We start from the raw sequence: 72089 nt of genomic DNA, 5'->3' as shown, positions 1-72089 counted from the left end.
GAAATACCGTCCTCGTCTGCTTTTTCGTCTAAATGCGCATCTGTCAGAAACTCGCTTATTCTACGATTTTTAAAGCTAATTCCGAATAAACGTTTGACGGTTTGAATACCTTTTCAAGCCTTCAGAAATGACCGAAAAAACCCAGGGGTCAAAAGTAAGTGACCTTCGCAACATGCAAATGGCTAATTTGTCAAATACGTCGGAGATAAGTGGACTCTTTAGTATTTGCCCTTCCCACGCTTCCAAAACTGGCCGAACTACCCTCCCTTTGTTATCAATTTAAAAGTCGCCAATTACCATATTGTCATCGTATAGTTGACGTTACTAAAGTGTATATACAGTCCTCCCAACTAAATAAAAACTCCAAAAAGACACCGCGCTAGGCCTTGCCGCTCACCCGCTCCTTATGATCTTATCCATCCGTGAAATAGGTGGCCGACGATCGCCGGCGTAGAGACTATTACGCGCTGTACAAAAGAGTTCCTAATTTTCCTTTTAAAAAGCCATTTCCGCTGTCTTCCCCTACCCCCCCCCCCTCTCTCGCCTTCCCGCATTATTCGGAATAAAGGCTGGCTTTCACTAGGGCAAAAACACCACGAGGGCCACAGCCGACGCAAAAATATTGCGTTAGGCCTAACGAAAATTTTTTGCGTCGTCGTTCAAAGTCGCGACGTTTTTGCCCTAATGAAAACCAGCCTTAAGCCCAACCCCCTTTTTTCTGACGCCTACACGTGTCAAGTGGGCCAAGTTTGTACCAATTTATAACATACAATTTTTATCGTTTGTTTGTAGAGCATTTTTCTTCCATTATTTCCATAGCTTTATTTCGGCGGGAAAATTGCACTCGCGTGTTTCACATTGATTTCATTCTAGCAATGTTTATAATGTCCGTTTTAAGGGAAAACGTTTAGTCCATTTAAAAAAACTCTTAATTATGGTTGAATATGTTTTAGTTGAAACAGTATTTCTCGATTTCCAGATATTTCTAAACTTTTTTACGATATTTCTCAAATATTAATTTCCGCTATTCCTCTGTTTCCGATATTATTCAAATATTCACGATATTTCTCAAATATTTCCGCTATTTCTCTGTTTCCGATTTTTCTCAAATATTCACGATATTCCTCAAATATTTCCGCTATTTCTCAAATATTCACGATATTTCTCAAATATTCACGATATTTCTCAAATATTTCCGCTATTTCTCTGTTTCCGATATTTCTCAAACATTCACGATATTCTCAAATATTTTCTCTATTTCTCTGTTTCCCATATTTCTCAAATATTAACGATATTCTCAAATATTTCCGCTATTTCTCTGTTTCCGATATTTCTCAAATATTCACGATATTCTCAAATATTTTCGCTATTTCTCTGTTTCCCATATTTCTCAAATATTAACGATATTCTCAAATATTTCCGCTATTTCTCTGTTTTCGATATTTCTCAAATATTCACGATATTTCTCAAATATTCACGATATTTCTCAAATATTCACGATATTTCTCAAATATTCACGATATTTCTAAAATTTCCACGATGTTTCTCAACAATTCACGATATTTCTAAAATTTCCACGATGTTTCTCAACAATTCACGATATTTCCCAAATTTCATATATTTATATTTGCCAGTATAAAGATTCGAAATGATTAAATAATGATTATATTTTGAATCTTGATTGTTATGACATCCTTGGATCTGCGTCTCGTATTTTTTTGACTTTCTGGATCTAGTTTATACAATAATATCCACCAAAATATGACTCGCGACTTACCGTTTTGGATGACTACTTTTTGATAAAAATTTAAGCCTTATATCGGAGAGCACGTTTTGGAGTCGCGAGGGGCTTTGACTTTGTTTAGAAGCTCGCGTGCGAATCACGCGTGATTAAAAAAAAATGAGCTCGTGGCGCCGTGAAAACCTTTTTAAAATTTTTATAATTTTAGCCTAATATTCCGCCTATCTATCGGAAACCAGATATTTCGGCTTAGCGGAAGTCTCGCGTATTTTAGACGCTAGAGGGCTCTGTGCTGAGAAAACATCTTGATTACGCAATAACTATGAAAATCAGTTTGGTTGTAAATCTCGTTAATTGTCATACTGATTGTATTATGTTACTTATGGTAAAACCAATATTTATTTGAACTAAACTAGAAGAGAGGTTTCACTTAAGGAATGGAGGGTTTTTATTTGCTTCATTAAACTTAAAGGGGGATTGTCACCAAAACCCAAAATTTACGAGGTTTTTTTACAGAATGATAGAAAATATATTAATGATTATGTCCCTGAAATTTTATATTTATTGTAAAAGTATTTAAAAAGTTACGCTACTTTTCCCCCAACCTACATCAAACGGCTTCAAAATATTCAGAAATCGCGGTTGAACCTACGTGCAGCGTCAAAAGAATGAAGCGGCAAAATTTTTATAAACTGCGGTGTAAGGCATTTTAAAAACACGATAAACTACAATCTACGAGTATAACTCGGTTGAAAAGCCAAGGTGTATGTCGTAGCAGACGACAGTTTCGACAGAAAAACGATAAAACCGGGGAAAATAATATTTCGTTAACGAGATGGCGCTGCAGGTAGGTTCAACCAAGCGGTTCTGAGATTCTCGAGTCGGGCGGGAAAAAACACGAAATTTGGTTGCTAATAACAAATCAAATACTGGAAATATTAACATGAAATGTTTTGTATAACCATTTTCGGACGTCCTCTATCCATTTAAATGGGTGTTAACCAATTTTAGGGTGGTGACAATTCCCCTTTAAACTAATCAATTTGAAGCTTGTAACCGAACAACGTTTTGGAGGGGTTTATTACAAATAAAGCTTTGGTCACCTTTCTACCCCGGTTCCTACACAGAAGCCTATACGGTACTTAATTACAGTGTTCTTTTTTAATGTCTTTGTAATTGACGGCATCCAACACTTTTGGTCAGAAACTGGGCCACCGATAGCGGGCCCCGGTAAAACCATAATTCTGGGCCCCAAAAGAGCTATTACTTTTATAGAGATACAATTGGGATAATCAGGCTGTACGGGCAACAAACCTTTACTATTAAATTATAATTATTACAATTATTAATTATAATAGCCCCGGTCAGTTTTGTGAAAAACACGTTTGGAGAATTACGACGTTAGTATGTTGGCGACAGTGGCGAACTCCTTCAAGGGACTCCTTCAAACTGTGTAAAATACCTGAGAGGGGTCGAGAAGCGGGTGAAATTTTAGTACAGCCAAAGTTACACCCAAGGGACGCCACTGGTTGGCGAATTAATTTATTGAGGTTAAAGGTAATAGTGAGTGAGGAAGCTGTTGGCTCTCGTGGCATGGAAATTCAGACTACCTTCTAGTTCTCCTTCCACACAATCGAAGACATCCCGAAGTGTAACCCACCGATTTTGTTCAAACTCGGGGGATTGTTAGACGTTCATGTAACTTGAAAAATCCTAAAGGGAATTTATTCAATGGGCAACCGTTTTGCCATCGCAACGAAAAATGTTTTTGACAATACAAAATATTACATTTTCCCATTGAAAATAACATAGGATTTTAAACTCAAATTGATCAAAAGTTGATCAATTGTGATGTTTTTATTGCCAATTTTTATTTCTTTTTTATTTTTTTGGTATTTTCGAAATTTTGAAATTTGTACAAATTTTTCACAGGGGGGGGGGGGGGGGGGCTAGGAATCGGTCAGAATCCCATGTTATTTTCATTGGGTAAATTTCTATTTGATGTTGTTAAAAACATTTTTCGTTGCCATGGCAAAACGGTTGCCCATTGAATAAATTCCCTTTAGGATTTTTCATGATACATGAAGGTCTACCACTCCCCCGAGTTTGAACAAAATCGGTGGGTTACACTTCAGGATGTCTCCTTGTAAGTGTGTCCGTTCCTTAGCGGGCCGTAACTTGTATAATTCGGTCACCTAATTGTGGTGTTTATCCCTTTCGCCTCAAAACCAGAGGAGCCGGGCAGTACCGGATTTACCGAAGGTGGGGCCCTAGGCACTAAGTTGCTGGGGGCCTGTGTAAGGAAAGCATATACACTAAAAACTCGCGTGCCCCGAAGCTGAGCTAGCTGATGTCCCGAGAATAATGGTTTTTCAAATAATAAAGCAACAAGCCTGATACGTTTTTCTCTTAAACCGAATCAGTGAAAAATCCATTGATTTCATCAGTGGTGGGGGCCTTCTGTTGGTGGGGGCCCATAGGCCTGTGCCTAGTAGGCCTAGTCCTTAATCCGGCACTGGAGCCGGGTTCGATCCCAGCTTGGAGCATTGTGTAAAAATCCGGAACCAGTTCTTCCGCGTTGAGTTTGCAAGTTATCTCCTCACTGCATGGTTGAAAGGTGTTTCCCTCGAGTTCTTCGGTTTCCCCTTCCATAAAACCTTGTGGAGGTTAACGGTAATCTCGAGTGTAGGGAGCTTGTTAACTCGCCACCACCACCCTCCTAACACAATTTAAGCCGGCAACCTGGATTAAAGGCAATAAAAGTCGCTAGATGTCATTATAGGCCTTAGGTGGTGCCAAGGGTAAATTATTATAATAATTTTGGAGAATGACAATGTTGAGACAACCCGTGGGCATCATGGCCGCCGAGAACGGGCCTGGGCCCCGGTAAAATATAAATTCCGGGCCCCAAGAGAGCCGTTACTACTGGAGATAGCTAATCCTTTTCAGAGAGAAAACCGGGAGTTGTACACCTCTACAACCCTGACCTCGTTTGTCCAATCCCGGGCCCCCTAGGCTGCACGGGCCCCGGTGGAGGGGGGGGGGACGTCACCGGCGTTTGCTTAAAAATCAATACGTATAAAAAATGTATAAATTTCCTTAACAATCAAATTTAATAAATGGTATTTAAATTTCAGAATAATGGCATTTAAATAAATTAAATTTCAGAATAATGGCATTTAAATAAATTAAATTTCAGAATAATGGCATTTAAATTTCAGAATAATGACATTTAAATTTAAGAATAATGACATTTAAATTTAAGAATAATGACATTTAAAATTCAGAATAATGACATTTAAATTTCAGAATAATGACATTTAAATTTCAGAATAATGACATTTAAATTTCAGAATAATGACATTTAAATTTCAGAATAATGACATTTAAATTTCAGAATAATGACATTTAAATTTCAGAATAATGACATTTAAATTTCAGAATAATGACATTTAAATTTCAGAATAATGACATTTAAATTTCAGAATAATGCAGTGGCGTCGCCAGGGGTTGAAGTTTGGCGGCGCTTAAGCCATAAACCCTGCAGGGACGTCCCATTGGGGGGATGGTAGTAACACACCATAAGTTTAGTTTTCGAGGAACCTTTTTTGGAACAACTCTTTTTAAGAAAACATTCGAAGATTTCGCCAAAATTAAGATCCTCTTCGGTATGGCCTATTTTATGTGGTTCTTAATATTTACTTTCACCGGGTATAACCCGGCATCGCAGAAGATAATAACTTCCTTTTGTTTAGAATAGGAGATTTACGAGTTGAAAAACACACTTTTGAATTTTGATGGTTTTACTAGAATTTTTCGCAAATTTTAGTAGAAACAATAGCTTCATTTTAGGAGGCGTTTATAAGATATTTTAGGTGGCGCTTCTGAAATATTACAGGTGGCTCAAGCGCCGTCTAAAACAGCCTAGCGACGCCACTGGAATAATGGCATTTAAATTCCAACATTTGAGATCCCTAGAGCAATTTAATTTGACTTTAAAAAAATAGTATCGTTGGAAAAAGCGAGTAATTAAAAAATTAACGAATCAAGATACGGAATGGTGGCCTTTGTAGATTCTCCTGATACCGACAAAGCGCTTCCCCTTTCCAAACGCGAAAACCGTTCGCGCGCAGTCCAAAGCGAAAACGAAAGGAAGACTCATCTTCAAAAAGATACGGTCGGATTAACTTTGTATCCCGCGCGTTTTAAGCGAAAGAGGGCGCCCTTAGAATACCCGGCAAAAGAGAGGGTTCAATTCGCTCCGAAACGTGACAAAACGGGGATTGAAGACAGCGCCACTTGACGGGAGCAAAAGGCAAAAGCCGAAATTTCAACGCCATCAATTGGTGAGACGTTTTGTACGTTTATTAAGGGAAAAGGTCTTTCGTGTCGGTCTCCGAGGCTTAAGAAGATCGCGTACGCTTACGTCCTTTCTAAGTTTAACGAAAATTGGACGCTTAACTGAGCATCTTGGAGGATCGTCCGAAAATACCGTTATCGCTCGAGTTCATCCCTAAAAGTGTACCCTTAAAGTATCAAAGAATTTCCACGTTTGCTAAAAAGGAAGTTTTACCCTGTGAAAAGCGTTTCTAATCGCTCGGTTAAATGTCACAAAATTGCGCACGATTTTTCTATTTGTTGGTTATTTTTAAACGATTAAAAGTAATCTCAATTAGTTTGATCCTAATTAAATTTCTAAACATTTTGTAAATCTGAAATTGTAGGAACTAAGAAGGATTTAAAATTTAATTATCTTGAAAAAAAAACCTAGTTACGAATTTACAAAAATTACTAAAACCATTTATCTTGAATTTGTTTAAAATTACCAAAGCAACATTTAAGTACGTCAAAACGTATATCAAAAATAGGTCAGACGCCTGTAGAAGTGTTCGACACGCCGCGCATCCGTGTTCACTGAGAAGTTAATTTACAGGAGCAAATACCCGGAACGAGTGTTAGTTCAAATAACACGCGTAAAACGTGCTTTTAAATTCAAATGAAAAATGCAAAACACGCAATACGTTTTTACTAATCCAAACACCTTAACACCAATTGAATAAACTGCGCCCAAAAGTGGAAAACATCTTTTGGAATTTGTACTAAAATAAAAATATCAAAATCTTTCCCTAAACTGGCCAACAACGAAAATTTACACCGTCCAAAATTAGCGACCGAGAAAAAAGCCACCAAAATAGAAAAAGACCATCAAAACGTATTAATCAATATTTTAAAGGCCTTTTCCGGAAAGGAGGGAAGGGAGGCACCGCAGCTCTGAAACGCTCCAGAAATGATACGCTCTTCACCTCCATCCAATCAGAGCATCTCTAAAATCACATCGGGAACTCAGCCGAAATCTAAAATAAACAAGCGGCGACAGCAGAGAGAGAGAGCGAGAGTATTTTGGAATATATATAACGCGCGGCGGTAAGGCTATTATTCCTACGCGAAATTCCCCGGAGGCGCTGGGACAACTAACTTTCCCTAGGCCTTGGTCGCTAGCGTGCCTATGCCTAATTCTCACGATACAGGGCTATCAAAGGCTTACCGTATCTCCCTCCCCGCCCGTGTCAATTTAGAACCCTCCCTGCCGTATCATCTATTCATAGCCGGGCCGATTTTACGCTCAGCCAATTTCCCAGGACGGCCGCCTTCCCGCCGAACGAAAGCAAACACCGCCTTCCTCCCCTCTCGCGGAAGAGGGCGCTGCGCCGTTAACGGAGAAATAGAGTGTAGACGACGCGTTTTCGCCAATCCGCGACGCTCTTCATTCCCTGACTGCACCCTCCCCCCCTCCAACCCACCCCAGCGTGCTGCCGAAGCGCGTCCATTTCTCCGTCGGGAAAATAGAGAGACGTTGAATAAAAAAAAACCGTCGAGAGTAGGGACCGCGTCGCCATCTATCGAAGAAAAGACAAAAGATTCGGCGAGGGAAAGAGGACCGCTGTTTTAACGAAAGGGGATTTTTAAATTAAAGGATAAGGGTTTTCCGTCTCGCTTGGGGTTGGAAAAAGGGAGAGTTTTAGAGGGATGGTGAAAGTAAATGAAAATCCTAATTATAAGGGGCTATTTTTTGGACTTGAATGGTGGATTTTAGTGTTATGGTTTTATTCCAATAGGCGCTTAAATACACCCCTCTCTGACTGTCTTGTCCCCCCCTGTTGAAAAGTGCTGTCAGATCTATGCGTAGAAAATTATCAGCTTTGGCAGTATAAATAGAATCCATAGACAAACCAGTTATACGTCCAGTCGCAGCAGCACAAACTCTATAATCGGCTAAGAATGATCTTTTATTTAAAGGACTATTATACAAGATTCAAGCGGAAATGTGTGGAGTTTAGCTCTATGAGTGGTTGCTTTAATAGTAAGTCGGGTTCATTTTGACCTGGCGACATCTGTATACGGCAAAGAAAACTAAGAACAAACAAGGACATAGTTATCTCTAAACACAGATGGCGCCAAAAGAAAATTATCCTGACTTGAAGGAAGGGGTTACATCTACCTAGCAACGACGGATGAAACTCCATAAAGTTATTAATTTATCAAATTATTATAATAAAAACTATCATCTGAAATTATTTCATTTAATTTCAACCTTAGAATACGATAATACAGCTATAATTTCGCCCTAAAATGGCGTTCATATATAAAGATATTCGCTAAGATTTACAGCTACATTTAACGATGATAGTAGGCTGAATTACTGACTTTAAAAGTCGCTTGATGACTTAGGCCTAAGGTGGTTGCCATGGTTATTAGCCTAGCTGATAATTATTAACGTCTAATGACCCCAAACCAGGAATACATTCAGGTACCTAAAGATGGGTAACTGCTCAAACTTCTGGTAACGCCTTCGAATACTTCTTGGAAGCGAAAGTTCGTCTGCTTTTTTATCACAAAACGGAAACCTGGGCGGCGTTCAGTAACTCTCAACGAAGTATCTGAAAAATTATTTTCCTTGAGACCGTTGCTAACGTGACGTAGGATCTTGTTGAACGCTTTTTACGCTTGTTGTAAATTTTGTAAAATATCGTCTGTCGTGGCGTTTGCAGCTAGCCTTACTCCGTGCTGCGACGTCCCGTGACCGTTGAGCAACGGAAAAACCTGCTCTTACAGCCGATGACTTCGTTGCTCAACGGACTAGCAACGTGACGTAAAAAACACCGGAAGTCAAAAATCCCGTTCAGTAAAAAACCGCTGACCGTTGATCTCAGCGCTAAGCTTTTTTAGAGTTGCTGAACGCAGCCATAGATGGCAATCGTCTGTGTGAAATAGTATCACGAAAAATCAAAGCAGACGAACTTTAGGGTGGGGTTCGGACACTCTGTAGTCCCATATTCTTAAGTAACTGAATTAATTCGCGTCTAAACTAACTCGAAATAAGAAAATATGGGTTAAATTTCCCTCAGCAATAGAGCATTATCCCCAGGGCAAAGGCGTAACTATATAGCGATAGTTCATTGAAATTTTCGCGGGGTGGTGGCGAGGGCGGCTACAGCGGTTGAAGGAATACGAATCCCTCGTCGGGACTGTTAGACCAACACGGGGCCCCGCCGGTTATATAGGAATTGTCCATGAATAGCCCGTATATCCGTCATGAATTGGTTACGTCAATCTCGGCAAAGCAAGCGGCTAGACAGGACTAGACTCGGGGAGACTCTGAAGGGAATTACGCGTAACGGATCAGGCAGACGGAAAAAAGACCCTGGGCGTAATTTACATTTGGAGTTTGGACTTGTGTAAGGTAGAAAAATATTTAAACTCCTGCTGTATCCATTCCAGTCATCATCCGCCATTTCCGAAACTGCCACACTTTTATTCAACGCCAAGTTGTAACTACTTCATTTCAGACCGTTCTGCATTGGTATATCCGAACCAAATTTCAGTGTTGCCGTATGCCGTTAGATAATTTACCTTAGGAGAATGTACTTTTTATTACAGTACTTTAGATGTAAGAAAACATTGCGCCACCTATTTCTTTATATTTGTTTTACAAATTTCAATAGATGGCGCTTTAGCTTATTTTAATTGTTTCATTTTATTTCGTGTTACCTAGCATAGATATATGAAATAGCATAGGTAGGAATTGCAAACAAAGTGATATGACTTTACCCATTAGTATGGAAATTTTACTAATATTATTTAACTATACACAATATTATTCCAATTTACGGGATTGACTAATTTGCTGAATTTCTGGACGTCTGGACCGCTGAATTTTGAAGGATTCCTCCTACATAGAAGCTATATATACTATCTTATAAACCGTCTGGACAAAATTGACTAATTTGCTGAAGCGCTGAATTTCTGGACCGGAAAATTTTACTTTATTTTCAAACCGTCTGGACCAAATTGACTAATTTGAAAATTAAAGAAACTATTCGAAAACCAAGTAAAATTTTCCGGTCCAGAAATTCAGCACTTCAGCAAATTAGTCAATTTTGTCCAGACGGATAGTAGCTTCTATGTAGGAGGAATCCTTCAAAATTCAGCGGTCCAGACGTTCAGAAATTCAGAAAAATAGTCAATTCCCCAATTTACCCAATATTATTCATATATACACAATATTATTTCAATTTACCCAATATTATTTCAATTTACCCAATATCATTTCAATTTACCCAATATTATTTCAATTTACCCAATATTATTTCAATTTACCCAATATTATTTCAATTTACCGAATATTATTTCAATTTACACAATATTATTTCAATTTACCCAATATTATTTCAATTTACCCAATATTATTTCAATTTACCCAATATTATTTCAATTTACACAATATTATTTCAATTTACCCAATATTATTTCAATTTACCCCATATTATTTCAATTTACCCAATATTATTTCAATTTACCCAATATTATTTCAATTTGCCAAATTTTATATAAATATGAACAGTATTATTTGAATTTGCCCGATAATATATCAATCACGATCAATCAACCCAATATTATTGGAATTTACTCAAAATTGTACGAATGTAAACAAAATTATTTTAATTTGCCTAATATTATTTAAATCTACCTAATATTATTCAAATACACAAAATATCAATTGAATTTCTTCAATTTTATATGAATATAGACAATGCAATTTGAACTAAAATAATATTATTTCAATTTACCCAAATTATATGAATTTACCTAAATGTATTTGAAATTTCCCAATTTAATATGAATTCAACCATAATTATTTCAGTTAACCCAATAATATAAGAACTATACCCAATATTATTTGAATTTTACGAAATGTATTCAAATTTACCCATTTCATATGAATTTGCCCATACCTTTTCTAATAACAATAATAATGCGGAATTTATTTAATAGGACTGATTTACTCGGTCAGATAATGAAACGTAGGAAACTACAGAATAGTTGGCGAATAATTACGGAACATGAGATATTTTGATATACGCCATTTTGCAAAATGACTTCCGATTTAATCATAAATATTTAATTTTATAACCATGGTGGAAGTTCTATACTAAATTTACAAAATTATTGCACGACGGATACTTCATGGTTCAATATTTTATTAAAATTAAAGGTTTACGCTAGCTTTCGGGTCGAAACCCCTCTTCAGGCGTTCTGTTTACAATGATTCTAAAATCTAAATTCAATTTACATTTCTCTTATAAGTGTATATTTTTTTAATTTTAAATTTTAATTTTTAATTTTTAAACATTTAGTTTTTTAAAATTTAGTATCTTTTAAAAAAATTTTTAAAAAATTTTTTATTTTAAAACACCCCAATTGTTTATACTAATTTTTCCTTTATCTAAATTTAACCTAGGACAATTAAATTTAGATAAAGGAAAAATTAGTATAAACAATTGGGGTGTTTTAAAATAAAAAAATTTTTAAAAAATTTAAAAAATTTTTTTTTAAAAGATACTAAATTTTAAAAAACTAAATGTTTAAAAATTAAAAATTAAAATTAAAAATTAAAAAATATACACTGATAAGATAAATGTAAATTGAATTTAGATTTTAGAATCATTGTAAACAGAACGCCTGAAGAGGGGTTTCGACCCGAAAGCTAGCGTAAACCTTTAATTTTAATAAAATATTGAACCATGAAGTATCCGTCGTGCAATAATTTTGTAAATTTAGTATAGGACTTCCGATTTCTTTCAAAATTAATTTTATTCTTCCATTTAATGAAACAGAAAAATTCAGATTAATCTAAGAATAATTACGGAATATGACCGTGAGAGATTTTGATATCCGCCATTTTGCAAAATGGCCTCGAATTTTTATTGAAATTAATAGGATTTATTATCTTTAATAGATAATGTAAAGTAGAAAAATTCAAATTAATCGGCGAATAATTTCGGAAGTTATCGCATTATGAGGTATTGATATCCGTCATTTTTAAAAATGGCGTAAAATTTCTATCAAAATATAAGGGTCTTATTTATTCGGTCAGATATTGTAACGTAGAAAATTCCAAAATAATTTGGATTTTTAAAGTTTTGCACAGGTAGGGGACCGTTAGAATTTGTCATTTTCTCATGTCATTTTACGTTGATTTTTCCCATTTTAAGTTGTCAGAAACATTTTTGGTTGCCATGGCAAAACGGAAGCTCAGCGTAACTTTTCCCTATAGCTTTTTTTCACGTTACATCTGGGTCTAACAATCCCCCAACTTCGAAACCAAATCGGGGAGAAAGACCATTGGTCGTCGCCTTGCGAGTTGAATGTATAATACTAATATTTAACCGTTATAATCCAATTCGAAATTCATAGACTATATATTAATTAATTATATATTTCGCCGAGTTTGTACCCGCACCTAAATTAAACGAAGATATACTTATTTAAATAAATTTTAATTAAGCCGCCATTTAATTATTAATCTCAAACCTGTCGCTATTGCACTAGAATCTAAGAAAATGACTTTATGACTGACAAAATGAAATAAAAAAGCCTATTCAAACAAATCTCTCCGGCTAGTTGGGAAGCTGCAGAGAACGGTTCAATGTTTGCCCAAATCTCGCGAAAAAAGAGAGAGAGCCATCGAGCGAATGACCAGCTCGAGAGAACCATCTTTTCATCTCTCTCTCGACTCTGAGAGGGTAAAATATCGTCCCTATCCCGGGGGAACGCTACCATCCCAAAGAGTTATTTAGGCGAGGTAAAGAATGAGCAACTCCTATACACATTAAACAATAATCAAAACATTGTTCCAATTTCGTTTTCGTAATAAAATTATTTTTATGTAACAGAGATTTTCATTAGTTTAGACATGTTTTTATCAATAATGTATTTATATTATGTAGTGTTGTTAATTTTCCGGAAAAATAAAATGCGGAAAATTTTCCGCAAATCGGAAAAATAAAAAATTGCGGAAAAGTTTCCGCAAATCGGAATAATAAAAAATTGAAACAAATTAATTTTTAAGGTTTTTTAATGTGTTTAACTTTTTATCGATATAATATGTCTAATAACAGTAAACATACTACAAAACATTAATAGTTTTACATTGTTAATCATTTTAAACTAGTCTAGAGGTTTAGTTTTACTTTTAGATTCAAAAAAATTAGGCGAAAATGCCGCTTTATTTAAATTTGCACACAATATTAGACTAATAATGGAATGAAACCTTTTTTTATTTTTTTTCGTAAAAATACGGAAATTATTTTGGAAAAAAGGCCTCGGTTATTTTCAGGAAAATGTTCCGACTTACAACACTAATATTATGTAACATAATTAGACGGGATGTGACGTAAATTACGTCAGTTCCAGCTCAGTTACGAGAAACGTGTCATTAGGTTTACTGAAGGGAAACGGATTTTGAAATCGCGAAGAATTCCTAACTTTAACAATCTATAGTTTAGTTCGTTTCACCTATAGGAGCAACAAACACAGCACCGCATTTTCTTGTGTACAGTTTTCATTGGTTAGACGCTTTAGCGCCTGCTGCCGTCGGGAAAATTCGGAAATGGTCTCCCCCCCCCCCCGCCCGTAAAACGTTCAGCGTAAAGGTTCGTCCAATGAAATTTGTCTCGTAAGAGCTTTACTAGTTTCTTCTGTTTCTAATCAAATGAATTAATTCATGGCAACACCTTAGTTGGACTAAAAGTGAAAATCGATGAGACGATGTGAAGCTATGCTACCAATACCTAAGATTGAAGTTCACGTCGGTGACAAATCCCCCCCCCCCACCCTTTCGTGACGGAATAAAAGTACACCATGATGTTAATCATTCTCCCTAACTATTCGGGACCGAAACGAATCAAGGTGCCGTAACGGAGCTAGCTTCTTCGAGGTAGCGCCTACGATCTAGTAAAATATTCCCCAAAGTGACAAACTTATGGAACAATATTATAGACTTATGGTAAAACCATTATATGAAACTCAGTTGAAATCCAAATAAAATTATTATTATTATTATTATTATTAATAGCGTCTGCTTTAGCCGCTACCTGTTTAGCTTTCAATGGCGAACCAAAGGGGGCGTAGCGATAGTTTTCGGTCGCGAATAAATAAATAAATATATTCTTGATAAAACAACAACGCTAATGCCCGACATAGGAGTATCCCATTCTCGACAAGTGACGATCCAACATATTACTCCTTGGGATGCTCCGCTCGCTATTTGGAGGAATGAAAGAAAAAAATAAAAAAAAAGTCGGGAAAAACTTTTCCGGGTTGTCCCTTTTGGCTTCAAAATGGTTTCTCAAAAGGTTCTTCAGTCGAGCGCGCCATCTAGGGGCGTAAAAAGGTTTTTTCCCCTTCTCCCCCGCGTCCAACTTCGCGAAAGCGGCGCCATCTATGATAGAGTGTAAAAAACTCTCCTTATTTGCGCTATAGCCGGATGTATATATAAGGACTTTTTTGTGATCTCATCCTTCGTGCTTTCATGGAACTTTGGCCTTTTTCGGCAGGACGGAAGGAAGAGGCAACTCTCTGGGGATTCCGGTGATACCCTCGACGAAAGCGCCCTCTACTCGCAGCGACGGAGTTAAAAAAAAAGGCATTTACCGCCCTCTTTTCTATTAACATTTCTGAATTGAAACAGGGGATTCGATATAAATGGGCCCCGAATAATATCAAGCCTGAAAAAGTTACTGTTACCTAGCAACGGAGTTTTTTATTCTTCGTATAAAATAAAAGGCCTATTTTCCACAAAAATACGTTAACTGCGACCTAAAATTTAAACCAAGGCTTAATTCAGCTTAGGTATCTTTTAAACAACACGACGATCGGAATAAAATAACAGAGAGTTGTAAACCTGAACGTCTATGTCTACTATGCTTTACGGATATGGGATATTTTCTCAAAATAATAATAATTAGCTAGGCCCAGGTCATCGAAATATGCCTTTCATTCAGGTGGCCGGGTTACGATGAATAGGAGGGTGGTGGCGAAACCTTCATGCTACGCGAGCCAACAGCTCCCTACACTCACTATTACCGTTAACCTAAAAAAAAAATTTACGGAAGGGGGAACCGAAGAACTCGGGGAAAAACCACTTAAACCAGCGGGGAGAGAACTTGCAAATTCAACGTGGAAGGAGTATAGTTCCGAGTTTTCACCCAGTGCCACGAGCTGGGATCGAAACCGGCTCCTCTTACTGCGAGGTGAAAGCGCTAACCGCTAAGCCACCCCACCCAGGAGCAGATTAACCATTAGGTAAAGTAGGCACGTGCCTAGGGCGCCATTTTTCTAGGGGCACCAAAACTCTGATAAAGCCCCACGGTCCATGTACTTGGCTTTCCCCTACTCAAAATAACGCCGAAAAGGTTTGGGGAAACTTAAATATATTTATTTATTTATTAAAAACCGATACGCCCCTCCTTAGCTGACCAATGCCAAGGGGCGCCAAAATTTTTCTGTGCCTAAATTCGCCGAAAGGGTTAATCCGCCCCTGACCCCACCTGACCATGCTGTTGAGGCATTCTTCAAGTGAAGAATACGCGAGTTTCAATAATATCAATAATATTCAAAGCCGATAGATGGCGGTGCGTTTATTGAAACTCGCTGACGAACTATATTGGAGTCTGAATTTCAATTTTTCCTCGTTTTTTATGATTGCGTTATAAAACGGAAATTCAACTGTAATGCGCGAATACGTTTGGATTACCACCGAGCCACTACAATTTTAGTGTAGTTCCGGACAGCTTACGACAGGCCTACCAAAAGTGCAATCCTCCTAAATAACTATATTCTATGTGGCTGAACCTTTACAGAATCCGAGGGGTCGGACATTCAAAGAAATCCCGTACACTTTCCAAGAAATCCGAGATCCCAGCCTGTATTTCTTCAAAATACGGAGATTTTTTAAAAATCTTGAAATCCAGAGATAAATCTTTAAATCCAGCGAGAAATCCCGAAATCTTACGAGAAATATCGAAATCCTACGATAAATCCCGAAATCCTACGAGAAATATCGAAATCTAACGAGAAATACCGAAATCCGACGAGAAATATCGAAATACGGTGAGAAATCCCGAAATCCTACGAGAAATATCTAAATCCTACGAGAAATACCGAAATCCGTTGAGAAATCCCGAAATCCTACGAGAAATATCGAAATCCGATGAGAAATCCCGGACAAAATTTAATAACTTCGAAATCCGATGAGAAATCCCGAAATCCGACGAGAAATATAGAAATCCGATGAGAAATCCCGGACAAAAGTTAATAACTTCGAAATCCAACAAAAAATCTTGAAATCCAGCGTGAAATCACACATTTTTGGTGAATGTCCGACCCCCTCCTCAGAATCTTTTTATGGAAAGGTTAGCGCACTCCCGGTTTTTGTTAGAAACAGTTTGTCAGTTTCAAGACTGAGACCGTCGAAATAACTCACGGTGCGGTTTTCGGAGATCTATACTGCTGCCACAAACGATCCAGTGATAATTATTCAAATCTATTTTCGGTACGGATTTGAAATTTTCAATGACCTTGGATCATGTCTTCAAGGTCCTACAAAAATTATCTCGAGAACCGTCGAGTTTAGAAACTCGGTTCCAATTAGAAAAGTGTGCGCCATGACATTCTAAGGTCAAATGGATTTGACCTCATTCCAATTGGCCCATCAGAAGCCGATAAATTAACGGCAAAAAACAAGAAGGCCATGGATAAAATAATGCCTAAAAGACCAAATGTAAGTGTCAATAGGTAAAAACCACTCGCTTGTAAACGATATTTACTTGATTTCAATAAAATTATCATGATTAGGAACGTTTGACAATGAAATGTCAAGTGGCTTTGGACCGTGTCTCCAAGGTCATTTAAAAATTATCTCCATAACCGTTGAGTTTATAAACTTTCAAATCCGTACTAAAAATAGTTTTTATGGTATAAATATAATTATATTTAATAATATCCTAATAACGATTTCCACGATACTGACAAGGAGAGTGCCCGAGGTGTTTATTGCCGAGTTTGTTCAAAGTCTGGCGTAATATAGACCTATACGAGATATGAAATTTCCCAAAATGAGACGTTGCACTGCCCATTCGATTTGCCATGGCAACCGAAAATGTTTAAAACAAAAATAAGATTTTTTACTTATTTTACCCAAAAATGGTTTCACTTTTACCCTAAAAATGTTCCAATTTAACCAAACTTGATGAAATTTATCTAAATGTGGTTCAAATTACCCATTTCGTGATTTTAAAATTAAAAAAAATCGTAGCTAGGACCCTGTGAAGCCGAGAAAATCTCATGTTTTTTTTAAATGGAGATTTTTGGTTTTAAAATGGAACGGCCAAGCTTTTCCAAATATGGCCTTATTTCCGTATCAAAAGATTAACAAGACGTTCAATATACTAACACGTACCTTTTTTTGTCTTGAAAAAATAGCTTTTGGCCCAAAAAGTTGAAACGAAAAATAACGCCAAGTGTTTGGGTTTGAATTTTTGCCGCCATCTTAGGGGCTGTCGCCAACGCCGCTAACCCCGTATGAGCGATTTGCGAACTATCCTAACTTTTAAAATCGCGCAATTTAGGCTTAGGTTTCTTATAACTGGAACGCGCCGCGCGTGCGAAACAAATTTTTCGCGTCTTCAGCAGCGCACGCTTTTACGTTGTTTTCTGTCTCACTGACTTCTCACCAGGTGTCGCGGCGGACGGGCGCTTTTCGATTTCCCGAAATTTCTTTATTTTATTAAAAATTAACCACTCAATATTTTTTTATGCGGTTTTCGCCATAAATTTTAGTTATTAATGGGCTATAGGGCTATCTAACTGGTTAAAGCCAGACCGTTCCCCTTTAAGTGGTCTAAAACATTTTCGGTTGCCATGGCAAATCGAATGGGTAGTGCAACGTCTCCTTTTGCGAAATTTCATATATCATATAGGTCTACATTAACATTTATTCCCATTCGACCGAAATCCCATTCGACCGAAAGAATTTTAAAATGTAGCCCAAATGGCGGGGTGATTTGGTATTTTATTTATAAGGTATGTACTATCGAAGATCCATGTTTAGGTTAGGTTAGGTTAGGTTAGGTTAGAGTTGATTAAGTTTACTATTTCAGTTTTGGTTCAGTTACTTTTCTTGACTAGGTGAAGATAAAAATATAATTCATGCTCATTCCAAAAGCCAATTTATATAGCAGCGTTCGGTCGAATGGGACACATAAAAGCGTTCGGTCGAATGGGACACATAAAAATCGCACGTTTCGACGGAATTCGGTCGAATGGGACACCTCAAAAACCGCCTTCGGTCGAATGGGATTTCGGTCGAATGGGACTAAAGCTACATTAAGTCCGACTTTGAACAAAATCGGCAATAAACACCTCGGGTACTCCCCTTATTAGTGAGTTTCCCAACGAAAAACGAGAACATTTGGAGAGCATCCGAAAGCGATAATTTCCGAGGCTCGATCGCTACGGAGCCTGCCGTTAAGATCAGCTCCAAGTCTGTTGAATTTGATCCGACAAATTTTTAGGATGACACCATGATGACATGATAGATGTCGTTATCGGCAGCTCCTCTAGCCTAGTATTAGGTCCGATTGGTTGAGATTTCCAAAGCTTACGTACGGGGAAAAAATTACTGCAGAGTATTTTCAACGGGATATTCTTGAATTTAACTCGTTCACCGTTGAATTACCGAGGATATGAAAAGGTACATACCTACATTTAGTTTGTCTAGATAGAAAAAATTATCTGAAAAATTACAATATTTCACTCTGAAATGAAAATAGTTTAACTGAGAAATTATCTGAAAAATTATAATATTTCGCTCTGAAAGGAAAATAGTTTAACTGAGAAATTATCTGAAAAATTAAAATATTTCGCTCTGAAAGGAAAATAGCTTAACTGAGAAATTATCTGAAAAATTATAATGTTTCGCTCTGAAATGAAAATAGTTTAACTGAGAAATTATCTGAAAAATTATAATATTTCGCTCTGAAAGGAAAATAGTTTAACTGAGAAATTATCTGAAAAATTAAAATATTTCGCTCTGAAAGGAAAATAGCTTAACTGAGAAATTATCTGAAAAATTATAATATTTCGCTCTGAAAGGAAAATAGTTTAACTGAGAAATTATCTGAAAAGTATAATATTTCGCTCTGAAATGAAAATAGTTTAATGGAGAAATTATCTGAAAAATTATAATATTTCGCTCTGAAAGAAAAATAGCTTAACTGAGAAATTATCTAAAAATTATAATATATCGCTCTGAAAGGAAAATAGTTTAACTGAGAAATTATCTAAAAAATTAAAATATTTCGCTCTGAAAGGAAAATAGCTTAACTGAGAAATTATCTGAAAAATTATAATATTTCGCTCTGAAAGAAAAATAGCTTAACTGAGAAATTATCTAAAAATTATAATATATCGCTCTGAAAGGAAAATAGTTTAACTGAGAAATTATCTAAAAAATTAAAATATTTCGCTCTGAAAGGAAAATAGCTTAACTGAGAAATTATCTGAAAAATTATAATGTTTCGCTCTGAAAGGAAAATAGTTTAACTGAGAAATTATCTGAAAAATTATAATATTTCGCTCTGAAAGAAAAATAGTTTAACTGAGAAATTATCTGAAAAATTAAAATATTTCGCTCTGAAAGGAAAATAGCTTAACTGAGAAATTATCTGAAAAATTATAATATTTCGCTCTGAAATGAAAATAGTTTAACTGAGAAATTATCTGAAAAATTATAATATTTCGCTCTGAAAGGAAAATAGTTTAACTGAGAAATTATCTGAAAAATTACAATATTTCACTCTGAAATGAAAATAGTTTAACTGGGAAATTATCTGAAAAATTATAATATTTCGCTCTGAAAGGAAAATAGTTTAACTGAGAAATTATCTGAAAAATTATAATGTTTCGCTCTGAAAGGAAAATAGCTTAACTGAGAAATTATCTGAAAAATTATAATATTTCGCTCTGAAATGAAAATAGTTTAACTGAGAAATTATCTGAAAAATTATAATATTTCGCTCTGAAAGGAAAATAGTTTAACTGAGAAATTATCCGAAAAATTATAATATTTCGCTTTGAAAGGAAAATAGTTTAACTGAGAAATTATCTGAAAAATTAAAATATTTCGCTCTGAAAGGAAAATAGCTTAACTGAGAAATTATCTGAAAAATTATAATGTTTCGCTCTGAAATGAAAATAGTTTAACTGAGAAATTATCCGAAAAATTATAATATTTCGCTCTGAAATGAAAATTGATTAACTTAATTTTCCATAAAATCGCTCAGTTGTCAAATTAATAAATTCCAACTACCATTTTTCTGATCTTCCTGACCGCCTGTATTTTATCCACTCCTGGTATTTTTAATCGAGGGGAGACAATTTCGGAATTTTCCACTTCCGACGGCAGCAGGCGCTAAAGCGTCTAGCCAATGAAAAACGTACGCAAGAGAATCCACGACTTTTGACGGGTTGCGTTCTCCTTGTGTTCGGTGCCGTGTTTGTTACTCGTAGATGCCACGCGAGACAACGCGTTGGTCTCATTCGACCAAAAGTAGCCCAAATGTCCGATTTTTAGTTAAATATATTTTTGGTCTCATTCGACCGAAATTGAATTCCATTTTACTACGGAGGTTCTAAACCTAACCCGACATAACCTAACCCAACCTAACCCAACCCAACCCAACCCAACCTAACCTAAATTGAATGGCACTTTTAAATTTTCTAACCCTTTGAGCTTGAAAATATTCGGTCGAATGGGAAAGCTATTTTTCTATTGAATTTCCAGTCCATTGGGCTGGAAAAATGAAATTATTCGGTCGAATGGGAAGATACCTCTACAACAGCTCCCTACACTTACTATTACCGTTAACCTCAACACATTTTTACGGAAAGGGGAAACCAAACCGCTTTAGCCAGTGGGGAGAGAACTGGCAAACTCAACGCAGGAGTTGTTCCCAGTTTTCACCCAGTGCCACAAGATGGGATCGATCCCGGCTCCTCTTGCTGCGAGGCGAAAGTGCTAACCACTCCGCCACCCCACAAGAAGTAAAATACTCGGACCCAATGTAAACCGCTATTGTCCAGTGGCGGCGCCAGAAACTTTCGCGAGGGTAGGGAAATCAAATAAATGGGCCCCAGACCCCCCTTTTCTCAACGAAATGCTTCAATAAAATAAACTAGTGATGTACGTGACGAACAAAAAAGTTCTAACAACAGTAAAACGAGTCCAAATATAACAGAACTGGTTTTATTTACTAGGAGATACCTCAAAAATTTCTAAATACATTATCGACAATTGTTTCATCGTTATTTATAAATAATTTGATCTCTTGGGACAATTTTGAGACCCTTTCTAGATCAATTTGGGGCCCCTTATAGGGTGATTTTGGGCCCCTCAAAATTTTAAGGTAGGCAGTGGCCTACCTGGCCTACGCCCTAGCGCCGCCACTGCTATTGTCTCCGAGATCCAATTCCCAATAGTATTTGACGAACGTGTTACAATTCGTTATACGGCAGTGCGCAAACCCTTCCATAAGAAGATCCTGAGAAGATCCTGAGAAGATCCTGAGAAGATCCTGAGAAGATCCTGAGAAGATCAATCACAACCAAATCAAAACCTTTCCTGCAATATTTACCAAAAGTTTCTAACGACCGCACTCCTTTTTTAATAAACTTGTGCATCGTTCCTTTAAATTGAATGTTTTTAAAAGTAAACATACAGCAGAAAATGAACGGAGTAAAAAAAATTCGGGTTTTTGAAATTCGAAAAAGGAATTTATTTACCTTCGAATATGAAAACGGAAAACAACAACAAAAAACGAAAAACTATATAAAAGGAAAGCTTTTTATTTATTCAACTCTTGGGGCCATTCTACCGCGCATGCGTAATGGCTTCGAGCTTACAGAATAAAATTGCGCCATCTATGTTCATACCCGTCAACTAAATGTACGAGCAAGAAATGATTTACACAAGGAAGAACCTAGGACTGTAGTATCTAGAAGCAACAAACACAAGGAGAACGCAGCTAGCCTTTAAACACGCTAATGCCGTGTTGTGTACAAATTTCATTGGACGAACGTTTTACGGAAAGGGGGATTACCTTTTTCCCCTTCCGACGGCAGCAGGCGCTAAAGCGTCTAACCAATAAAAACTGTACACAAGACAATGCACGAGTGTTGATGGGTTGCGTTCTCCTTGTACGCGGTGCTGTGTTTGTTGCTCCTAGGTGATATGCTGTTATAACGACGCCCGGTCCTATTTCAGGGTCCATTTTGAATTAAGGTCTAGAGCACCCCTAGGAGGGGTTATACAACCAGTGTGTCCGTCTGTGTGTGTGTGTGTGTGTGTGTGTGTGGCCTGCGAACGCGTTCGCATATTCGGGGCATAGGGTAATCACTGCGTACGCAGTTTCTTGGCTCACTGCGTTCGCAGTTTCTCGAAAGGTTGGCAAAACCACCGTGTGACGGTGATTGATTTGCGGTTGGGTTTGGTTTGTTTGGTCTTGTTTCGTCAACGCTCACCGTCGCGACAGTTTTAACTCAGTTTGATTGGATATTCCGTTATTGTAATGTGAATGTTGAGTTCGTATTGTGTTAAGTTTGTTGTCAATGCTGAGTTCGTGTTGCGAATGTTGTTGTGTTTGTGCTATGATGGTTGTGGATGTTGGGTCTGTTGTGTTTGTATGGGCGTTTACTCTCCCACTTCTTCTTAATGACTTTGGGACGGACCATGTGCTGAAAGTTATGCAACCTCTCAACGTCCACCTATTGTACACGGTATTCGCCTTGGTATCAATTTGCGATTCTTTGGCGCCGGCCGGGAATCGAACCCGGGTCTGCCTCGTGCAAGAGATGTACTCTAACCACTCAGCCACCAACGCTTGTTAATTTACGATGGTTTTCTAAAAATCGCTTTGGCGAATGTCCTTTACAAAGTTATAACGTTAGGTACTATAATTTATTCTATATCATTTTAAATATTTTTAAATTATATTAATCTTATATTTAATTAAATATTTATAAATTATATTAATCTTATATTTAATTAAATATTTATAAATTATATTAATCTTATATTTAATTAAATATTTATAAATTATATTAATCTTATATTTAATTAAATATTTATAAATTATATTAATCTTATATTTAATTAAATATTTATAAATTATATTAATCTTATATTTAATTAAATATTTATAAAATATATTAATCTTATATTTAATTAAATATTTATAAATTATATTAATCTTATATTTAATTAAATATTGTTAAATTATATTAATCTTATATTTAATTAAATATTGTTAAATTATATTAATCTTATATTTAATTAAATATTGTTAAATTATATTAATCTTATATTTAATTAAATATTGTTAAATTATATTAATCTTATATTTAATTAAATATTTATAAATTATATTAATCTTATATTTAATTAAATATTTATAAATTATATAATTCTTATATTTAATTAAATATTTATAAATTATATAATTCTTATATTTAATTAAATATTTATAAATTATATTAATCTTATATTTAATTAAATATTTATAAATTATATTAATATTATATTTAATTAAATATTTATAAATTATATTAATCTTATATTTAATTAAATATTTATAAATTATATTAATCTTATATTAAATTAAATATTTATAAAATATATTAATCTTATATTTAATTAAATATTTATAAATTATATTAATCCTATATTTAATTAAATATTGTTAAATTATATTAATCTTATATTTAATTAAATATTTATAAATTATATTAATCTTATATTTAATTAAATATTTATAAATTATATTAATCTTATATTTAATTAAATATTTATAAATTATATTAATCTTATATTTAATTAAATATTTATAAATTATATTAATCTTATATTTAATTAAATATTTATAAATTATATTAATCTTATATTTAATTAAATATTTATAAATTATATTAATCTTATATTTAATTAAATATTTATAAATTATATTAATCTTATATTTAATTAAATATTTATAAATTATATTAATCTTATATTTAATTAAATATTTATAAATTATATTAATCTTATATTTAATTAAATATTTATAAATTATATTAATCTTATATTTAATTAAATATTTATAAATTATATTAATCCTATATTTAATTAAATATTGTTAAATTATATTAATCTTATATTTAATTAAATATTTATAAATTATATTAATCTTATATTTAATTAAATATTTATAAATTATATTAATCTTATATTTAATTAAATATTTATAAATTATATTAATCTTATATTTAATTAAATATTTATAAATTATATTAATCTTATATTTAATTAAATATTTATAAATTATATTAATCTTATATTTAATTAAATATTTATAAATTATATTAATCTTATATTTAATTAAATATTTATAAATTATATTAATCTTATATTTAATTAAATATTTATAAATTATATTAATCTTATATTTAATTAAATATTTATAAATTATATTAATCTTATATTTAATTAAATATTTATAAATTATATTAATCTTATATTTAATTAAATATTTATAAATTATATTAATCTTATATTTAATTAAATATTTATAAATTATATTAATCTTATATTTAATTAAATATTTATAAATTATATTAATCTTATATTTAATTAAATATTTATAAAATATATTAATCTTATATTTAATTAAATATTTATAAATTATATTAATCTTATATTTAATTAAATATTGTTAAATTATATTAATCTTATATTTAATTAAATATTGTTAAATTATATTAATCTTATATTTAATTAAATATTGTTAAATTATATTAATCTTATATTTAATTAAATATTGTTAAATTATATTAATCTTATATTTAATTAAATATTTATAAATTATATTAATCTTATATTTAATTAAATATTTATAAATTATATAATTCTTATATTTAATTAAATATTTATAAATTATATAATTCTTATATTTAATTAAATATTTATAAATTATATTAATCTTATATTTAATTAAATATTTATAAATTATATTAATATTATATTTAATTAAATATTTATAAATTATATTAATCTTATATTTAATTAAATATTTATAAATTATATTAATCTTATATTAAATTAAATATTTATAAAATATATTAATCTTATATTTAATTAAATATTTATAAATTATATTAATCCTATATTTAATTAAATATTGTTAAATTATATTAATCTTATATTTAATTAAATATTTATAAATTATATTAATCTTATATTTAATTAAATATTTATAAATTATATTAATCTTATATTTAATTAAATATTTATAAATTATATTAATCTTATATTTAATTAAATATTTATAAATTATATTAATCTTATATTTAATTAAATATTTATAAATTATATTAATCTTATATTTAATTAAATATTTATAAATTATATTAATCTTATATTTAATTAAATATTTATAAATTATATTAATCTTATATTTAATTAAATATTTATAAATTATATTAATCTTATATTTAATTAAATATTTATAAATTATATTAATCTTATATTTAATTAAATATTTATAAATTATATTAATCTTATATTTAATTAAATATTTATAAATTATATTAATCCTATATTTAATTAAATATTGTTAAATTATATTAATCTTATATTTAATTAAATATTTATAAATTATATTAATCTTATATTTAATTAAATATTTATAAATTATATTAATCTTATATTTAATTAAATATTTATAAATTATATTAATCTTATATTTAATTAAATATTTATAAATTATATTAATCTTATATTTAATTAAATATTTATAAATTATATTAATCTTATATTTAATTAAATATTTATAAATTATATTAATCTTATATTTAATTAAATATTTATAAATTATATTAATCTTATATTTAATTAAATATTTATAAATTATATTAATCTTATATTTAATTAAATATTTATAAATTATATTAATCTTATATTTAATTAAATATTTATAAATTATATTAATCTTATATTTAATTAAATATTTATAAATTATATTAATCTTATATTTAATTAAATATTTATAAATTATATTAATCTTATATTTAATTAAATATTTATAAATTATATTAATCTTATATTTAATTAAATATTTTAGTATTTTAATGTAAAATTTGATCGTGATCAGGAATTGAACTCGGGTCGCATTGTAACAATGTGGATAGTTCACCGCCGAGCCATTGACTTCCTTAGGGTAAATATTAAAGTAAAGGAACAATTATGATAAGGCGGGTTTTTTACTAAACGGATTAATACAATATCTGTATATATTGTTTATTGAACTTTGTTTGTGTATGCTTTGGTACGGTTTTTGGTTTTGTTTTAAATTTTTGTTAAATTCTTAACAAAATTTCGTTAAAACACAAAACGTAGTTCATTGTTACCTTTTAATAACGCTTAGAAAAAGGATAATTATTCAAAACTCCCGCGGAAACTATATCAAAGTAATAATATAGCGCCACCGTATGGGGAACTATCAATTAAACCGGGTAAAAAATATAATCTCTTCAATTTTTCGAACTTTAGTCAAATCTCGACGGGTCAAAATAAAACACACAATAAAAGTATATAAACCCGTTGCCGTCAATATAGAAGAAATCGTCTTTCTTAGTTCTTGGCTATCAGACGAACTATTACAGGACAGGGTCCTGTATTCGGTCAAAAGTTATGAGGTAACTTTGCGGTTTTAATTAGTATGTTCGGTCTTCGGTCAAGAAAAGAGTTAAATTGTGTTTCGCGTTTGGAACGTGAGTGAATGGACTTAAGTGTATGAACAGTGCGTGTTTAAGACTGAAAGTGTTAAAAGTAATTGTGAACTAACTCAAGTCAGCTGTAAGATAAAATTGATTGTTATTATTTTTTGAATTGGAATAACCTAATTATACCCTTGGAATTATCAACTCAACCTGTGAGGGTAATTAAGTAGATTGGAAGTAATTAGTAGCGAACAGCTCTCAGCTGTTAATTAAGACAGAGTTTATAGTTAGGTAGTTTGAATTTAGTTAAAATTACTCAGTATAATTTATGATATTTACTTAAGTGTAAGTGTGTTTTGGTTTATGTTTCAATCACGATGAACTAAGACAAATCGAGTCTTAGACACTTGAGTACCAGTTCTGTACAATTACGTAGAAGTGATATATATATTGTTGGGTCATTGATGAAAGTTAAATCTAGAACGTTACATAGACTGTTCTGAATAAAAATAAACATTCATAATTTTGCATAATTCTGGTTGCCATTTTATTTTCTAATCACTCGCCCACAACATTACAGTTCTGGCAATCCCGAATCAAATAAATTTTCGATATAACGGCGACGGGAAATTATTCTCGTAAATTTATCGCGCGGCCTTAGGGAATATTCTTTTAACAAAATTTCGATAAACTATCGTTTAATTAAAATCGGCCCGATTTCGTTAAAATTATAAACCAAAAAGCGAACAGTCGTTATAATACCCTATGTAGATATTTCTTTCATTAAAATTGCTTCGTATTATAACTGATAAACTTGTACTGTAAAAAGGGTTTAATTCAATTGGGCATTGTTATAGTACGTCTAACTCACTGTTGTAACTACTTAACTTATGATATTCTGAATAAATTAAAATTGGTCGTTTCGTCTCAATTATTTTAATTATAATTATAGTTTTATACCGGGCGGGATAAAACTGGGATAACATTTATAGCAAATAACTCGAAATTGCGGAGATATATCTTTAAGGGTTATCTCGAAATTAATACCACTAGGGACAATTCTTCCGAGGAGAGGTATATTTTGTCTTGCCAACTTGTTTAATAATTATATCGTCGTTTTTAATTCATAACGTAATTTTATTTATAAAATAAAAAGAACTCAGTTTATACAAAATTATCGTTAAAGCATTTTGCAAAAGTAAATTTAGAAGTTGTATATAAATTTTAAATTTATATATTATATTTGGGAAAGTTGCCATTATTAATACTTTCAATTGCACTCACTAGATGCCGCCATCTGACTCCTACAAATATAAATTAAAATATAGAACTATAGAGTAATAGCACTGTGACGTCCTAGTACGTCACCCATGCTCTTTCCTATAGATAAAAAATATGCGACCAAAATGGCGTGATTTTAGGTTGATTTATCAACTGCGTCATCTATTGCAGATAAATAGAATATTTTTGAAAAATTCAAAAAAAGGTGGGGTCGGTTAACTATGAAAACAATTTAATAAAATGTATAAATTTTTCTTTTATTCGCGACCGAAAAATATCGCTACGCCCCCTTTGGTTCGCCATTGAAACCTAGATAGCTAGCGGCTAAAACAGACGAGATTATTTTTTCCTCGTCGTTATTCGTAAATTTGATATTATAAATAATGATACTTGCATTTTAATATAGTTTTGGCATCGTTTATTTTGATAAGTTTATTTAAGAAAAAAACGTTCTTATGACTATATAATTTGTCGGTAGGTACATTTGTTCGAATTTCAATCATCCGAACCGCCGAAATAACAAATGTTTCAATTGTTCGAATTGGACAACTTGTTTGTTTCATTCGTCCGAATCGGTAGCATCACTTGTCCGAATTCTGTCGCTAAATTAGTATTTCTTATTGCTGTTTTTTTTTGTCCAAATTTTTTTAGAGCAAGAATTAAAAATAAAAAACTACATTGTAAATATCGTTGTTTGTTCAAGTTGTTTTTTCTTAATTGCTGCTATATCTATATATTGTATATTTTACTTCATATTCGTATTAATATCGTTCAATGTTGTGGATATTTTAGGTTAGGTTAGGTTCACGTTAATGTTACTATTTTCTTATATTAACAATATTTAAAAAAAAACGGACAAACGATTATTCGAACAAATGAAATTCGCCAGTAAAGTTAACATAAATTGAACGACTAAATCACCAACAAAAGTTGTGATAAATTTTTCGGGCATACGATCCTGTTTTCCGGCATTCGGACAAATGATCATTCGGACATTTGTACCACCGTTCGGACGAATGAAATTCGAACAAATGTACCCAAATCGATCGGAGAAGCTAGCGCCGTTACGCCACCTAAACTCATTTCGGTCGTTAGTAACTTAGAAAATAAGTATTTTCACTAAAGTTTTATTTTAAATTGTTCCTATCTTTACTCAAAGTTAATAAATGGCGCTCCCCCCGCAATAAAAACCAAAGAGGGGGTAATTTGTGGAAAGCAAGTCTGACTTCTTTTTGGGCGCGCTCCGAAAGCAATCAGTAATCCAACCTCGTAAATGTGGAAAACCGTGGTTAAGCCTTGATCATTTAAAGACGCAAAAATGTGTCGCCATAGCAACAGAGGGTTAAAGTCAAAACCACAATCCGGCCTGACTCGCTATACTAAGAATCGTCTCTGTCTGCAAGCGTAAACTACTGATATAAATTTTACGGAACTAAACAAATATGTCTTCTATATTTTTTATAGAATATTTCCCGTGTAAAAAAAATGTCCGATGAAAATTTCAATTTGTATACGGAATCAAAGGAACACCCCGGTAGACATTAGCATATTTATGAGAGAGCCAGCCTTTTCCTCTCCGCCTTATTTCGCTGGTATAAAATACATATATAAACCTGTAAAGGCCTATAGAGGAGCTCCTTGAAAAGGGATACTTCTAAAATAGGGCCTGATCAAAATGCTATTAATAGGAGGCCTTTCCATTACCAGCCCCGAGCCGGCCTCCGTTTCGTAATAACGAAACACTCGCGACAAAAGAGGTGAAAGAGCCTAGCGTCCCGACTTAGAGAATAGAGCGGCATCTAGCGGGGAGAAAACGAATAACGCGTAAACATTATCGCGACTCTTCGCGAGCCTTAGAAGTGGTGGCTGTGGCTGGGAGGAGAGGAAATGAGAAGGATAACGCGTCGGCTGCAAAATAAGCCTCGGAGGTAAAAGTGGGAAAACGAGCAAGCAAAGGCCCGAATCTCCGTTTCATTCTATTTCCCTCGACGGCCGACAGAGGGAGCGAGTTACCGTCGCCGTCTTTTCGAAAATACATAGACATATATCTATATATATATATATATATATATATATATATATATATATATATATATATTTATATAGAAGACTGGAGCGGTGGGCGACGAATAATTTATCTCGCGGTTTTCGGAGAAAATTCAAAGTTTGCTCAGTATAATGGAATATTTAAATAGTCCGGTTTGCGCGCCATCTCGCGCCGAGCCAAAAATGCGAGCCTTTTCACAAACTTTTCCTGGGGCGGCCTTTAAGTTAACTTTCTGGTTACGAATCGCGTCGATGTCAGCTTCGAAGGAAGTTAAGTAAAGGGGTTAAAGGAGAGTTTTTTAAAGGGTTACCGGATACTTAAGGTACGAATATAAAAATGCCAATTTCGAATCGCCTCCAGATAAAATAAATACTAAGGTACCTAATGTAAATATAAAAAGTTTTTGCGTAGCGCAAGTTTCAGACAAAGAAATTGTGGAAATATGAATTTAACGTAGAAAAAAATATATTATTCGTGTATATTCGAATCAAACTTCGTAAAATATTGATGTTCAATTTTAATAAATGATTTAGATTCGGTGTATCAAAATAGAATAAGAATATTAATAATTGTTTAATTTTATGAAAAAATGGAGCTCTGGCAATGAAACGCGATTGGTTCGTGGTAAAGCAATCTAAACCAAATTTTCTGCCTACACCAATCAGATAGAGACTTGGTTAGCCAATCGAATCAACAAGATTAATATGGTATTTTTTTAATACCGAATTGTGTACTGAATAAAATAAATTTTAAAGATAATAATGTAATTAACCAAGAATGCATTTTTTATTCTTACGGAGAAAGAATTTATATTTTATATTTTATAACTTGATATGCTAGGTTAACGTGAATTCCAATTAATACAATAAAATATTTGGACAAAGAATGAGAATGATTAAAAATAACCTATTGTTAGCGAGTACTTGAGAAAAACCCTGGAATGCTCTAGCTCTAAGAGACATGACGCAATGCAATTTTTGGCGAGCCCTAGAAGCGGGAGGAACATCGGTTGGTACGACGCAGTAATTGCTTCCTTAAATCGACACTAGAGGCGCCCCAAACACTTGTTTGCCGCGGGGAGGGCAGAGAAAAGTAAAAGGGACGTTAACGAGCGGAAGTCCGCTGCTCTTCACCGTTTGGTGGCGCTCTTTTATCGTCGCCACCCGTTCCCTCCCACCGCGCCCTTATTAGGGAAAAGATAGGGCGCGTTCGTCGCCCCCTCTAGCGGATTATATAGTGAGCGGGAGAGCTGTTGTGCAAAAGCGACGAATCGGAAATTAGAGTCTTGTCATTCGCACACACTTTTACGCCATTACGAGGCGCGATATTCTTTGTTATAATCACCTAGCAGACTCTCTCTTTTAAGAGGCTTGCCGGAGTTCGTGACAGAGACAGATGTCGATTATCGACGACGCAGGCGCCATCTATTCGCGATGCGACAAACCAAAACCCCTTAAAAATTTCCGCTTATGTCGCCCGGTCCCCGTATGTGACAAGATAATTATTGTTCTAATCCCGGGGAATGACTACGTCATTTACATGGCACGCCCTCTTGAGTTCAGAATTGGAGGTGCGTGCTGGATCAACCAATTAAAATTCAGTTAAGATAATGGAAAGAATCTTGTTAAGGATTTCCTAATTAAAATTTTGCATTGAAACCGGATTAAAGCGGATTTAGTTAAGTAAACCAAAGTTAATTTTAAACCTGGGTTTGTAACTATCTTGGTTTAAAAAAAATGAAAATAGCAGTAGCTTAATTAAATCGAACAAAATTAGTAATGTCAGGCGAAGAAATCCATGTAACCCAAAAAACACAGTGTTTACCCCTCTTTTGGTGAGCCCTGTCCCCCTTCTGCCTCTGACACGATAGAGACGTTAATTTTGTTTTAGAATACGACTCCTTACTGTTTCTCCATGCTGAAATACCAAACCGTTTGAATGGTAGCATAAACTCTACACTTGCATTGGAAATTTGTGGAATTATCTGGGTGTGAAAATTAACTCGAATAAGTGGTTAATAAAATATCTAGTTATAAATACTAAAATTTCGTTCCATGGTCGATATAACTTGATGTAAAATTAAATAAAATAAAAGTTCTGCTACTACATGGAGGTTAATAAAATAAAATGTATTATCGGTAGCTTTCGGACCGCGGTCCTTCGTCAGCCGTTATTACAAACTCAACTCAATATCTAGTCATGGAGTAAATGTAAGGAGTGGTGCTGTCAAACGGTTTTAATGATTTATAAAAATGACAATTCTCCAGCTTTTTTCTGAAATATTTTATAAAAAAAAATATTTATCTGTAATAAGCTATTATCTCAAAATTTTCTTGAATGACTCCTTTTATCGGAGACAACCTTAAAATTATTATACAGCATGACACCCCTGACCTTTTCTCCGTGTTGTAATCAGCATTACGTGAGCTACCGCGCAATGCAATTTAAAATTAAAAGAATGTATTTATATTTAGGGAGAATGACTAATGACGAATCTACCAACGGCACGAGGGAGTGGGGAGGAAAAACGTCACCAGTGCGTGCTTCAATTGCGTCGGAAGCAGTGTTGGAAATAAGCTTTTTTAAAGTACAATACCCCCTACTTAAAAAATAATTTACTGGTCATGACCACTCTTTACTACCCCACTTATGTCCCTCCCTATTTTATTTTACTTCTGAAAGTTAATAGCGATTAGGAACTAAAATTATATTTATTTATCACAAACCAAAGATCTTTGATATTTATCACATTTCTTAAGGAACTTTAAAAACTATTTCATCATATTCTTGTTCTTCAAATAAAACCTTATCCATATTTACAGTTTTACATCATCTTCTAGTCCTTCGAATAAAAACAGTTTTATTCCTTTCTGAATTTCTTTTTGTTTCTAAAAGCCATAAAGAAATTGCAGGATAGGCATCAATGTCTTCTATGCTTATGTTTCTTAAACATATTCCTAATGATTGATCTAGATGTTTCGCATTTAGCTCGACGAATCTGACTGATTGTAGCGGAAGAGAAGCACGTCAAATTGCATTACTGCCAGATGCCAGGAAATACGTTCGATTTAGGAGTAGAAATAAGTAAAACTCCGCAGTTTCATTGGCTGTGAGAAGCTGAAAGCGCAACGCTTTTATCATTTTCTATTTTCGGTATAGAATTATACTTTTAATTATACTTTTAATTAAAAATAAACTGGTCATTATGACCGGTGAACCCCCAGATTCCATTTAATTTACTGGTCATAGCCCAAAATAAACTGGTCTTTGACCGACGCCACCGCCTTATTTCCAACACTGATCGGAAGACGTCAGTTTCAGGGAACCAATGGGATACCGGGCTGATTTAATTTTGTTTTCGGGGGAACGAACTTACAGTCAGAGGGGAAGGGAGATTGGTTTAGTAGTGGAAACTGATTTTAATTAATGGTATAAGCTGAATGTTTGGTTTTAGTGGCAAAATATTGTAATATCTAATTAAACAATATATATTTACCATTATTTTTTTTAACTTTTGTAAAAAATAGTATAGTTGTGCTCTTATATTCTTTGGTTAAAACTATAAAAACACGTGGCGTGCCAACAACTAGCAGACGAAAATATTTTCTTAAGTTCAAACTATTTCCGCTAGATGTCTATACTGTATTAAATTCAATGCTTTAACGTTGCCAAGCCTACCTGCCCACACTACCCCATAATTTCCATCCTCCTAGCTTGGATGAATTAATCCACGCTCCTAGCTTCCTTTAAAGGAGCTTGTTGCGAAAGTGAGTTTATCTAGGATTTTCCAATATAACTTCTATGGTCGAATCCTCACCAAGCATTCTTTTGCAACAGGCGAGCTTTTACTTGAGTAGAGCGAGAAGGATAAAAACAAAGCGGTCTATTACATTTTTTTGCCGCTGTATGTCACTAGCGTTACGAAACATTTTAACTGGAGGGGTGTGAAAATCAGGTCCAAGGCTTAGCTTTCATAACCATAAATGTTCAAAGAGAAACTCTACGAATCAGCTTTGCCAGATTTTGGGAATTTTCATGTCTGCGGGTATTTAGACTATGTTTTTTTTTAAATTGACTATTAATAGAAAGCTCAAAATTATCTAGAGGCGTGTACTTTCGTGAATCTTGGGATTTTAGAAATAATATAAAGGAAGCGCCTCCCAAAACTACAATCAAACAATGCATAGGCCTAACAACCAAAATGTTTAAAAAATGTAATTTCAAAAAAATTTAGATTTAAGAAGTTCATTTTCATTTTTTTTTAAATTATGGCATGTTTTCCGTTGAGTTATCGTTGGGGGCGGGGCTAAATAGGGGTGTGGGAATTCGTGGGAAATTTACTATCCAGCATCTATGGGAATTTCGACTTTCGAACACTGGCAACACTGCTACGAATGTCAATTTTCCTGGTGTTTGGTTTTTGAAAGAATGATTATTTTTTTGGAGATAAAACTATGATATGTGTTCTAGAATTATTTCGGAGCAATATTTTGATTAGCAATTTAGTTATTTTGGAAATTATTTCAAAACTTGGCCAACCAATTCAAAACCATACATAAGTTGATAAAACCATTTTTTTATGAGAATGATAAAAAAGTTGTAATTTGAAAATATGTTCGGATCACATTTGTTATTTTATAATAATTATTTAAAATCCGCGTTTTAAGTCGGCGCTTACAACGTCTTGTAGATTATGTTTTTGTATTATCTATTCGTAGCTTGCTCGTGGGCGTGGCTGGTGTTCGTTGCCATGATAACGCTTATAAGTCGGCCATGACATGACATAAATAGAGTTTATGCTAGCGTCTATTGGCTATGATAGTTGAACGTCACTTCTACGTCACGAGTGACGCGCTCGATACATCTAAACAAGAAGGCCAATGTTACTTTATAGAAAGGCCTAATGTGGGGTGGCGGAGTGGTTAGCACTTTCGCCTCGCAGCGAGAGGAGCCGGGTTCGATCCCAGCTTGTGGCACTGGGTGAAAACTCGGAACAACTCCTTCTGCGTAGAGTTTTCAAGTTCTCTCCCCACTGGTTTAAGGGGTTTTCCCCCGAGGTCTTCGGTTTCCCCTTCCATAAAAACTTGTCGAGGTTAACGGTAATAGTTAGTGTAGGGAGCTGTTGGCTCGTTCGCGTGGCATGCAGGGCTTGCTACCACCCTCCTACGCATTGTAACCCGGCCACCTGAATTAATGGCTTCAAAAGTCACTTGATGACTTAGGCCTAAGGTGGTGCCTTGGGTATTAGCCTAGCTGATTATTATTATTATAATTATTATTAAGATAACACTATTATTACGTTAGAAAATGTTCGAACTATAAAGTTTCAAGTTTAGAGGTTTTTCAAATCAGGTAACGGAAACGTAAATACAGTACGATCCTGCGCGAGTACTTACCCCATCTAGTGGCAGAAAACTGTACTAAACAGTAATGACAAATTATTAAATCGGAACATAAAATTGAATTTTATAAACATTTGCTTTGTTTGTAAAGGTATTTTATTTTGAAATATGATATAATTCAGATTCTGGTAGTCAACAGAAAAAGATAAACTACTAGCTTGTCCACAGTTGCTGAAGTATACGAAGTTTAAAATTTAAAATTAAAACAACTCTAAGCCTTTGATAAACATATTTAAAAAATGCATACTTTGTAGGTCTAGGTCAGTGGTTTTCAACCTGTGTAATGTGTACTGTGGAACCCCAGCGTCCCACGAGATGGCTCCAGGGGTTCCGCGGAAAATATATATAAAAGGGTTAAAAACCCAAATAACCAATTTATAATCTAGCCTATTCTATTTCATATTTTTGTTGTTTTGATTAATAAATTGATAATTCTGCAGTTTAGATTATAAATATTATTATTATTATAAATAATGTATTTTTTTTACAAATAAAAAAATTATATATTGGAAATCTGAAGCGTTTTGGTCATTCGCTCTTGCTGGGGGCCAGCTGGGGGCTTAGCCCACCGACCCCCGGGATATTATTTAATTCCTAAAATTTAAGGGGTTCCGCGGATTTGGTTACTGATAGCTAAAAGTTCTGCGAAAAATAAAGGTTGAGAACCACTGGTCTAGGGTCAAGTTTGAAGAAATAATTTAACGACAATTATTCGCCAACCTTAATAATGCTCTATATTTAAACATGATTATCAATATTTATTCCCTTCCCACCGAAACGTTCCAATTGGCGCCATCAAGCATCAATAAAAGCATTAAAATTGAACCTCTAACCAAAGAGTATGGAGGTAATAGAGATAAAACAACCGGGAGAGATCCACAACGAAACGTTCACCACCGAGGGGGTTGACAACGGGAAAAACCTCTGGAAACCGAGCTTCAAAATAGCTACCGCAGCGCCATTTCGGGATTCTTGTCCTGCTTTTCGTTTTGAAACTTTTGGTAGATTTCACTTTGCCATATTTGAGATCTAAATTCATTTTCAAATTAAAAAGGTACTCTAAGAAAAGACCAAGTGCTATCAAAGAATTCTCTTTGGCGCTATTGTTGCAATTAAATTTGTGCATTTTCGATTACGAAGAATCCCGAAATGGCGCTGCGGTAACTATTTTGAAGCTCGGTTTCCAGTGGTTTTTCCCCATTGTCAACCCCCTCGGTGGTGAACGTTTCGTTGCGGACCTCTCCCGGTTGTTTTATCTCTATTAGCTCCATACTCTTTGCTCTAACGGCTTCGCTTATGTTTAGTTCTCTGTACGCCATTTTGTGAATCAGTCTATAGGCTTCGAGCTTAGGAAATATAGCGCCATCTGCCTTAACATCCGTAAACTAAAGATGTGAATAAATGGCAGACACCTTTTGAATTTAGAGGTTTTCCGGTTGAACTTTCAGCTGTGGTGCAGAGACAATTTTGAACGAGCAGACAGCTTTCATATATTCAATTTAAAACTCGGTCGGTATGCGGCGATACTTATGACCAAAATTTAAACTACGCACGAAGCATATAGACTCTTAAACGCGCCTTCCCAATCGACCGCCATTACGGGGAGAGTGATAAAAAAAATGGTTTTGGGGGATGAAATTTCTGCGGTAGAGGGCTTGCTCGTTAGTGGTCTGTACGATAATGGCGGCGCCCAGTAAACGTTTCTAAAAAGAGTGTAGTGTTTTGAAGTAACGGAACTGAAACCATGTAGAATGAGTTGATAGATTACTTAATTATTTTTCATTTTAGTATGACGCTTCCAAAATAATTTTAATTGCAATAAAAAATATTTTCCAGTTTGTCAACTATCGCAGTCCGTGATCAAAGTTCGAGGCTTGTTCTATGTCAAACAAATTTTGTTATTTTCGCTCTATTTTGATATTTTTCACGCTCACGTTATGAACCTACGATACAATAGCCACGCGATGGCGCTGTAAAACTTGCCTAGAATTTATCCATAAGTAATGACCATATAAATCATCGTATTAGAACCATCTTTTAATCATTCTGACAGTTCAAAAACAGATAATTTGATTTAATCAGTTTACTTACTTTACTCCTGCTTTTGAGGAGGAGTAAATCTTATAGCAGTCGGCCAAATGAGCAGTCGGTCAAATGAGCAGTCGGCCAAATGAGCAGTCGGTCAAATGAGCACTTGAGCAGTCGGCCAAATGAGCAGTCGTTCAAATGGGCACTTGAGCAGTCGGCCAAATGAGCAGTCGGTCAAATAAGCAGTTGGCCAAATGAGCAGACGGATAAATGAGCTATCGGCCAAATGGGCATTCGGACATATGAGCAGTCGGCCAAATGAGCAATCGGCCAAATGCACCTCACCTGATATAAGTATATGTCAAGACTACCAATCGCTATCTGAGAGCATTTGTTGAACGATTCGAGATAAGTTACTTTTGAAAGAAATTCGAAGTAAGAAACCTCGAATATTTTTACATTAATTAAGCTGACTAAATAATTTATTGTTAATATTGAATTAATCTTAATTTACGGTGACACTGCAAATGATTATAGATCAATTTGAAAAGTCAGTTGGCGAAAATTTCGTAGCCCCATATTTTGTACAGACTGTACTACAGACTCATTTCCCTCGCGTGATAACGTCGTCTGCTCTGTCGTATTCCCTTAGGCTTAAGAGATCGGGCGAGAAGAATAAGGAGCGGACGACGTTTTGAAAAGGAAATTGTCACCCTCCGGATTTCGAAATTGATCTATTTAAAAAAGTCATATAGTTATAAGCAGAAATGACTTTACTTACTGTAAACTGCATGTAGGTAGAACGTGGTGTATTTTGGGCATTTATTACAACCCTTTTCGCTCCTCGTGAAAATTCGGTGTCCGTAAGAAACGAACAATTGTACATAAGTTTTCTGTTACTTGACTGCTAAAGCTACAAAATAACACTCACGAATTTATTTGTCAGGGTGTACTAACGGCAATTTTGAACATTTCTTTACTCACTTCGCTCTATATTAATACAGTGATGCCAGATCAGTGCATGGTAATTTGCAACATATTGGGACAGAAAAACGGGGGAAAATCATACATTCGCGAAATTCAAGAAAATTCGATGAGGATGGTTAGATAGGATCATAGGAATATAAACATTTAAAAATCACCAACCTCAATTTAAATGATTAATTTTGAAGAAAAATACAGTAATATTATGTCTATAATATTATACCATAAGTATGTCTTTTTGGGGAAATATTTTACTGGAGAACAGCTCTCCCTAGAGAGTGCTCTCAAAGGCTTTTTGAAACGCGACAGGGAGTAGACGCAAAACTGTGCCGTCCACAATAAATAGTCAGAATCGCGATGTCGCGACCGAAAACTATCAGTACGCTCCCTTTGGTTCGCCATTGAAATCAGATAGGTAGCGTCTAAAGCAGACGCTATTAGTTTTTCCTCGTCATTACTCGTAAATTTTACTTTATAAAAAATGATACTAGCATATTAATATAGTTTTTGCATCGTTTGCTTATATTTTGATAAGTTTAAGAAAAACCGTTTTTATGACTTTTTAATTTGTCTGTAGCAGACGATAGATCATAGGCGCAACCTCGGAAAAGCTAGCGCCGTCACGCCACCTAGACTCGTTTCGGTCGCGAATTGCTCTCACTTTTTGCACGTTAAAACAGAAAGTTACATACCTATAGCTATGTGGTAATACTATAGACTTATGTAGCAAACCAAACGTTAGGTTTCTGTAGAAATCGGTTGAGCTGACAGCCCTACAACCCTGCTTTGGTTCGAGACCTCCAGGTTGATATTGCTATATTTTCTATAAGTAGTACCACCCCGTACCTTGGTCAATGACCGCCATTTTGAGCGGGTAGGTTTATGTCTATGGGAAAAAGCATGGGTGACGTCTGGTCACGTGACACTGAAATTTATCTATATTAGAGACCTACAGGAAGAGTCATCCCGAAAAAATATTTTTATCGAGGTTTTTCTCTAATAATTATTTTTTTTTTAATTTCATTGTTTTTGAAAATGTTTACGTTCAGAGGGAAAATTAATTTTCGCGATCTAGCATCACTGTTAGTATAGCAAATATGAAAGAGGAATGGCAACTCCACTGATATATCGTCCCTGGGTACTTTTAGTCCTATTAACTTCCGGTAATAAATTAATATGACTTAAGCCTTGTCTATTGAAATATTCACGAACCAAATGTACTATACGGAAACCTCTACCTTTATAACATCATTAATTTAAAAGACTTGTCAAATCGAGAGTTTCTATTCCTCTTTTATATTTTCTGGTTATTCAGACCGAATATTTTTACTCCGACTATTCTGAAGATAGCGCTACACAACACAAGGCTCTTTCCCGCTTCTAAATAGTTGGTGGAATTTAAAATTCATTTTGCTCGTGAAAATATGCCGCGATATATTTGGGTATTAAAACACGTAAATGAGCCTGCTTTACCTCAAAAGCGTCATTTTGAAATCCGTCAATAAACGCACACTCGTTGTCACTGGCAAGTTTGAAAAGTGCCACCGAACTTGCGTCACGCGCTTTATTAACTAGAAGTGGGAAAGTCCACTCGTGTTATGCAGCGCCCTCTTCAGCATAATCGGAGCGAAAAATCTTCCTCGTTACCACGAAATAATGAAAAATATTTTAATTTTCTATGAATCAATAAACATTAAGCCACGAGTAGCATAATACCTATGACATTGGTAATTTTTTATACTACATCATTTCTTCACACAGGGGCTTTTCGGCTTCCCAAAAACGCAACCCACACTTAGGGTCATCCCTCTACTGGCGAAAAAATGTTTTACTCACTTTGCGCAAGCGCGAAAGTATCACACAGAGCAAGGACAGTAGATACAGGGACGAGAAAGCAGAGAAAAAAAATTCGGTTTTAAACGTCTTCATATTCACGGGGAGTTAGATGTAAACAAACCGCGGCCATTGTTAAGACGTGGTTCACCATGGACAGTATTATTGTAGTTAGTTTTTACCATTTTGATGTTAAATTAAAAATAAAACTACGAGCATAAATAAAAAAATGCCCATTGGTTTTGAACACTTAAGCCTCGTCAAGAACCGCTAAAATTAGGTGACCGCCATTTTTTTGTTTACAACTAACTCTCCTTGCGTTTAGGTCGTTTTAGGTGATATATTCCAACAGAGGCCGCCAATACACTTTCTCGTCCCTAGGTAGCGTACTCTGTTGACATTATTATATAAAATTCTACCAAGAATGTATTTATTTATACCTAGGGAGAATGTCTATGTCGAGACGGTTTTTAGCCTTTCTCTCAATCCACCCGTTGGTCCCCCCAGTACGCTCCTCCACTTAAAATAAAACGAATAGTCCCGGTATTTCATTGGCTGCTTAAAATTTACGTCACCTAACGCGATGGTAATCAAACGCCGGTGAAGTTTTGTCTCCCCCCCCCCCCCTGCGCGAGACGGGGGAAAGGCGTTCAACGTGCCCGGCGATTGTCGCAACATAATCATTCTTCCTAAATATAAATAAATACATTCTTGATTCTACTTTTTGCGTCTCTCATAGCTAATATCTTTAAAAGTTATGAGGTGGCGTAGCTTACGTTCAAGATACGAAATTTTAAGCATGGCCGCTGCTTATGATACCTTCGCATTTGCGCAGTGGCTGTTAGATAGCGGAATAAGAATAACCGTGTCACACTCTGGCTGGGGAAATGCAGTCCCTATATTTGTCGCGCGATTTTCACTAGCGCCATATTTAGGCTTAATGCGTATTTAGCCGCACTAATTTCGTTTTCCCCATGGAAACTTATTCACAACGGAAGAAATTCAAATTGTATGTATTTTCTCCAGCAATATCAAATCTTTATATTGAGCAAACGGTGTTTAATTAAATTCACAAACCACTCGAAAATTGTGGATTACTAGTGCGGTACATTGAAGAGCTATATGCCAATTTCATTGATGTTTATCAATTTTATTCCCGACATAAAACTATCGCTACGCCCCCTTTGGTACGCCTAGAAACCTAGATAGATAGGGGCTAAAGCAGATGCTATTAGTTTTACCATAAGTCTATAATATTGTTCCATAAGTTTGTCACTTCGGGGAATATTTTACTGAGAGCTAGTAACGAAGTGATGTCATCACAAGAAGAAAATCTTCTCCTAGCGAGGCGCTGTCAAAGGCTACGTGTGACCAGTTAGCAAGCGGACGCAAAACGGCGACGAACCCCGTATTGCAGTCTGTTAGTGAATAGCTTTCACTAAAACTTTTGCATGTGAAGAATAGGAAGTGTCACACTTATGGAACAATATTATACACTTAAAGTTTTATCTCATGGTTATTCGTAAATTTGATTTTATAAATAATGATAATTGCATTTTAATATGAAATTTGAATCGTTTGCTTATATTTTGATAAGATTATTTAAGAAAAAACGTTCTTATGACGTTTTTAATTTAATTTGTCTGTAGCAGTCTGCTACTAGTTAGGCACAACTTCGGAAAAGCTAGCGCCGTTACGCCACCTAGGCTCGTTTCGGTCGTAAATAAACTAAATGCAAAAGACATTAAAAACGTAAAAAATAAGCTACATAGCTGTTTTACACTGTTAGTTTATTTTAAGGCCAATTTTATTCCGTTCCGTTTTAACAGTGGCGTAGACGAGGGGATGGTTTCTGTGTCAAACCCCCCCCCCCCTTTGGTGTAACTTTGGCTGTGCTAAATTTTCACCTGTTCTCGACCCCCTTAGGTATTTTACAGTTTAAACCCCTCCCTTGAAGGATTTCTGGCTACGCCACTGAGTTTTAACCATTTTCTTATCCACGAAAGTTACATTGCTTTGATTTATTTCAAAACACTTTATTATATTAATAAAGGGCTAATAACTGGATAAAATTATCTGATAAACCATCGATAGTTGCTTACGCCGAGTGCTCGTAGGTAGGCCTAACACTAGGTGGTTTTTTTTCACTTGTTCTGGGTTTTTTGAGCAGGTTAAAAAGTGTAGCCCTATGACGTCATTTTACTCCAATTCTATCTTGACGAAAACAAGTCGGCCCAGCCGGAATATTAGTTTCACATCGACGCAAAGTAACAAAGGTTAAATAGCTAAGCTACCTTCAATGTCTTACGACGTGCAATAATAAACCAATATAATTAATTTACAATTCAAACTTCCCGCCACCCGCCAATTATAATCCTATTCTAGCATATCGAAAGAAATTGTCTTATTCAAACTTCCCGCCACCCGGCAATTATAATCCTATTCTAGCATATCGAAAGAAATTGTCTAATTCAAACTTCCCGCCACCCGCCAATTATAATCCTATTCTAGCATATCGAAAGAAATTGTCTAATTCAAACTTCCCGCCACCCGCCAATTATAATCCTATTCTAGCATATCGAAAGAAATTGCCTAATTCAAACTTCCCGCCACCCGCCAATTATAATCCTATTCTAGCATATCGAAAGAAATTGTCTAATTCAAACTTCCCGCCAAATTAATCCTATTACATTTTTAATTCTTTTTCTTTTAATTATTTTTATTAATTTCAAACTTCTCACCAGAAAGACTATATAACGATTCGCGAAGCGTTATTTCAAACTTCCCACCAAAGCTCGGCGTGTAGCTTGTAGCTCCATCCACCATGTCGTCGCTTTCCCCGCCGACACACTTAACGACATTCCGTCCATAGCAATAGTGTCACTTCGAAGTGAAACTAAAAACGAGTTGGAGTAAGAAGGGAGTAGTTAAAGGTTATTTATTTGCCGTAGCAGCCGTAGTTTTTTTTTAAGATGGCGACCGGTGGTGAGGTCATCAATACGACTCATTTTTCTCATTTATTTAATAATAATAATCAGCTAGGCTAATACCCAAGGCACCACCTTAGGCATAGAAATCTCATAGGTAACTATAATGCTGCCGCCTACGGCCGAGCTTATCGCCAGTTCGTTTTGAACCTTCAGCCAATGAGAGGCCGTAGAGTGGTTCCGCTACTATCGCGGGAGCTAGGTAACGTCATTCTATCTGGTGACATTAAATTCTTGGCAGAACCACTCTTTGAGCTTTGATTGGCTGAAATCTGGCTATCGTCTGCCACGGCGTTTGGTCAATTTGCCAGTTACACGGTATCATTCTAGTTACCTATGAGACCTTAGGCGACTTTTAAAGTAATTAAATAGCTTTTAACAATTGGATTTTCGTTAAACCATGGAGGAAGAAAGTACTTCTGGAGAGGTAAATACGCTACCTCTAGCACAGGCCGATTGTTCGAAGTACGGCACGAAAATCCGCTAGAGGCGCCAGGCGTTACGCCTGGTTCGTAGGCTTTTAGCGCCTCCTATGTTAGGACAGCCATTACGGAATTTTTATAAAGTTATAGTTATTCCGTTCATCCATAGGTGGAGACACTCTACTAGGCACAAAGGTCAATTGAGCCACTGTTCGCTAGCCTTCTTTTCCTCTCCAGGATAGTAGTTTCTTCCTCCATGGTTAAACGATGCTCAAAACCCGTCATGCTTTCGTGAAACGAAATTTAAGCAGACGAATTTTCTACAGAGTGCTTTCGTCTGATATGATTTTGAAAACTTGTAACGTCACAGCTGTAGTGTTAATTGTGGCCGCCATGACAGTTACCGTTTTTTATCAATAGGCAAATTACATTGGTGACGTCGTGAGTTTAGAATTGAAAGCACTCTATATAAGCTAAATTACTCCCTCTACACTTCCTTTCGAGGAGCAGTAAAAAGTGTAACCTTTGAGCTCTGGAACAAGGGAACAAAATTCGGGGCAAAGGTAAATCTGAACAAAATAAGGGACAGGGTAAATCTTACCCCGAGAACAGGCGAATAAAACGCTTTAGGGTAAAAAGTTTACTTTTTGCCCTCGGAAAGGCGAAAAAAAACCACCTACTATTGACGGATTTTGAAATGACGTTTTAGCGCGCGACACTACCCGTACATGTCTTGGGCACACAGCCTTCTTTGCGTGCTTTTTTGACCATAACATGTAGAGGTATTTTCACGCGCAAAATGAATTTTAAAAGCCGTCAATTGTTACGCAGCAGACGAAATTTGTTTGGAGTACTAAATTATATGATTAGGCTGAATTTGAACTCTTGACTCCTTTTGGATGACCAATCGAAAAATTCAAATCACAAAGAGAGTTAAACTTCCGGGTTACCGAGTTGCTAGTCGTTTCACCTAGGAGCAACAAACACAAGGAGAACGCAGCTGCCTTTAAACATGCTAACGCAGTGTTGTGTACAAATTTTATTGGACGAGCCTTTACGCTGAAAGGGGGAAGACAATTTCCGACGGCAGCATCCGATAATGCTTCTAACCAATGAAAAATGTACGACTGTTGACGGGTTGCGTTCTCCTTTTGAGGGGTGCTGTGTAGCCCGTGTTTGTTGCTCCTAGGTTTCACTAATTTATCTTTGGTGAAAAAAGGATGTAGTAAGAAAAAATGTATAAGCAAGGCTACAAGTGTCATACTTAGGGAGATTATGTTACTTATGGTTAAACTTGAATAATTTTTTTTCTACCTCTAATATTTTTCTATGATAGCCAATATGGGTAAAGTACCACCTATGGACTGTATTGCAAAGAGTCATGAAACACGCGTATAGCTAGATTAGTCCATAATGAAAATGAACAAGTTGTTTAGGGTTTAGCTTTTGGTCTCTTTTTCATTATCAACTAATCTACCTATTCGCGTATTTTATCACTAGAAGAAAATATTGATTAGTTTAAATTTAAATATGAACCCATTTAAAACTTGTAAAACCTTTATAAAAACATCAACATAAAAATATTGCACTTGTAACAACAAATTTTGTATAAATTGCAACAAATTTTAAACTTTGAAAAAATAGTGGTGTAAACTTTAAAAAATATTTGAGTGTTTTCTAACACGTTGACGATCTTCTCAACAATGACACGAACAAAACAATGTTTTGTTATTCCGAGCACCTGCTGGAAACTTGCGAAGATCACTTATAAAAAACTAAAGCACTCACCATTAAAAATCTTCGATTCGGAACACTTTTAAGTCGCACTGAAAACAATTTTCACTTGGCACGGAATTTAAACGATGTAAATGATGAACGAACAAAGCACACTAAGACAAATGAAAATCTGAACTATGGGAACAAAATTTTTGAAGCCTAGAATCAAACTTTTTTCGCACGCATTTGATGAACTTTGGCAAATATAAGAACTGAAACACAACCATGCACTTTTTTTTTATATCTTTGGTGTAAACATACTTTGATGTGGATAATAAATTACTCAAAAATGTATAATCTCTAGATGGTATCAAAGGTTAAAATTAAGGTTGAAAAATAAAATCACTAGCACAAAAACACCACATTTCCACCGAGAGCAGACTGTGCTAATGACATAAAAAACCGCGCAAAACTTAAATAGATCACACCCACCAATGAACTTTTTCGCCATTTCTGTATCACTCACGCTTATTAAATTTTTAAATCGCGCTTTTTCGGAAAGAAATAGATGTCACACACCACTTTCAGATTGAAGATTTAAACACCACTTTACTGGGTAGATATACTTGTTTTACAATTTTATGGCAAGATTACATTGAAGAGCACATTTCTTTTTGCTAAATAGAGAAATTACACAAGATTTCACATTTTCACACTCAATTATTTTTTTCTTCGTGTTCTTTGCTTTTTTTTTTAAACTTCTATGAGAGAACACACTTATGCATAAAATATAGAATGCTGAAAGATATACGATTTTCACCGCACAAAAATATTTTAACGGATTTTCCAACGGAGTGAATTAGCAATACACTGTACTGAAAAAGAAGCTGGGACTAATTTACAAAATTTGACAAATTTAACAGAGGTTTTTTTTCAGAAAATATATATATCAGATTGAAAACATTTTCATTAACAAACCATTATAGTAATTAAAATATAATTGAAGACAAAAGTGTAAATTTTATAAAACTAAATTAATTTTTAAAGGCATGAATTTAATTACCAGTATTTAAATTATAACTCTATTTTTATCTACCCAAATGATATTTGCTTTTGATAAACAACAGGGGGAAAATGCTAAGTGAAGAAAAAGATGGGTTTCAAATACATTTCTACACAATTTGAATATCGCGTACAACATTCATTTGATTGTAGGAAATATACGTAACAAGGTTTTGCTAATACATATTAGGTCTAATATGATTAAATGCGAGTGCTTGTCATTTCATTTTTTTTAATTAAGCTAGAATAATTATAGCTAACGCATACAGAAACCAAAATTAATGTCAAATACCAAATTTCATTCTTAAAATAACAAAGATACTAAAAAAATGGTAAAAATTACAAATCATATGTTATCTACTAAGTAGAGCCTTTAACTACAACTACTACCAAGTGATTATCTTTAACCAAGTCTCCTGATAGCTGTGGAGCTACGCGACGTAGTAATTCTACTGAAAAATCGCACGGTGGGAAAGCGTAAAGTACCCCCGCGCTAGCTTCACCTTTGTTATCGGCCTTCTCACCACCAATAGCTTGCAACGATATAACCCCAGCTGCGTCTTTCTGCTTCAAATAAGAAACCAAATTACGCAAGGGTCTTTGTTGAATAGTGGCATTTGAGTCTTCGTTTGAGGATATAGGTCCAGGCATTGCCAGTAGTATACAATGGCCTTGAGTGCCGGCGCTGCTTATTTTTCTGGAAACATCTTCTAATTTTGGTTGATCTAGTCTTAAACGTTGAGTAATTTTTAATGTCGTGGATTCATTTCCTCGGTTTTTCATTAGCGAATCTACCAACGCAATATCTCCCACACAAACGTGCATACGAGAAGGAAAACAGCTGTTTTTCAGCACTAAACCTCCATTCCATATAGAAGGGCAGCATTTGGCCAAGTCATCGATGTTCGTAACACTCTCAGCCACTAATACCACACCTTTTGAATCTTTGTTATCTTTCTTGCTCCTGGAAGAGGATGTGGCATTGTCCCCATCCTTATCTTTATTTCCTTTCTCGCTAAGCTGAGCCAGTTCATTGCCACCAGGAGAGTGGCGATCCTTTGCAACGTGGCGGTTATTATTATTGCGTAGTCTGTGAGGTGAATCTTTAGCGGCCCTATCGCGATCTAGCCCATCCGGGCTGTGAGATCTTCGTGGTCTTTTGATATAATCACCATCACCCATTGGTCCTAATCTTTCCATATGGATATCACCATCTGGAGTTCGAGGTCTCTTTCTGATTTCCATACCCTCACGACCATGATGGTCATCCCAGCCCCATGGTGGCCTCTCACGACTCCAGCGATAATCTCCATTTCCTCCTCTGCGGTCATCGTGTTCCGGGGGCTGCCACTGATCTCGACCATGCCTAGGGGGTCTATCATAGTGAGGATCAAATTGTGGTGGATAGGAACCCCTTGGCCAATGATTTTCCGCACTTGGATAGAAATGGGGATCTTCTGCTGCTGGCAATTCTCTGGGGCGTCTTGGAGGGGGAAAATTTTCTGCAACTCCGTCCTCCCTGAAACCAGCTCTAGCTGGAGATTGGTAATAGCTGTAAGGTCCTGGGTCTGCGAAATCTACTCTTAAACGTTTGTCAGGACCTCCTAGGGGGAAACCTCTCATTTCTTGGCACGCGGCTTGAGCGGCATCTATGCTATCATATTGAATATATGCGTGATTATCTCCTTTAACGAAGTCAATTTTTCTTATGGCACCAAAACGATCAAATTCTCTTTCCAAGTGAGATAAAGATGTCCAAGGGCCTAAACCCCCAACCCAAATGCGAGTAGTAGGTGTTGCTTTGCCATAGCCAATTTTACATTGAAATTTTCCAATGTACTGACCAGACATTTCGACTTTTGCTCTGTGAGCCATATCAAGGTTCAAGAATTTTATGAAAGCGTAAGCGTTACCCTGACCGGGAGCTGGTCTTTTCACATCAATATCTTCAACTACACCAAATCGTTCGAATATTCGTCTTAATTCAGCTTCTGAAATGGTCACTTCCAAATTGCCAATAAACAATGTGCGTGTAGCTTTGTCATCTTCTTCCGGGGGTACATGGTGCAAATAATTTGGGAATTTTTCTTTTTTGGATTCTTCACGTCGATGAACTGGTTGATGAAACTCTCTAAGATCTCTTCTCAGTGCGGGGTCCCCCCTATGGTGAGGGGGAAATGGTAATGCCACAGCTCTTTCCAAGCTATCATGTCTACCAGCTGATCTACGTCCTAAGCTATTCATGCTAGCAGTTGAATGAGCCGGTGATATTGGTCTGGGTGGGCGAGGTCCATAATCTGGACTAACACTTCTGTTTCTACGATTTTGGGGTCTATCATATACAGCCTCAATTTGAACTAATTTATCAAACAACACTAAACGTGATTTAGAATGCCTAGCCTCACGGGCTTCTTCATAAGCTCTGAAATAAACATAACCCACAACTTCGTTTCCCTCATGGCAGATTTTAACACTAACATCACCGTAGCGATCAAACTCTCTTAGTAACGCATCTTGCAACATTGGATCAGACACTTTATGATTAAGATTCGTAACGCACAGTATTTTATAGGGTGTAAAGTTACCTGCACGATCACTTTTCACAACTCGCGGTGGAGGGTAGTCGTCGTACATATCTCTACCGATTGGAGGTCCAATGCGACTAGGTGGCAGACCTCTTTCCATAGACGAATCTCGTGGTCTTCTTCGATCACTGGGCGATTTGATTCCTCGACGCTCCCTTCTGTCTGGAGTTCTGTCGCGAGATGGTTCGTCGTAACGAGACATGATGGCCGGCACCGAACAACGCAAGTCTTAGCACTTCACTTTCAACCACAGTTTTCTCGTCAATGAAATCAAGATTCATACCTTTAATACGAAAGAAAGCCACAGTCATGAATATAATTACTAGTTATCTTTGTATTTTTAAAGCTTAAATATTAAACGCACGGCAAACTGTTAATTAAAAATCGGCGAAGGTCGTTGAACGTTCACACGCTTAGAACAGAATCCGCCATTGTCTAAAGGACGCTTATACCAATGAAAAGCCAACGTATGCATCCGCGTCATTTTTCCACATATTTAGTTATTATAAGACCAAACCAATGGAAACATTCCAAAATACAAGCCCTTAACTAGCAATACTAAAAATAAGTGAAATATTGGGATAATAAGGCGTTTAAATTCATTTGAAAACGGGACTATATTTTGGCGCGTAACTATTTTAACATGAAACGCCGTAATCGGCCCTAACCGGAAGTTACGCCGCAATTCAATTCAAACAATGCGCCGCCGCTGAAAAAAAAAGGCGCCGCCACTAATTTAAATTAAAATTTAATAAGCATAGGTTTACAAAATAGGAATGCATTTTAGTAATAATCTTGAATGAAAATACTTTCATTATTTAAAAAAATCGAGACTTCAGTAATTTTTATACAGCTATATTATGCATTTAGTTTTTAGGAAACTCGGAATTCCAAAAGAAAATTCAGAGAACACAGATTTGTTTAAATAAAATTAGTTTCAAATTAAATAAATAGACATTATTATGAAATATTCCGTTTTATACAATATACATATATTTAAGTAGAGTAATTGCTGAGCTTTACATTATTCAACATTGTAACATTTTTGTTTATTTTCTAAACACTTGGCGATAAACATCTTTGGAATAAAAAGACACTAGAATAAATAAATAAAAAATTCCCCAACAGTCAACTATGGAGATTTATTCAACTAGGAGACAAATTTAAGCGAGCATATTCTTCTTGTAATTCTTTGAGATTGCTCTCCAACATTCTCACTTCGTCCATTTTGTTGGCTTCTCTCGCTTGATGAATATAATCTCTAATTATATTCATTTGTTGGATCATGGGCTCTTCATTTCCCTTTACACTCTCGCCTTTTACGCGAGGACGCCAGCCACTTTCATGCACGAGCGTGGCGCCAAGTTGGGTAGGCCTCGTTAGAGTAGATGTTGGCTTGCTCTCCCCTATTTTGGAGCTTCCAACCTTAATTTCTACACTAGTTGACTGTTGAAAGGCCTCTAATGCACTCATCTTCTCAGACTGTATCCTTTTTTGAACTTCTTTCTGTCTGATAGCCTTGAGTTCATTGTACTTCTTTTCATTAGGCAAGGAAGGAATTCCCAGCAAATTCTCCCGCAGAAATACACTAGCTGTCATTCTAATACAACCTTGTACTTGTAAGACAATTGGTGCGGGTGGTAGATTGTCTTGGCTGCCCAAAATTCCAATTTTGCGGCTAATTGCATCCACTCCTTCCGCTAGCTTCATCAATTTGGTGCGGAGCTCTTGTCCTTCCGACAAAGAGTAATTCTCTTCACCAGCGCTTGAAATAAAAACAAAATAATTAGAAACTGTGACAGCAAATTAAATGTTAATTTACATTTAATAAGAAGTGGCAACAATTTCAAGCTACAATAGGCTACTTAGGTGTTAATTTTTCTATTTCGGAGGCCATGTTTGATCTACTTAACAAATTTGAATTTAGCTTTAAAGTACATTTAAAAATCAACGTTTTAAAACTTAAATTCTATGAAGTAGAAAAATGTTTCTACCACCTGATATTAGCGTTCTACACATAGAATGTAGTTTTCAAAAAATTAAAAATATGTTTAAGGTACAGTGAGGTGGCGGAGTGGTTAGCACTCCTCTTGCCTCGCAGCAAGAGGAGCTAGGTTCGATCCCAGCTTGTGGCACTGGGTGATAACTCTGAACTACTCTTGTTATTCATATTTAATTCGAATTAAAAGATTATTTTGCTTGTTTGCGCTTTAACTATGGTTTTTTCCAAGTGGTTAAAACCTGTCTGGCTAGTTTTTGCCAACCCTGTTTCACAGGCAATATGTATTTTGAAATCAGTCAATAGGCAATAGCATAAATTTCAAGGTATACTGGGTAAAATTTATTTAGTTTGGGCGCCATCAAACGGTAGAAACCTTTAAAAAATAGTCACATGGTCATAACATTACTTAAAGACTTTTATATTAGGACACGTTTTGAACCTAGGCTTAGTGAAGCAGCCCCCTAATATGTTTTGACCACGACCAACCCTGATGACGAATTTCCTGGAACATTTTAAAAAGGTAGCTAAGATCAAAACCATTTATGTTATCGCCTATTAGTAAGAAAAATATCAATCCCAAAATGCATACTTCAAAGAATTGGCAACAGTGTGATACTGAGGAAGAACTTTATCAATTTCGTCAACAACTTGTTTCATTTTCTAAAAAAAGTAGATAATTTAACAAATATTTATTTTGATCCTCAACCTAACAGTAAACGCACTAATCTATTTCAGCCTTTTATTCCTTCATCGTGCATTAATTAAAAAGTAGTAAAATGTTTCTCTAAAAGTTATTTACAGATAAAAATAGTTTAAGAAAAAATTACTTCGTATAATTGAACTAGTACAGGTTTACTAGTTCTTAGTTGTAGTTGCACATCCTGCTTATCTAAGATGGTTTTGCAAAAGCTGCAAACGCGAATTAAAGGGTCTGGAGGAGGGTTAACCAATGATAAAAGACCGCTACTGCTGTTCCTACGTGTCATTGATGTTGATTTCACCGGAGATGGGGATCGGATGGAAGAGTTGGATGGAAACATGTCTTGCGTTAGTTTTTCTAATGGCGTTAGAAATAGGTGTCAAGTTTTATACTATAAACTAACAGTTTAAAAAAAAGAAAGAAAAGTATCATACTGGCTGTTTCAATTTCAATGAATTGAGAACAGTTTTGACACATGATTCCCCCACAAAGCCGGCAATGGTGTCTTCTCTTGGAAAGGTTAAACGATGTAGCACAATTCGGGCACAATTTCACATCCTTATCCGATACCCAAGGCACTACTTCTTTCTCGTGATCTATTAATTCAGAAAGTAAAAGTACATTGATATTTGAGGTAAGGGAAAAAAATGACAATTTGAACCTTTTCTACGATCAGGTTCGGTTGGAATATCCGTGATCAGTCTAAATAGCCTATTCAATAATTTATTGGTCTCCAAGGCATAGTTGTTCATTCGGGCATGCCTCTGTTTCTTAAACAGTTCCATGTGATTACACATAACACCTACAAAGTACAGGTTAGTTAATTACAATTAAGTAGGATAAAATATCACTCAGTAGCTTACTTACCAATTTCTTGTTGTTCATCATCTAAATCTAAACCATATCCCCGACTTTGGGGATCTGAAAGATCATCTACATCAATGGTAGCACCATCAGACCCATCTTGTTTCAGTATCTTTTTCTTAGCTTTCCCTGTAATTTTAAAAAATAAAACATAATTTTGAAACTAAAATGTATAATTAAACAGCACAATTAAAACTCATACAGCCGAAGACAACACAACCATGAAGTAACTAACCATAAAGTTCTTTAATAGACTGAAGTAAAGCACTATCAACACTCTCATGGGTGCCTTCAAAATGTTCTTGTAGTTTAGTAACCGAGCCAAGATCTTTCATACAAATTGGACATAACAGTCCCTCAATTACTCCTTCTTGTTCATACATATTTATTGGAAAATGCAGACAAATGTGATGACAATGATGATTTAGTACTACTTCTATAAAAAAAAAATTATTATAATATTAATTTTCATCCGAAGCATATAAAGTTTATTAACCAATGAAATGGAATTGGCAAGAGAAACATATCTAAGCCTTGGACTAGGTAGCCGGGTTTTCTTTAGGACAATTAATTTGACGGTTCTAACAAAGATATGAGTTTTGCAACTAACTTAATACTCACGCTTTTAATGTAAAAAATACTAAATAAATTAAAAAAATGTCAGGAATTAATTTAACTACATGCTTTTGAGCGAAATGTAATGTATATACCACCTACTAGTTGCCACTTTCAGACCTACTACATAAAAAACGGCGATTAAAAAAACACCGATAGATGTCGCCGCTTTCGCGATAAAGGGTCCTTAAAGTCGGATTTTCTCGGGAAAAAAAGAGAATTATTTTAGGTGGTGCCATGGTAACTGGTTTTGATTATTATATTTCACTCACTATTCGTTTCTAAATTTGAGCTCATCTGGGCCATTAACACCGATGTAATCGGGGACAATTCCATTATTTCAACAAGCACTATATAAACCGTAACTTGCCGGTCCTGGCTCTCGGCAGGAATCCATAACCCTACTTGGAATGAATATCTCCCCATATCCCCTGTGGTATTTTGTGGCGGAACATTAGGGTTATGCCAAAAACGCTTATACCAGAGATCCTGGCAGTTATAGAGATGCGAAACTCCCTATACCCTAAGCAAACCAGTTTTTTTTTCAAATTTTTGCCGATTGCAGCGACGCCTGTACGTGGGGAGTAATCGCAGAGATCCTAGGAATGTTACCGTTGTTTACAATTTTTGCGTCTCTCGGCTTGAAACGGGCGCTTCCTTCCGGCCGAAGGGCGGCGCTGATGCTTGCATTTTTTTGTCAGGTTTTCGGCAGAGTTTCGCATCTCTATAACTGCCAGGATCTCTGCTTATACCGCCTTAAATGACGTAAAATTCGGTGACCCGAGAGCTCTCGCGTTTCATTCGTTATTAAAAAGTTGTCTGCTAGTTTTTATCTTCGGGAAAAAATAGCAGAATCCATCGGCATAGTTTATTTACATGTTTTTCTGGTATTAGAACCAATTCATGATTTACAAAAATCATAGTTTGTAACCAAGCTTCAAAGAAAAGAGCAAGCTGCAATAATAATGGTCCTAATGATGAAGTCTATTTTTCTCAAAATCCTGAACAAAGGCCGGTCAGATCGGGGCCAACTCAAATTGGGGGCCAAAGTGGAAAAATTTGGCATTAATGGGAAATGAGGCCAACACGATTGCATAACCGGTGGGGCTAACTACTAGCCAGTCCGGCCCTCAGATTTAGAAGCAAAGTTGCTATCAAAATCCTGTGAGAGTTATCATAACATCCAACAAATTAAAGGCAATCCTATCATTATATGTAACATAATTACTCATAAGTATGCCACTAGCTCTATTTCTTATCCATTAAAACTGTGCTATCCGATAGAATGATGTCAACCTCACATACGAAATAGGTCTACAAAACCACCAACTTTGCAGGACGTTAGAAGGATATCCGAAGTTGATGTTAGCTGGCGCTGTTTTCTGAATTTTATAATAGGCCTAAATTTATTTCATATTTGTAGTGAAACTATTCTAGAACGCCCCAGAGTGCACCGAACATTCCATTTAGCGATGTCTAGCAGCTGCTTCAAGGTTAAACCCGAACATTAAAACTATATATCTTAATTGAAATCGATAGTCTAATATTTAAGATAAAGCAAATAACAAAATTATAAATTCAAAATGAAATCACTTCAAAAAAGCACGCGCGAAACATTTGATCACATAGAAATTTAAAATATTAGTACCTCTGTACAGCCCTGATTGAGCGGTAGTATGAACTCCGTCGTTTGCTAGCTAGCGTACTCAATCTTCGCTGGAGCCTCGTTATTTCTTACGTTTGATTCGATTAGTTTTACTTAATATTACGATTCGCGATTCGAAAATTAACTTTTTCGTGTAAAATAGTACTTTTTAGTTAAGTAGAAAGTCAACTTCAACTAAAATCAAATCAGGTAAATCTATATTTGATTTGTCCGCTATACCATGTGACGCGCTGCGCTTAAGCCATCGACTTCACACTGGGCCGTCTACAACGCTACCTAGAGGACAGTACCTAGACATATCGTACCGAGTATTATCCAATCCAATATTAACCTAACCTAAGGTATCCTAACCTCAACGGGAACTTCCCATTTCTTAAACAAAAATCGTTTTCTGGCAGCCTTGTCGAAATGGATCAAGGAGTCTCAGGTTCTAAGTTTCAAGCCATTTCAACCACATTGGCCTCTATCGTAGGAATGATCCTAAACTTTAATTATATTCTACTGTACCAGAAAAAAGTAAAAAGTCAACTTAAACTAAAAATCAAATCAGGTAAATCCATATTTTATTCGTTATAAATACGTGAAATGTGACGAGCAGTGCTGTAGTTCTTAACATCGACTTCACATTGGAAACGTTTTATGAAATTTGGCTCTTTTAGTGAAATTTCGATATGTTTACAAATATTGTTCATTTTCGTTAAATTTAAATGATTTGTTGGCTATTTGGAACAATAGCCCCGCCAAATGTTTCCCACTTTTTAGTTCAAGAAAAATGTGGAGATGCAAAACATTACTAACTTACTTTTTTATTTTAGGTATTTTCGCCGTATTTCAACGCATTTTAGGGGTTTTGGCGGGGAAAATAGGTTAGGTTATTTATATTATTAGGTTAGTTGGATTAATATCGGGTTGACGTTCCTTGATGCGTCAGGCTTGGTGCTGTCCTCTAGGTTGCGGTATAGATGGCCCATAGCTTTTTTAGTATGGGGTTGGGGAGGCGCCGCCCCGTCAGGCGCCAATACTTAGAATACATTCGACGTTGTATTATTCAACATCACACAGAAGACGTATAATATGACATAGTATGGTTAAAAAAGCCTAAAATGCGTTGAAATACGGGAAAAATTCCCAACCCTTAAAAGTTAGTACTGTTTTGCATTTCAGCCTTTTTCTTTTTCGTCATCAGTCCCACGTTATCCAAAAAGTATTAACCTAGGAATTTAAAGAATCGTCCACGTCATCAGTCCTACCTCATCCAACACGAGTGCCTTCAGCCGCCAAGGTATAGTCTTTGGGCAATTTTTAAATAATGCTTTGCGGGGAATAATTTTCGCAAAATTGGAATATCCTTAAAAAGTACTTTAAGGGGGGTCGAGAAAGGGGAACAACGGGGTGGCGGGGCTATTGTTCCAATTTACCGATTTGTTTTCCAAAGAAATATTACCTTACTGTAAATCATTTGGTTTTATAGGAATTTCTCTAAAAAACATTTGTTTTTATTAAAATTATTTACTGAATTTTTTTGCAAATACGAAATTTGGGAGGGGTCGGACCTTTACCAAAATCCCGTACACTTTGTCGAAAATCGCAAAATCGTTTAACTCTCTCTATGGTAAATTAACATTGAAATCGCAAAATCGCCAAAATCTCTACGAAATCCCGAAATCCCGTACAATATAATGGCAAGTGTCCGACCCCTCGGAAATTTGTACATACTTATATTATCAAAAGTAAATGAACCGAAGTTATCAGACCGCTATGTTTCTCATACTAACGACGTAAGCGCATTTTCCATATGAGATCTCCCTTAAATCGACGTTTTCAAATTTCGCATCTTCATAGCTCCGCTATCGCCTTCTATCGACTAGTAGGTGATGACGTGTATATGGAATGTGGATACCCACAATTCCCTAGTGCAATTTTTGGCGGGAACTAAAGGAGGTCGAACTCCAATGGATTTTCATCTCACCACGTTAAGAGAAATGCACTTTAAAATTTGTACCCTCTTTAATAACTTCGGTTCATTTACTTCGGATGTTAGTGATAAAGTAATATGTATAATAAAGTATTTTTCTCATATCAGTTGAGTTCATTTATAAAAATTCCCTATCGTGAAACTAATTTAATTATAGTCATCCATTAGACGTCTTTTTAACATTGTTTAATTTAATTTATATATTATCTGGACATATTTTAGACATACTTTTTAATTTTTATGCGCTTTAGACCTCCCTCGCACATCTAGTAGACATCATATAGGTATTGTGTTCAACTGAATATATCGAAATTTAGGTCCAATGGATGTTATTAGAATATCAAACCGCACATCTGCTGGAAGTACCTTAGACTTGAAAACCACCGACATTTGGATAGTTCTCAGAAGTCCACTGTACGTAAAATAACAAAAATTGGATATCCAAAATATCCAAATATAACATATACTGGATATCCATCATCCATGCGACTAATTGGTGTTTGCTGGGAATATCTCCCTAACCGCCAAGTAGATCAGCCTGGATTTTTCGTATATTATTTTACTCTAATAATTAGCCGGGGACATAAATTAGAACGTGATTTATAACGATTTCAATATCACAAAAAATGAGAAATTTTACTCCCACGGCCCCATTTTAGACGGGTCATATCTCGTTTACCCCAAGGTAGATCGATTTACTTTTTCCACATATTAATTTATTTTAATAGTGCTATTTAATGCAAAAATAATTAGCCGGGGACATCCAATAGAACGTAATTTTATGTCTAATCGAATGACGTACCGAAAACCGTTCGAGAGTTATCAAACGAAAGGCGGAATCAGCTACTTACCAGGTCACACTAGTACACACTAATCCCTTAGGCATTGTGTGCAAAAACTTAGCCCAGACTACCTAATGCAGTTTCATGGTAGAAATTAATACATTCTAATTTGTTTTATCTTGTAAGCCAATTGCAATAACTCATGTGCATTTAATTCTGATAATAAATATTCGTTATTATATTACTTGGCCTTGTAGAAACTACATTCTTTTATGAAACAGCTATCGCCATCTATGATTTTTAATACTTATTTAGTGGGGTTCAGTATCTTTTTTATATTTATTTCAGTCGTCGCGAGCCCTACCGTATCGAAAACATTTTTCGGTTAAAATCTATTTCGGCGAATTGACGCATTGACGGCGACATAGAAATTTTAATCTTATGTATGAAGCAACTTTACTTTATGTTTGTAGAGCTACACGATGTAGAGAGAGAGAGTAAATTTATCTTATGTTTGCCACAAATTTACGTTGTGTTCGTATTCTGAGCGAGAGAGAGGGTAGTTTTATCTTATGTACGCAGCGACTTTACGTTGTGTTCGTATTCTGAGCGAGAGAGTGGGTAATTTTATCTTATGTTTGCCACCACTTTGCGTTATGTTTGTAGAGCTACACGATGTAGAGAGAGAGAGAGTAATTTTATCTTATGTATGCAGCGACTTTATGTTGTGTTCGTAGTCTGAGCGCGCGAGAGAGTAATTTTATCTTATGTATGCAGCGACTTTACGTTGTGTTCGTAGTCTGAGCGCGCGAGAGAGTAATTTTATCTTATGTATGCAGCGACTTTACGTTGTGTTCGTAGTCTGAGCGCGCGAGAGAGTTATTTTATCTTATGTATGCAACGACTTTACGTTGTGTTCGTATTCTGAGCGCGAGTGAGTGAGTGGAAGTCGAATTTTGTCCGGTTTGGCGTGCCATATTCTGATAAGTTAAGTTAGAAGAAACCACCTATGGACTGCGAAGGATGATAAAATACGCGAAAAAGTAGATTAGTCCATAATTAAAAGGGATAATCTAGCTAAACCCTAAACAAATTTGAAGAAATTATAAAACTTACAAATAACTCGTACCAATAAAAAGACGCGAATCTCGGATCAAATAGATCTTCGAGTAATAAAGTACATAAAAACTAAATAAAATAGCCAGAAATTCCAACGGTAGACCGGTTTCGGTCTATTTGTAACTCATCAGTACCGTGCGGGAAATCTGGCTGGCGACTGTTATATCTAAAAGATAAACTAAGCCTAAACATTAAAAATTTCAAAACACGTTGCATAGCAACGGAAAGCCTAATAGGGGGGCGTGTGGTGGAGAATAGAATAGAAGAAACCACCTATGGACTGGGAAGGATGATTTGTTTAGGGTTTAGCTATATTATCCCTTTTAATTATGGACTAATCTACTAACAACCAAGGCTTAGGAGCTAAAATGAAGTGAACTACAATATTCTGTCAAAGAGTATGGAGGTAATAGAGATAAAACAACCGGGAGAGGTCCGCAACGAAACGTTCACCACCGAGGGGGTTGACAATGGGGAAAAACCTCTGGAAACCGAGCTTCAAAATAGTTACCGCAGCGCCATTTCGGGATTCTGTCACGTGCTGTTAATGCAATTAATGAAGTTTTCGGAGACTCAGGTTCTAAAAAAAATTGCATTGTCAAATAAAAGAAGCAGGTTTATTGAAATAATAATTGAAATTCAGGTTGAGCTTTTCTGGGGCAGATTCTTTTGAGCCTAGGCCTAACTCTTCTAGTTCTAGGCTTGGTATGGGTTTTAAAAACGCTGGTGAAATATCCCACTTCGACGACTTGTTCCATTTTCGGAAAGTGATCTCTGAACCGAACCGTATGGGTCATTTTCCAGAACCTTTTCTTTTTTAAACTACTCATTATTTAACTTCATCCGCACAAACCGAGCGAGTTTATGAATTTCAATATATAGCTACATTGGGCCAAAGATAATTGAAACTCGTACCCTAGATTCGAAATCACTCTCGCGCGTTGCCGATAGCGTTTACCCACTTCCCGCTGGAATTCAGAAAAAATTCGGTCCATGGTTTGCGCCTTACCGCAACCGATGGAGCCCGATTTTTCTGAGGTCACGTGCCGGAAAAGGGTAAACGCTTCGTATCAAAACCGTCAATGGGAAAGCTCTCAGTATTCGAATCTAGGGTACGAGTTTAAATTATCTTTGATTGGGCTGACTAAAATTTCGACGCAAAAAATTCCTTCTCAATTTAGAGGTTTTCCATTGGCTTAAATAAATATGTTAGTAGCCAATAGTGTGACTCCCAAAATTACTAGGATGAATAAAAAGGTTAAAATCTAACGTAGCCGAGCTTTTTACTGGTTCGTGGTGAAACAAACCATTAGTGAAGATTTTTGAATGGAATAAAGGTACGTTGAGTTTGCAAGTTCTCTCCCCACTGGTTTAAGGGGTTTTCCCCCGAGTTCTTCGGTTTCCCCTTTCATAAAAACTTGTAGAGGTTAACGGTAATAGTTAGTGTAGGGAGCTGTTGGCTCGATCGCGTGGCATGCAGGGCTTGCCACCACCCTCCTACGCATTGTAACCCGGTCACCTGAATTAAAGGCTTCAAAAGTCGCTTGACGACTTAGGCCTAAGGTGGTGCCAAGGGTATTAGCCTAGCTGATTATTATTATTATTACAGTGGCATACTTATGAGTAATTATGTTACATATGCTATCATGGTAGGATTTCAAACATGTATTCCATAGTGCTCGGTACAAAGTGTTAAAACCATTCGGTCTTTTCCTTTTCCTTGCATGAACTCCATACAGTCTTTTAACCGGCGCGGAGGGAATATTAAAAATGCCGTTCTCGAAAATATGTTGATTTCCAAAACAACTGCTTTCAACCGTTTTTACACACAATCCTAAGGATTTGTGTGTATTAGTCTCACGTACAGTGTAGCCGTTGCCGCCGATGGCGCCGTGTTATAACTAGAAGAGTCAATGATATCTCGTTCGAATGTACATACATCGCCATTGATAGCCTTTCATAAAGTTTTCAAATCGGAGCCCAAGAAGTTGGGAATTTGCCCGATTTACTATTTTCGGTGATTTCGCTTTATGTGGTAGATATTTTCATTAAAATTAAGTCCGATAACGTTTAAAAAACATTTATTGGATAGGTTAGGATTCAGTGGACCTACAACTTCGGTTAAATCAGTAAATATTAAATTTAAGTATAGTTTTCAGGGTAATTTACGAGACCCAAATTTTCGTGTTTTTATATTTTCGCCTAAAAATCTACATACAGTTCCTTAATTTAAGTCCGATTTTCATGAAAGTTATATTTTTGAATAGCTGTGGTTTACATATAACCTAGAATTGCAAAAACGTTCCTTAAATTTAATTCTAAGTAAGGTTTTTTGGGCAGCGTATACAGACCCCCGCAATTTCCAACATTGAAAATCCGCGTGTTTATAGAGGTCTACGCGCCCGTTTCCCTCTGGCGTTTTTCAAGGCCGTTCAGAGTGGGCCGCGCTTTCAACGTATGACCAGAAGTAACAATTAAGTATGACACTGATCTACCTAGTCTTCGGCGTATGACCAGAAGTAATAAGTGTGACACTCAACGTACAAATAAGTGTGACACTCAACGTACAAATAAGTGTGGTCAGAAGTAACAAATAAGTGTGATCCGAAGTAACAAATAAGTGTGATCAGAAGTAACAAATAAGCGGGGAAAAAACTTTTATCCAAGTTACGTGCGAGCTCGCCACGAGAGGCGCTGCGTGCCATTTTCGTTTGAGACCGACAAAGCCTATAGCGATAGAAAATATTTTCTATCTTTATGGTTTTGTTAGGTTTTAAAGCACCAGCGCGAACTGCTTGTTATACTGTTCTTTAAGCTTCACACAAGCTCCTTAACGCCTCCATAAATTAGTGTTCTCGTGTACCCCTCGTTACTGGGTATCTAAGGATCCCCTAAGATCCGATGCCATTAGTGTCTGTTCACAAAAAAAAGCAGCAGCGCTATAAATGCAAGCTTTTCAAACGACGCTAGGCCTAAAACGCCAACAAAATAATCATTTTACTTAAATTATTGGAAATCAAAACTTTAACGATTCGAAAACATATAAAAATTAAGCCTGTACAGCATTTATGATATAACATTCCTTTAAATAAGATCTTAATATACAAATTTTACATATAAATAACAATTACCATAAACTCAAAATTTTAAAAGCTATGGAAATGATGTTGAAATGCCTTAAAAATAAACAGTTCCATTTAATTTTCCTATGGATTGTTTTCTCTGTATTCCACAACGCGATTGAATTTAATCAAAAAATACTGTAACCCAGATTCATCAATATGAAGAAACATGCTTTTCAAGGGGCTGTTATCGAACCAAATTTTTGTAAGTTTTTTCCCTGCAGAACGATAGTTTTTTGAAAGCTTTATCATGAATTTTGTCATCTCTTCTTGGGCTTGTTGAAAATGTCGAAGTTTGCCCAATTCAGCAAAAAATCTCTTGACTAAACTGTGTTCCGTAGGGTCTTGCATGTAATCTTTTACAAGCTTTTCGGCGTAACTGTTTAAATCAAATTTTTGCATAGTGTAGAAAATCCAATGATGAGAATCGATGTGTTTTTGCATTGTGAAAGCTGCTTCCAGAAATTCATCCAAAAGATGATGAGTATTAGTTTCATCTGGATTTTCTTCTTGCAAAAGAGCCTAGAAAAAAATTAAACTGACAATACACCTAAAACACGATGATTTGAAATGAAACATATACTGACATAAGATCTTTGTCGTAACAATTTTAAACGTTGAATTGCAACTTTTCCTAGCACTAATTCAATTGAATTAGAAGGTCTTAATGTTCGATCTACATTTGAAACTGAGTTAAAACCAATTTCAAATGAAATTTGAAGATCACTAGCATTCGATGCCGAGTTCAAAGGACTTTCATGTGGCCTTGTATTTGGAATTTTAAGAAATGGATGAGGCCGAGCGGGGTTTGGAGTTCCTTTACGGATCATAGAGGCAGCGACGGAAAGTCTAAATTTGTGAGCACTGTCATCATTAATTCTTGTAGACTTCAAATGTATTGAAGATGATTCTTCCATACTACTTTCTCTTTTACGTAATTTTTTAGAAAAAAAACCTTTTACTTTCTTATATAAACGTAGTTAAACGCGCGTTATAATCGATTCAAACATTTTGCGCCATTTCACTGAACGTCGTCTGATAGGTAATGCAGTGTTGTCAGCTCAATTTTTCTATAATCTAGTCCGGGTTAGGCTGAGAAATAAGGAATTTTTTTAAACAGGACCTGAGGCCAGTAGAGCCTAGGTAGTTTAATTAAAAAACTGGCCACTGGCCACTTACCATTTTTAACCTTCAAAATCAGGCTTTCATAATTTATGGTCAAATTATCTATTCTTGACAATATGTGCTAGGGCATAGGCTTACATATGGGTATTTCAAAATTTTGGAGTGGTAAATAAAGAACTATAAATCGGCTTAAGCAATATGTAGAAACATCTTTATTGAGCCATGTTAAATTTAAAAAATCACTACTATCACAAATGTATCACATTGTAAGGCCAAGCACGCAGCATAGAAGCAAAGACCAAACAATTTTAGGGATTAATATAATATTTTTTTAATGAACTAAAATCTTGAAGGGAAAATACTTAGAATTTATTAAGTGGTCACCAGGGCCACTAACACCCCCAAGCATTTAATTTTTTAACTGGCCCAGCTAATTTTTAAACTGGCGATTGGCGTGATAGTGCCTTATATCTCACACTGGTCCGGGCCGTCCGGCGTTCTAAATATTATCGCGACCGAAGCAAGTCTTGGTGGCGTCAAAGATAATTTAAACTCGTACCCTAGATTCGAAATCACTCTCTCGCGCGTTGCCGATAGCGTTTACCCACTTCCCGCCGGAACTCAGAAAAAATTCGCTCCATGGTTTGCGCCTTACCGCAACCATGGCCAACTTCGATCACGCGCTGCCGCGATATAGCGCGTGATCGAAGTTGGCCGTGCCGCAACCGATGGAGCCCGATTTTTCTGAGGTCACGTGCCGGAAAAGGGTAAACGCTTCGTAACAAAACCGTCAATGGGAAAGCTCTCAGTATTCGAATCTAGGGTACGAGTTTAAATTATCTTTGGTGGCGTTACATCGCTAGCTTCTCCTAGGTAGCGCCATAAGCGTATAATATTATTACATAAGTGTGACGCTTCCTATTCTTTACATGCAAACGTTTTACTGAGAGCTATTCACACCGTTTTGCTTGCTAACGCGTCACACGTAGTCTTTGACAGCGCCTCGCTAGGGGGATTTACTTTTGATGACGTCACTCAATTACTAGCTCTCAGTAAAATATTCCCCAAAGTGACAAACTTATGGAATAACATTATGGTAGCGCCTATGATCTTAAAAGTCATAAGAACGTTTTTTCTTGGATGCAAAACTTATATTCAAATGCAAGTATCATTATTTATTAAGTTAAAGGGAATATAACCTCAGGTATTTGGTGTGGAACACCAACGTTTGCAGCTCTGGCTGCTCTTGCCTTTGGCTTTAAAAATGTTTGGCGCCACTGTACGGGGTAATTTGAAAAGTTGAAGGGGTCTTCCGTAAAGATTGCTTTGCAGGTTATATTCCCTTTAAATTTACGACTTTAGCCGCTACCTATCTAGATTTCAATGACAAACCATAGGTGTAGCTATAGTTTTTGGTCGCGAAAAGACCCCATAACTTCCTGAAGATTGATCTTTATTGATTCTACAAGAGTAATAGAAAATAGGATTTCTTATGATTATCTCCCAATTATTTATTTATTATTGAAACAAAAGCAATATTTAGGGAGATATAGGGTTGGGTGTCTAATAGTAACAATTTTAAGTTGATGTTCATCAAGGGGGATGTAAATAAGGAAGCAATATTTAGAAAGATATTATGGTGGACTACAATATTTAAAAATAGATTTGAGAAGATATTAGGGTAGGCGGAAATAAATTAATATTTGATGACTAAATTTCCACTAAAAATATTTTATGTATTATGCTTTTACATGAAAATACAAAAGAAAACCCTTAACATTTGAACTGAATAAAAATAACTCCCAGTCCAAATATGTTGGAACTTTCAATAAAAAAAATCACAACACTGTTCTGTGACTTCTTAAAACATTAGAGACATTAAATACGCGAAAATTGCTGAATATCTTGGGCCAGCCTTGATTTATAGTATAAACACAATACTGAACTGTATTTTTAATTGAAGTTAAGGACTTTCATTAATTATCACGATACTCAATCCCACGACCGTAGATATTGATCAATTGGCAATGTACCCTGGAAAAATTGTTTTTAGAATAAAAAATTCAAATAAGACAAATATGATTCTTACTTAGAGCTTATATCAGTTTCCTTTAATATTTCTCCATCACAATTAAACGAGCTAGTCTCAACTATACGTGGCATTTCAACTACGTTAGTTAAACCAACATCGGAGCTGTTTCTGGAATGACCTATACATATTTCTTCCTTATCTTTGAAATATGGAGAAAAGAACAACTGCCTTGCCCGATAAAATTCCACGTGTGGTAGTGTAAACTGAAATAAGAGAAAAAGGAAAAGTAATAAATCAGTGAATTTACTAATTTTGCAAGAAAATATTTTATTGTTAAAAAAATGACTTACTGGGCTTGATTTGAAAGTAGCTGTCCTGATTAAGAACCGCAACATTCCAAATGCTGAACATTTCTTAACTAAAATCACATCTGTGCAGCCATCACCCAAATGTGCGGATGGTGATGCTCCATTCTTAGACTTATCACAACGACAACTTATGGATGCTGTGTTAACCGCTTTAAATTTGCCACTCACAGTGACCCAAGCTGAAAATTTTTTTTAAAGAAGTTAAATTTTTTCGCCGAAATGACTAAAAAGGTTTGGTATATTTACTAGTATCTGAAGGAATTCCGTGACAATCTTTAATCACAACAGGATCTGATTTGCTTCTGGCTTTAAAACAAGTGGTACAACTGGGGAATAATAGAAATCAAATGTCAATGAAAGTTAAAAATTGACATTAGGCCATTCACAATTTGAATTTATATTCGGGATGCACCAATATGGGTACATCCGATATATCGTCTATTCGTGGCTAATAATATCAGACGTTATTAACAAAGTTGTCTATTATAACAGTAGGGTAGATGATAAAATCATTGTAAAAGACAGTTTCAGTACATTGCCATACCATTTTATTCTAATATTTAATGAAAAGAGTTTGCAGCAAGAGCATATCCGAATAGATTTCTTTTCATTTAATGTGATACATATTTTCTATCACAAATCAAATATAGTTGTTTTTTATTTGTTACCACTCATAACCCCCTGTCTAAAAAAAGGAATGATCTAGCTTCTGAAGTTTATGGATAAACAATAAAAATTTGAAATGTTATCAAATTAAAGCAGAACAAATTAAGTGGGTGAAGCTTTCTTTATGTCCATTAGCTCAATTTGTTTAATGCTTTGTGTGTTGTCAACACTATCTCAACCAGGATTCTGAAGTGGTATTTAAGAGGTGGTAAATAACGTTATGGTATAAAATGGTAAAAGGGGTAAATAATGGTAGATAATATATTCTGATGAGTTATTTGCAGTATTTAAACCAACATTAATGGAAATAGATTTAAAACTGATTCGTAGAGTAATGAAAATAAAGTTTAGGATCTTTTAAAGTTGATACAATTTGATTTTTCAATGATTTCCTTGATTTCACATATAATATTTTATAAACCAATATTTGCCACAGTGGTGTCGCCAGGGGGCACAAGCCCCACCCTGAAACGTATGGTCGTACCTACAAATCTTTTTATTTTTACTACGCCACTGATTTGCCATTATTTACCAGTGGTATGCACAATATTAAAAAAACGTGGTATTTTTGGAACACTGATCTCAACCACTACTAGAATAATTTGCATTAAAAAATAATAACCAAGGCACTACGTTAGATCCAAGTCTGGTAGTGACTTTTAATGCCTTTTAAATTCAGGTGGCCCGTTAAACTATGTAGGAAGGTGGTAGCAAGCCCTTCATTAAATGTTGGCCAACATCTCCCTACACTCACTATTACTCTTAACCTCAACAGGTTTTTTGAAAGGGGAGCCTGAAGAACTTGGGGGAAAACACCTTAACCAGTTAGTTAGACTAGAGAGTTGGTTAGAGTTTTCGCAATAGAAAAATATTGCTTTTTTCAAATATAAGTTATTTTTATAACGTAACGTGGCCTTTTTGTTTAGATGTTGCTATTACATCCCAGTCTCTTACATTTACAAGTCAACGAGCAGGCGCTACAGTCGTCAGAGGAATAACTTTTTTCTAGCACGCATGGAAATTGCTCTTGCGAAGAATATACTAATACAGGGTTATAACAATTTTTAGATTCAAATTCCCTGACCATTTTAAGAGATTTTCCGTGACTTTTAAGGCCAAAATTTTACTTTTACAAAAAAATTTATAAATTTAAATGAACTTGTATAAGGTTATTGCAATGTTGCAAAAATTAGAAAAACTTTCAAGGAAATAAATGATAATCACAGAATTTGTCATAAATCTGTAAAATTACCTTCAAAAAGTGTCAAGATAAAATTGAATTCCCTGAATTTTTACAAATTCTTAAAATTCCCTGACGTGTGGCAACCCTGTAATAAGGCTGGGTCTTGTGACATAAGAGCAACATTTTCACAAGTTGGGCAAGACCACTTTTTGTTTTATAAAATCAACTATTGCGTTTATAAAACACCACATTGAAGGGAAGTTCACTCTAAAGCCATTGCATGATGTTTGTATTTGTAAAATCCACACTATTTTTCCTTTCTTATTTGTTTGGGTATTGGTAGAATTGATTCTACTTTGCACAAAGAAGCCCCAAGTTTTGAATTTCGCTATGTAGTTTGTAAATGGCGCCCCAATAAAGCAAATAATTTCTTACCCAGTAAGGCAACGCTCGTCCTTAGCAGGGATTGAATTAGGCATTACCACTTCCATAGTCATCTTGCATTCGTAAGATTTTTGTCTAAGGAAAGTTAGAAAACCTAGAAAAAAAACTACATTAGAAAACCAACCACATGACATAAAAAGAAGAAATTTACCTGCAAAATCATAACGTATCGGACCCATCCAGCGATATTTTTCACTTTCGACCAGCGTGTCAGCGAAAAAGCCATAGGATAAAAATGAAATTGCGTAGCGTAGTAACAAACCCCGATCATTATGCACGCTAACAACATCCAGCCCAATTTTATCTCCCATAGCAATAAGCAAGGCTGCGGTAATGACGTCATTACTTCCACTAGCAGAGTAGGCAACTGTGTCCGTTGAACCAGCTGGTATTATGCCTAAAGTTAGCGATGGCCTCTTCAGAATACTGTTTGGGTCATTGGGACTAATACGGGCGTCCATTTGCGTCCTTAAAACAAGACCATTAACCAGTTCAGCCAACATTCCATCTCCTCCAACACCAATTATGCTAGCGTTAAAAAAATAAAACATCAGAAAAATTGGGATTAATATTGTTAATAACTTAATATACTGAATCATACACACCCATCATATTTTTCTAAGTTTATAGCCTGAATCATGTCTCGCGCATGATTCACCCTTTCGGTTTCTAAAGGAAAAAAAAAGGTATGTTACGTCAGAAACATTTAATTTTGAAATAACACTTGTTAAAGCAACTTACCAACGCAGTTCACTTTAATGCCAGCAATTTTAAATATTCCAGCTACTCTTTTGCTATAAATTTTTGGTCCCTTCTTTTTACCACCAATTGGATTGATGAAAACTAACAATGATTTTGGTCTATTCGAAGCTGAAAAATGGCAGGATATTGTTCATAAATATTACATAGTACTTACAGTAAAAATATAATATAGAAATTAATTACATTGAATTAGTTCCCTAATTAACATGATCCATTCCCGAGAACTCGAATCTTCTCCGGCGTAAAGAACCATATTCTTCATCCTCCATAAATACTTCCCTTTTGGAACGGCGTAGTATAGTTTGAGCGCTTGCGTATTCAGAGGCAGGAGTTCCGAAGAGACTTGAGATTGAGCTGTCGTTTCGACAGGATCTGCCTGTTGACAGTGACGACATTTTAAACCTTGACTTTGAGAACAATCGCAAGGTAATACAGCTATCACAAAGCGAATTGGGATCAAAATTGTATCTGTAAACGTGAAAAGTTTCTTAACCTGAATTCTAATTATCATTAATATTGAAATAAAAATTGTTAAAAACATACGTGTTGAAGATTCTTTCTCGAGGGACAATGTTGTAGGGGTTAAAGTAGATCTATAATTCTTCCCTTTATAACGAAATTGCCCTATATGGCAATAGCGTAATGGTTTTCCAACGTGTGATGCCATTAGTCAAATTTACTATCTACCAAGTAGCCACATCAAATGATGGAATATTTTCTGTATGAATATTAAAAGAACTTTGAAAAATTAAATTGACAACCAGTACCCAACAATGACCCCTAACAACAAACACTGGAACCAGTTCCATTGGAATTATCCTACAACCGACCATAGCTGTCATTAAATTCTCATCTACTACACAACTGACTAAAAATAAAAAATTAAAAAGCTAAAAAAATAAAATAAAAATGGCCAATAATATTCAGGTTTAAAGAAACTTAACCCCACAACTTTCCTTGTAAACATGGCCTTGAAATCCGGTTAAGATAATATTTCCTTACAAAACAAAATCCTTCACCCCAAAAAAAACTTCCTTTCATAGAAAAAATCTAATTTAAAAAATTATTTGATTTTTAAGTATAAAAACAAAATTACACGTTAAAAAAACCACCCCTTTAATATATATATTAAAATAAATACTAACGTTAATTTTTCGGTGCGAATAAACGTCAGAAAAAATCGACTTTCTTTGTTGTAAACGAGAAAAAGCTAGCGCGTGCGACTGCACCGAAAGTCAACGACAGGTACAATCGCGATTATCGCGTAGATGTACGAGACGGCAAACGAGGGGAAAATGAGGGTGGCGACCAAAAGGACAAAAAAAATACGTCAATTAAAATAAGGAGATTCTATTGGCTCGAATTTTCAAAAGGGGGAAGCCGAACTCTCACCCAGATAATTTCAAACTTCACTTGTCATTATTGTGGAAAGTTATCGAAGCGCAATATTGCAGTTACCGGTTTTCCCAGTTGGAATGCCCCTTAAAATCTTCACTTAGCAACACGAGTACACGACGGACATGCGGGGGTGGAATGGAAAGAAGGAATGACTATCAGCTGTTTCTTGACGCGTTTATAACCATTGGTCCCTCATTTTCAACTAGGTGACAGATCTAATCGAGATTATCCAAGTACTTAAGCTACTTCATAAACTAAAATTTAGGCTGAAAACAAAATACCGGAAATGAAAACGTTTTTTTTTTCGCGTCGCATTTGGTACGCTGAAACTGGATTTCGCTCTTTGCCCACAGCCATTTCAGCACGTTTATATTAATTCCAAGAGACCAAAATCAATCTATTTGTTTTCCGATTGTAACAGAATATGCAAAATTGACAATTTAAAGTGCGCTACCCAGTTCAAAAATGGGATATCTCAAAAGAAATTTAGCTAAAAAAATATTACGCAATGTTTTTTATTAAGGAAAAAATCTCTTTGGATAAATATTCGCTTAAGTCGAGTTACCTGGTTTTGTAAAAAATGTAACGAGTGTCGTACAACTACAGCGACTTCAAGTAAAGCTTACGCAAACCAAATGTGTCGATTAAACCGTAACCACACGTTTAGTCATAGACGATTGAGTATAGTATTTTTTAAGAGCAGGTTATAAAGCCACAGGTGCGATTACAAAATTTCTATATTATGTAATAAATGTTTTGGGGTGTCCTTTGAAGGGAAACTTATAATTCAATGAAAATGCGTAGTTGTAAATCGCTGTTAAAAACGCGTTTAAAAGGTCGAAAATGAATTTTGTAACATGCCTATAATTCTTAAGAGACGGGCAGAAATTTTGAGTTAAAAATAGATCTTTTCCTACTAATAGAAAGTGAAAACTATTCGCCTATCCCTAAGCTGCTCCTAGGTACACCTTTACTAACTTTCTTTTAATTTTATGCCTGCAAACCCCGGAAAAACTTTTTTTTTAAATATTTCTGGGCGGTCTTCCACGATTACCCATAAATGATATTCTTCCTAAAAATAGATTCCGAAAATCCCAAAACTAAGCAGAAATAGAACGATATATAAAAAAATCTTCGTTGAAAATGTGCATTTTGTTTGTGTAAATATAATTCTGTTTAAAGTCGTTGGTGTTACCATAAGTTTATAATACTTTATCACATAAGTGAGTCAGTTCCGTATATTTATAATTTTTACCATAAGTAACATAATAAGAATAAGTATGACAATTAACGAGATTTACAACCAAACTAATTTTCATAGTTATTGCGTAATCAAGATGTTTTCTCAGCACAGAGCCCTCTAGTGTCTAAAATATGCGAGACTTCCTCCAAGCCGAAATATCTGGTTTCCGATAGATAGGCGGAATATTAGGCTAAAATGATAAAAATTAAAAAAGTATTTCTCGGCGCCACAAGCTCATGTTTTTTTAATAACGCATGATTCACACGCGGGCTTCGAAACAAAGCCAAAGCCCCTCGCGACTCCAGAACGTGCTCTCCGATATTAGGCTTAAATCAAAAAGTAGTCATCCAAAACGGCAAGTCGCGAGTCCAAGTCACAGCTTGAAGAGAGTATCAGTGCCGAAAAAAGGTTCGGTTAGAAAATTAGCATTAAAGCTATAGAGTAGTATCACCTCGTAGCTTTGGCCATGGCTGCCATTTTAGGCGCGTTTTTTTCTCTATAGGAAAAAGCATGCGTTATGTAGCACTGACACTACTCTATAGGAAGTGTCATACTTATTGTTATTATGTTTTTACTGAGGGCCACTTTTTTTGTCTTATAATAAAAGAGGTAAAGAAGGCGAGGTTTAAATTTGATGGAACCAAAAAGAAATAATATATTCTATAAAATATTATTTAGTTGATCCCCCTAACAGATAAGAAGAAAGGTTGAAATTAAATTTATATCAAAAATCATAGTTAAGGTTTAGTTTAAAGACCAGCAAGAAAAAGAAATGTGTGCAAATAC

General features: G+C 35.1%; 4 protein-coding genes across 5 annotated transcripts; all 4 read right to left on the bottom strand.

The window, feature by feature from the left end:
* Positions 1-46179: 46179 nt before the first annotated feature.
* Positions 46180-49843, bottom strand: nito (RNA-binding protein spenito). Its single transcript, XM_090176200.1, has 2 exons — positions 49602-49843; positions 46180-49520 (listed from the first exon to the last, which is right to left on the bottom strand). The coding sequence occupies exon 2, from the start codon at positions 49437-49439 to the stop codon at positions 47013-47015; it is 2427 nt and encodes an 808-aa protein (XP_090032326.1). The 5' UTR covers positions 49440-49520; positions 49602-49843; the 3' UTR covers positions 46180-47012.
* A 351-nt stretch (positions 49844-50194) lies between these two features.
* On the bottom strand, positions 50195-53538 carry Rbsn-5 (Rabenosyn-5). 2 transcript variants are annotated; one of them, XM_090176193.1, is made up of 8 exons: positions 53425-53538; positions 53039-53239; positions 52807-52932; positions 52601-52741; positions 52374-52535; positions 52067-52296; positions 51829-51899; positions 50195-51002 (listed from the first exon to the last, which is right to left on the bottom strand). In XM_090176193.1, the coding sequence occupies exons 2-8, from the start codon at positions 53184-53186 to the stop codon at positions 50384-50386; spliced, it is 1497 nt and encodes a 498-aa protein (XP_090032319.1). In that variant the 5' UTR covers positions 53187-53239; positions 53425-53538; the 3' UTR covers positions 50195-50383. The 2 variants fall into 2 exon arrangements, with proteins under 2 accessions (XP_090032319.1, XP_090032314.1); XM_090176188.1 differs by lacking the exon at positions 53425-53538 and adding an exon at positions 53300-53413.
* Positions 53539-61987: 8449 nt separating this feature from the next.
* On the bottom strand, positions 61988-63146 carry LOC149961237 (uncharacterized). Its single transcript, XM_090170376.1, has 2 exons — positions 62670-63146; positions 61988-62604 (listed from the first exon to the last, which is right to left on the bottom strand). The coding sequence occupies exons 1-2, from the start codon at positions 62997-62999 to the stop codon at positions 62167-62169; spliced, it is 768 nt and encodes a 255-aa protein (XP_090026502.1). The 5' UTR covers positions 63000-63146; the 3' UTR covers positions 61988-62166.
* Positions 63147-64927: 1781 nt separating this feature from the next.
* Cerk (Ceramide kinase) lies at positions 64928-70268 on the bottom strand. The gene is made up of 11 exons (XM_090176171.1): positions 69808-70268; positions 69206-69380; positions 68846-69130; positions 68642-68770; positions 68506-68569; positions 68052-68428; positions 67892-67994; positions 65854-65933; positions 65590-65786; positions 65297-65502; positions 64928-65241 (listed from the first exon to the last, which is right to left on the bottom strand). The coding sequence occupies exons 2-11, from the start codon at positions 69327-69329 to the stop codon at positions 65184-65186; spliced, it is 1623 nt and encodes a 540-aa protein (XP_090032297.1). The 5' UTR covers positions 69330-69380; positions 69808-70268; the 3' UTR covers positions 64928-65183.
* Positions 70269-72089: the final 1821 nt, after the last annotated feature.

The sequence above is a fragment of the Leiobunum rupestre genome, chromosome 1, assembly GCF_980474605.1.
Source record: "Leiobunum rupestre chromosome 1, qqLeiRupe1.1.hap1, whole genome shotgun sequence".
NCBI lineage: Eukaryota > Metazoa > Arthropoda > Arachnida > Opiliones > Sclerosomatidae > Leiobunum > Leiobunum rupestre.
The sequence above is the reverse complement of the archived record's forward strand: the minus strand, read 5'-3'. Positions and strand labels throughout refer to the sequence as shown.

Coding starts and splice junctions, on each gene's coding strand:
- nito (XM_090176200.1), bottom strand. CDS start 49,439: ATGTCTCGTTACGACGAACCATCTCGCGACAGAACTCCAGACAGAAGG.
- Rbsn-5 (XM_090176193.1), bottom strand. CDS start 53,186: ATGTATGAACAAGAAGGAGTAATTGAGGGACTGTTATGTCCAATTTGT. Junction 52,933..53,038: donor GTCTATTAAAGAACTTTATG/GTTAGTTACTTC, acceptor TTAAAATTACAG/GGAAAGCTAAGAAAAAGATA. Junction 51,003..51,828: donor ACTGTTGCCAATTCTTTGAA/GTATGCATTTTG, acceptor TTTTATTTCAAG/CGCTGGTGAAGAGAATTACT.
- LOC149961237 (XM_090170376.1), bottom strand. CDS start 62,999: ATGGAAGAATCATCTTCAATACATTTGAAGTCTACAAGAATTAATGAT. Junction 62,605..62,669: donor TGTTACGACAAAGATCTTAT/GTCAGTATATGT, acceptor ATTTTTTTCTAG/GCTCTTTTGCAAGAAGAAAA.
- Cerk (XM_090176171.1), bottom strand. CDS start 69,329: ATGGCATCACACGTTGGAAAACCATTACGCTATTGCCATATAGGGCAA. Junction 69,131..69,205: donor CGAGAAAGAATCTTCAACAC/GTATGTTTTTAA, acceptor TCACGTTTACAG/ATACAATTTTGATCCCAATT. Junction 65,787..65,853: donor CGGAATTCCTTCAGATACTA/GTAAATATACCA, acceptor AAAAATTTTCAG/CTTGGGTCACTGTGAGTGGC.